The sequence below is a fragment of the Lemur catta genome, chromosome 4, assembly GCF_020740605.2.
Source record: "Lemur catta isolate mLemCat1 chromosome 4, mLemCat1.pri, whole genome shotgun sequence".
NCBI lineage: Eukaryota > Metazoa > Chordata > Mammalia > Primates > Lemuridae > Lemur > Lemur catta.
The window spans coordinates 80,271,819-80,343,907 of NC_059131.1; the positions used below are offsets into that span (position 1 = coordinate 80,271,819).

General features: G+C 40.4%; 1 protein-coding gene across 1 annotated transcript; it reads left to right on the forward strand.

Annotated features, from left to right (window-relative positions):
• Nucleotides 1-27,888: 27,888 nt before the first annotated feature.
• On the forward strand, nt 27,889-48,210 carry LOC123637294 (sulfotransferase 1C1). Its single transcript, XM_045550355.1, has 7 exons — nt 27,889-28,060; nt 30,823-30,951; nt 42,680-42,777; nt 45,325-45,451; nt 46,442-46,536; nt 47,684-47,864; nt 48,098-48,210. Exons 1-7 carry the CDS (start codon nt 27,889-27,891, stop codon nt 48,208-48,210), a joined length of 915 nt encoding a protein of 304 aa, XP_045406311.1.
• The last annotated feature ends 23,879 nt before the right edge of the window (nt 48,211-72,089 follow it).

Genomic DNA, 72,089 nt, shown 5'->3' on the forward strand with positions numbered 1-72,089 from the left:
ATAACAACAGCACAAAAGCAGAGGACTAAATGGAGTTAAAATGTTGTAAGATCATAGTACTGACAGGGACATGGTAAAGTAAAACTTTATATTAACTATATTTGGTTGGGAATGCACATTATAATCTCAAGGCTAATCATTAAAATACTGAATATAAATACATAACTAAAATATAGTCTATTATATTAAAAATACTATACTAATTCAAAATAAGGCAAGGACAGAGAAAATTAAGTATAAAACAAATTGAATAGGCCAGGCGCGGTGCCTCACGCCTGTAATCCTAGCACTCTGGGAGGCCGAGGCGGGTGGATCGCTCGAGGTCAGGAGTTCAAGACCAGCCTGAGCAAGAGCGAGACCCCGTCTCTACTAAAATAGAAAGAAATTATCTGGCCAACTAAAATATATATATAGAAAAAATTAGCCAGGCATGGTGGCATGCCTGTAGTCCCAGCTACTTGGGAGGCTGAGGCAGGAGGATCGCTTGAGCCCAGGAGTTTGAGGTTGCTGTGAGCTAGGCTGATGCCACAGCACTCACTCTAGCCCAGGCAACAGAGTGAGACTCTGTCTCAAAAAAAAAAAAAAAAAAAAAAAAACCAAATTGAATAAAAAACAATAATAGCAAGAGTAGAAGCCAATCCAAATGTATCCGTAGTTATATCAGTCTAGCAGCAAGATAAAACAATCCTAAATCTACATACATCCAATAATACACCTCCAAATATATAAAGAAAAAATTGAGAAAACTAAAAAGGAGGAATAGAAAAATCCACAAGCAGAATTGGAGGCTTTATCAGCAGGTGACAGAACAAGCAAACCAAATAATTGGCAAACAAATATTAGAATATAAGGAATTTATAATTAACCTAATTGACAAATATAAAAAGCTACAACTAACATGACAGAAAATGCAATTTTTTTCAAATACACCCAAAATGACCATAAGATGAGCTAAAGTCTCAACAAAGATAAAGAGTTGAAATCTTTGAGTATATTCTCTGACCACAACAAAATTATGCTAAAAAACTGGATACATATATACATATAACTAAAAATCCTCAACTATTGGAAATTAAGTAATACATATTTAATCACAAATTAAAGAAAAATTCAAAACAGGAATTAGAAAGCATTTTGAAGTAAACAAAATGACAATAGGACTTTAAACTTGTGAGACTCAGAGTTGTGCTTAAAGGAAAATGTATAGCTTTCCGTCCTCGTATTTAAAAGAGAAATGTTGAAAATCAAGTTTTAATTATCCATCTCAAAATATTAGGAAAAGAAAAGCAAATGAAATGCAAAGAAAGCAGAAGAAAGGAAATAGTAAACATAAAAACAGAAATCAATGAACAAAAAATAAATAAAGCCAAAAGTTGGTTCTTTGGATGGATTAATAAAATTGATAGCCTTCTAGCAAGGCTAATCAAGAGAAAAAGAGAAAATGCACAAGTTCCAGTATCTGGCATGAAAAAGGGGACATTATGAGAGCAGCAATATATAATAAACAGATAAGAGAACAAGAGGATCTAATGAAAACCATTATTCTAATAAATTTGAACATTAAATAGTTACTATTCTTTAAAGGAAACTCCAACTTACTAGGTATATGAGTCTGTTTCTGGATTTTCTCTTCTGTTTCTTTGGTCCGTTTGTCTCTCCTGCCACCTACAACACACAAGCTTAATTACTACAGTTTTGTAATATAAAGGAGAATTAAGAAGAAATGGAAAATCTGAATATTCCTATATTTATTAAAGACATTGAATTTGTTTGTAAAAACATTTTCACACACACACACACACACACACACACACACACACACACACACATATACATATATATACTGGCCCAGAAGAGTTCATTTGTGATTTTTTTAAAACAATTAAGGAAGAAATAGCACACTGTTACATAAATCACACAGAAAAGAGAAGAGGGGCTTCACAATTTATTTTATGAGGTCAACATCACTTTGGTAAGAAAACTCAACAAGGATATTATAAGTTCAAAAATTACAGGCCATTTCTTTCATGAACAATAAAAATATTTTTAAATTAGTGAACAAAATCTAACAATATATAAATATCTCACAAGAAGTTTGTTTTAACCCAGGAATATAAGAATGATTTAACATGCATGAATCAGTCAATGCTATTCGTCATAATAACAGAAAAAAATAAATGATTATAGATGGAGAAAAAGCATTTGATAAATTTCAATATTTATAATTATTTTTTAAAACCTAATTACTTGTGAATAAAAGGAAATCTCTTTAATTTGATAGAGATTTTTTTTTATCAGTTCTTAATGGTGAAATGTTGACATTGGGGTCAAGGATACCCACTTTAACAACTTCTCTTCTACTTAGAATTAGAGAATGACACAGTGTAATAAAATGAGAAAATAGAAGTTATAAAGACGAAAAGAAAAATATCCATTATTTGCAGATATTACATTGCATAAAGAGAAAATTCAAAAGAATTAATAGCCACATTATAATTAACAAGGAAGTTAACAAAGGTTCTAAAACAAGTCAACAGACAAAAGTAATTATATATTTTTATGACAAAAACACACAAAAGGAATAGCCATTTTGGAAATCAAAAATACAGCAAATATTCATAAATAAATCTAACAAAAAATGCCCTGCATAATCCCTGCATTATAGTATTGTGATAAATTAAAGAAACCTAAATCAAGGCAGATTCCATGTTTGTATATCAGAAGACTTGTTATAGAAAAGATTTAAATTCTTCCCAAATTAATCTAGAGATTCCACACTCTGAGTATGGAATCTCAAGCCAAATCCCAGAAAAGTTGCATGTGTGCATGTGTGTGACTTAACAAGCTGATTCTAAATTTTATTATCATTATTATTATTATCATACACAGAAATGCAAGATATCAATAATTGTCAAAGAACTCATGAAGAAGAGCAAAGCCAAATGACTTATACTACCAGGTATTAAGATGTCTCACAAAGCTGTAGTAGTTAAGGTTGTATGATGTTGGTGATAGGACAGGAACAGAATAGAAAATCCAGAAATGGACTCATACCCTTGATTTATGATAGAGGTAAAATGTACTGCAACAGGGAAAAAAAGTTCTCTTCAAATGATGGCTCTCTTTTTGTCCTTCATTACCTCTGTTAGGCCAGGGTTTCTCAAACACCTGAGGCTAACATAAAGAGCTTATGAACTATTATTTTATAGAAATACAATCCCCTGCAGCAGAAGTGAGGGACAAAGTCGGAGAAGCAGGGAGGCTGGCAGAGACAAGGCAAGGACGCCTACCTGACCAGCCCTCGCTAGAGAGGAAATCAAGCTCTTGCTCAATCCATGGAAAAGCACCTGAAAAAGCCATGCAAACAGCCGGCCAGGACTGTCCATCAGAGGAGACAAAGTGGGAATTATTTACCTTCCCGTTGCCCCCTCCCATAGGTCAGAGGGTCACCTCTTAGAACATGAACTACCAACATTCTGGGATGCACACACCTGGGCATGTCTGGGGAGCTCTCAGCAAAGAGGCCGAGGAGAGTGGCGTGGGCAGGAGGTGAGGGACAGCTAGGTGGCACCTGCAGCAAGGCTGGCAGAGCTCAGACAGAGCTGGAGCGAGATACTGGGGCACATGAGTGGGTCTGGGAGAGTAAGAGGAATCAGATACAGTGCCATTAGCCAGGTTAGAAAGACACACCAGTGTTACGCAAATATTGAAGGCAAACTCAAGGAAATTGTAATTACCAGTACCATCTTCAATGTCTTGTCCTAGAAAAGATAATATCAAATCAATCTGGATTTATCTCAGGTTTAATACGAGCATATTCCTTTGAACGTGTCAGGGTCTGAAAATCAAAGAGAAAAATCTGTCTCCCTCTAGTGTCCAAACTGTTACTTTACAATTCTGTTGGCTATTAGGCAGACAAGTAAATTTGGAAAACAAAAGGTTCTGTCTTCTAGAGGAAAAATATCTCAAGTTGTTATGTGATATCAAATTGTTTAATGTAAGGCAAGGGTCAGCAAATGTTTTCTGTAAAGGGTATATGGTAAATATTTTAAGTATTGCACAGTAATACAGTTTCTGTTGCAAATTTGCCTTAGTTTTTGTTTTGCTTTGTTTTAGCAACCCATTAAAATATAAAAATCATTCACAGTACACTGACCATACAGACCATACAAAAACAGGTCAGAGTAGATTATAGAGTTTGCTGACTTTCATGAGGGGTGACACTTATTATTAAAGATACATGTATTCCTATACTTATTTATAATTAATATTTATTTATTACATATATTACATACTGATACATAATACTTCTAATATTATGATGCATTTTGTCTTTAAAGGTAAATATTTATAATGCCAAGTGCTTTACAAATATTCTTTGTTTTTATTGTTTATTCTTAGGTCAAATTCTGAAGAATCCTGGCATTTGGTACACTCCTAAAATTTGGAAGAAACCTCTCTTTCAGTGCAGAAATTCTTAGTACAGTATCTCTAAAACGGGATCTTTTTACTTCGACCAAAATGTCTCCATTATAGTAATACTTCTTCTTACAATATCCTTCCTGAACACTAGATGGCGCTAGTTGTTTAAATTTCTGAATTGCATGCAGTTAAAATTCATTTGAAACTTCCATCTACATGTGGTGATTCTGCTCTGGTGCCCACGCCTGTCCAGCCCTTCTTCCATATTACGGTTCTTCACATATTTGAAGATGTTATATTCGCCCACCAGATTTCCCTTCATCTGAGATTTTGAGATACCATAAGCAACCAGGTTGCAGGAACAATCTTTGAATGAGTTTTCAGGCACAGTGCCTGGTTTTAATAATTATTAGCCTTAATACTTGAATGAGACACTTAAGTTCCCTGAGCTAGAGAGAAGCGAAATAGTAGAGTGATTGCGTACGGGCACTGCAAGCACAATAACTGAGTTTAAGTCCTGATTCCACCTCGGTAAATTAGCTGAAAATTACTTAATACTACTGTACCTCTGTTTCCTCATCTATAAAATGTGTGTAATAAATAATACAACATTATAAGCTTCTTGATAGGCTTATTGGAAATAACCCATGTAAAATGTTTATTCAGTGCCTGGAACATTAAAAATATTTAATAATAGCTTATTATTCTATACATTCTATCAATAATTATTTATACATAGAATTTTAGTGGCTGATTTTACATTTCATCATAAAAAGTGCTGATTCATTTAACTATCTCCAACCTTGAGATAATTTTGCAGTTTTGCCATTTTTAATAATGCAATGAGCATCTTTGTATGTAATCTTTGTCTCTAAATGAATTAAGATTTGTTTCCAGATGTATCATTACTAAGTCAGTGAGCTTAAATATGGTTCGATTATTTTCAAAAATTTTGCACCAATTTGGCCTTCTATCAGCAGTGTTTCAGTGTGACCATCTAAATGCATCCTCGTGAATACTGAGTTACTGACTTTTTTAAGTATTTGCTAATTTTAGAGATATCAGTCACTCTTTTTTATAACCATTTATAATTATTACAGAAAAAATGGAAAAGAAACATAAAGAGAAGAAAATGAAAGCCCCCAGAAGCCCACTTGCTATGCATTCTTCTCTGTCAGCTCATTTCAGTGGAAACTTCTGACAACACTTCCATTGAGTCACTCTTTTTTAATAGTAAATAACTGAACTCTCTTATAACAGTTTAAGGTAAATGGGGGAAATTATTCATGAATATACACATGTATTAGAGCTTTGAGAGGTCTTCTAGTGAAATAAAATAAAATAAATAATATATATGCTATTTTTTCTGGAATATGCTTGATCTGTAAAACGCTAAAACATCTGACCTTTGCCAGCATGCCTGACACACGTTTCCACTCGTCTGCCAGGGACAATGCTGAGGGAACTCTGCCGGGAGGACTGTTTCACTTACCCATCCCCTACTTCAAATTTCCCTTATCCCTGAGTGGTTCAGGGACAGTCTCTCTGAGCCCGTAATGAACCAGAGGAGAGACTGGCAAGGCTTATCAAACTTCACATTTGACACAACTTCAGGCTGGCTAGACTAGAACAGATGGCCCTCAACTTCATGTGAGCTTCCCTCACTATAACTTTTTTTGCCCTCTCTTAGGTCCAAACTTCTGCCCATGTTTCTAAATGAAAATAAGCATTCCCTGCCTCAACTTTCCTGTTATTGCAAATTTTGACACAGTTCCTTAAGTAGCAAGAAACCTCAGCAGTTGTTAGTTCTCTCCCCTCACTGGTCTATCTCATGGTCTTTGCCTAGAAAAGCTTTGCTCACCCACCTATTCCAGGAGATGTTCTGGCTTGGACTCTGAGCATCTCTCTATTGCAACAATTCTCCTTAATAAAGTCTTCCCTTACTAATGTTCAGAGACATATATGTGTCTCTTTAGCAGTACATAAAACCAATCATTCTCTTCCTACATTTCTAAGGGTCTGTTGGAATGGAGTTGGCAGTTGCTGGGAGAGGAGGTATCAGAGTACAAATGTGTTAAATAACTTATCCAAGACCCCAATACCAATAAGTAGTTGATTCAGGATTTTCACCTAGATATTTCTGACTCCAAAACCCATCTTTTCTCAGTATGTCATATTACAAAAAGAAAGAGAAAGGAAGAGGGAGGAAGGGAGGGAGGAAGGGAGGAAGGGAGGAAGCAAGGGAGGGAGGGAGGGAGGGGAGGCAGGTCCACTCCGAGGCCATATATCACCTGCAGTGTCCCTGTGATTGCTATGAGCCCCACTGTGGAGGTTCAGAGAAGCCAACCTCACTGAGTTTCCTACTGAAGTTTTTGTCTTTCTCATGAGTGGTAATAGATTAACGATATCCACTGTATCTGTTGGGGCAGCCAGGAGACAAAAACCACAGCGGCAGTATTTTTTAACAGACAAATTTTAATGTAAAGGATGATTAACTAGATATTAAAGAATCAGAGGGCAATAAAATAAAATAAAACACTTGGGTATTCTGGAAGTAGCAATTGCAGAAAGCAGCTGTCACTCCTATGGCTGGTGAAACAAAGACACGGGGTTGAATCATTAAAATTTGGAACTTAGAGGAGAAGCCCCTTGAGACGACAACCCAGGCCCCTGAGGAGGGGCTGGGCAGGTGCTGACGTCTATGAGGAGGGCCGTGGGCACGCTGCGAGTGCTGGGAAAACCACACACGGAATCCAGCTGCTGCCACAGGAAGGCCCTGACCTGCGGCGGTGGCAGAGCTTGCTGGGTCTCGCTCCCAGCTGCAGGAGGCAAATCTGCCCTCCCGCTCAGCCCCACCAGTATTCCTCCCATGCCCCATGGGCAGGGCTGACGGCTGGCAAAGCTGCATGTGAAGTGCAGGGTCCCAGCCCTGGCCTCACAAAGCAGAGCACAGAAGTGGGGGCTGGAAGCTAAGAAACAACAGATTAATAACTGGCACACCCACCTTGCCCCTCTGTTGATAGACAATGGGTGACACTGCAGTCACCTACTGCTGCACAACAAACTATTCCCAGGATGGAGTGGCTTGAAACAGTTTGCCATTTTTTCATGATTCTGTGAGTTGGCAATATGGGAAGTTCTGCTGGCCTCACCTGGGGTCACTCATGCAGGTGACCAGCACCACGGTGGCCTCATGCACACGCTGAGATACTGCTGTGGGCTGTGGACAACGGCGCCTCAGTTCTCTGCCTGTGGCCTCTCAGCTTCCAGCAGGTGACACTGGGCACCTTCACAGGAGGTTGATGTCAGCATTCGAAGGGCTGTAAGGCCTCTGGAGGCCTCCATCCCTGCACCCTCACATCATTTCCAGCATGTTCTATCAGCAAAAACAAGCCGTAGGCCAGCCCAGTCTCAAGGGGATGAAGAAAGACCTACCTCTTGATGGCGGAGGGCAGTGAATCATTTTGCAAATAAGTCTGGACACATGAGACACAGGAAGGCTGACTCATGGGAGCTGTGACTGCAGCCACCCTCACAGGTGGGAGACCCTTATTCCTTTAGGGAGGGCTCACCTGGAACTGAGAACTCTAAGAAAGAATGTCCCCTCGCCTGCCTTGATTCTGTCAAGGATGACTTTCCAGAACTGCTCCTAAATGTCAGCTGATCTTGAGAGTCAGGGGCCGCTGGCCCGCCTGATTCTTTCCAGCCTTCCTACCCCTTCCTGTAACATAAAGACCCCCTGTGGCTCCCTAGTCTCATGCCCAGGGTTTTCCCTGTGCAACAGTCCTCCTCCCCTTCTTCCTGGAACATGTTTGAGTGAGGCTCTCCTTAGCTAAACCCGGATTTGTTCTAACTGAATAGTGAGTGCTCCGCGGTTCTGCACAGCCCTGAACTTGAATGTACCCCTTCAAAGGCAGAAAGGGATGCTGTGGGGCCCGTGCACTGAGACTGGGTGAGTGGGACAGACCCAACCCAGAGTGCCCCATTTCAGATGTCTGTGGCCAGGTGGTCCTACTACCAAGCACAGCAGCACGCCAGGAACTATTCCAAGGGGGAAAAAAATCCCCAGTGCAGGTGGCATGGATGTGCTTAGACCCCCAGAGCCTGGGTTGTGATTCTCCCACTGCATCTGTGCCCACTAGTAAAGCCCCCAACACCACGGGGTCTGTAGGTTTTACAGAAAGTGACAGAGCAGTGTCCATCACAGCAAGAACCTGCTGTAAGGCACTATCCTGCCTCAGGACACACTCACAGCTGGCCATGTTCCATTACCAGGTGTGGAATGCAATGTGTTATCACCAAAACTCCAAATAGACATGCAAGTGCTCCCCTTTCTTTTTTGTGGCAGGAGATGCAGAATGTAGCAACAATTTCTTTTACTTCGTAGGCAACATTCCAGCACCCCCCTGACCTCTAAACCCCTGAAAACTTTACTGAAGTGGCAGTTCCCTGAATTTCCTCAGGGTTTATCTCCCCCTACACACCCCTGGAGTGCATGTGTCTTCTCCAGACCTACAAGGCTTCTTGCTTATCCTGCCTGATCAGCATGGCGTCTGAACAGTGGATCAGCGTGGTGTTTTACAGACTGACCAGATGCCTTTAGTCTATTATATGACAAAGGCAAGAAGAGTAAACATGATCCTGGGGCAAAACTGCCACTAAATATTGTTCTTTCCACATGAATGCTAATAAGGCCTCTGTTCCGATGAGAAGAGGAAAGGGCACATTCTTCAAGACACAGCACGTGCCCCAGGCAGTATAAATGTACTCCAACAACAACAGTGCATCTGCAGCAGCAGCTGCCATCAGGGACACTACTTGGTTGAAATGTGGTGGTCTCCAGTCCTCCCCCAGGATCCATGCTGCTTCTGAAGAGGCTGCACTGAAGAACTGAAAGGAAACCTGATAAAGACGACCACCACTCCCCACTCCATGATAAGCTTAAGGTCTTTATGAATTGCACTCATCTCTGCCACCCAACTCCAGTGTCCCTGCAAACATGCAATATTGCAATTGATTTGCTACCGTTTGCCATCTAGGTTGGGTGGGAGCAGTTTCAGCAGCTTCCACTTGGCCCTCTGGATTGTTTGAGCTCCAGAGTTCGAGACCAGCCTGCGCAAGAGCGAGACCCTGTCTCTACTAAAAATAGAAAGAAATTAGCTGGACAACTAAAAATATATATAGAAAAAATTAGCCGGGCATTGTGGCACATGCCTGTAGTCCCAGCTACTCAGGAGGCTGAGGCAGGAGAATTGCTTGAGCTCAAGAGTTTGAGGTTGCTGTGAGCTAGGCTGATGCCACGGCACTCTAGCCCGGGCACACCAACAGAGTGAGACTCTGTCTCAAGAAAAAAAAAAAAAAAAGGTCATTCAATATATGAAAATCAATCCACGTAGTATATACCACATTGATAGAATGAGCAAGGAAAATTACATGAACATCTCAAGGGATGTAAAAAAAAAAGCATTTTAATAAACTCAACATCTTTTCATGATAAAAACACTTAACAAACCAGGAATAGAATATTCAACCAGTATAAATCCAAAGACATTATAATTAAACTGTTCAACATCATAGATAAAGCATGAATTTTTATTGGCATTTTCAATTTTTATTTTTTAATTAATTAAATTTTAATTGCAAATATGGTATATATTTATGATGTACAACACTATGTTTTAAAATATATATGCATTGTGGAATGGCTAAATCAAGCTAATTAACATGTGCTTTACCTCACTTATTTTTCTGTGGTGAGAACACTTAAAATTTACTCTGTGATTTTCAAGATGACAATACATTGTTATTAACTATATTCACCATATTACACAATGGATCTTTTGAACTTATTCCTCCTGGCTAACTGAACAAAGAGAGAATCTCAGGAGCAGCAAAACAAAAGAAATTTGCCACACATAGCAGAGTTTTCATAAGATTATCACCCAATTTCTCAGCAGAAACTTGTCAGGCCAGAAGGGAAAGGGATGATGTATTCCAAGGTAAAACCATCACGAAGAATACTGTATTCAGCAAAACTGACATGCAAAAATGAAGGAGAAATTAAGATTTTCTCAGATAAATAAAAGCTGAGGGAGTTCATTACCATTAGACTTGCTCTGAGAGACTAAATGAAGCCCTTCAAATTGAGACAGAAGAATGGTAGATGGCAACACAAAGCCATATAAAAATATAAGGTTCTCTGGTAAAGATAAATTCACGGACAAATATAGTAACACATAGCATTGTCATTTTGGTATTCAATGGAATTTCAATGATTAAAACATTCTAAACACTATAAATATGTATTATTGGGTTTACAATATATAAAGATGTAATTTGTGACATTACTAACATTAAGTGGAGGGGGTGCCTATAAACACCTAAGAGTTTTGGTGTGCAATTGAAGTTAAGTTGTTTTCAGTTTGAAACAGAAAGCCATAGCTCTAAGATCTCTCGTATAATTGGAAGGTTAATCACAAAGAAAACATCTATAGTCTCGCTTTAGACCTAAAGGCACACATAGGTTGAAAGTGAAAGGATGGAAAAATATATTCTATATAAATGGTAATCAAAAGAACAAGACTGGCCATTTTAATCTCAGACAAAGCAGTCTTTAAATAAATTTTTAAAAAAACTGTCACCAGGAACAAAGAAGAACTTCATACAATGATAAAGGGTTAATTCACTAAGAAGATATAATATTATAAATTTTTCTGCACCAAACCTCAGATCTCTAAAATGCATAAAGCAAACATTGGCAGAATTGAAGGGAGACATATCTAGCAACAGAACAATAGCAGAAGACTTCAATATTCAACTTTCAATATAGATAGGACAACCAGAGAGAAGATCAATAAGGAAGTAGAAAACTAAATAACATTATACCAAGACCTAAGAGACATACATAGAACACTCCACACAACAGCAGGGTATGCATTCTTCTCAATTGTCCAAGGAACATTTCCAGGATAGACCACCTTAGTCCACAAAACAAGTCTTAACACATTCAAGATTAAAATCATACAAAGTATTTTTTCCAATTACAACAGAATAAAACTAAATTAATAGCAAAAGGAAAACTAGAAAACCCCCAATTATGTAGAAATTAAACACTACTCCCTTAAACAACAAGTGGGTCAAAATAAGTGAAAACAGAAATCAGAAAATATTTTGAACAAATGATAATGAAAACACAACATACCAAAACTTATGCAAAACTTAGGGGATGCAGTGAAAGTAGTCCTAAAAGGAAAGATTCTAGCCATAGCACTTACATTATAAAAGAAGAGAGATCTCAAGTCTACAACCTTGGAAAAATGTTCTATATGCTGATGAGAAGTATATTCTGCAGTTTTGTGGTAGAATGTTCTGTAAATATCTTTTAGGTCCATTTTTTTCTAGCATCTCATTTAAGTACAGTGTTTCTTTGTTGATTTTCTGCCTAGCTGAGCTGTCTAGTTCCGTCAGCAGAGGACTGAATTCCCCCACTATTATCAAATTGCACTTTCTTTCATTTCTTAGGTCTAGTGGTATTTGTTTTATGAATCTGGGTGCTCTGGTGTTAGATGGATATACATTTAGGACTGTTATATCTTCTTGTTGAATTGTTCTCTTTTTCATTGTGTAGTGGTCATATTTGTCTTTTTTTTTCCTACTGTTGTTGATTTAATGTCTCTCTTATCTGATATGAGCATAGCTACTACTGCTTGTTTTTGGTTTCCATTTGCATAGAATATTTTTTCCACCCCTTTACCTTGACTCTATGTGACTCCTTATGAGTTAAATGGTTTTCTGGGAGACAACAGGTATTTGAGTTATGGTTTTTTATCCATTTCTTCAATTTATATCTTTTACGTGGGGCATTCACAGCATTTATATTTAATGTTAATATTAGTAAGTGAGATAATGTTCCAGCCATCATGTTGATTGTTACCTAGTTGCTTTGGATTCTCCCTTGTGTTACTATTTTATAAGAGCTGTAAGTTTTTACTTTTGAGTGTTTTTACACCGGTGAATGTTGACCATTCTTTTCCATATTTGGAGCACTTTTGAGCATTTCTTGTAGGGCAGATCTAGTGGCGACAAATTCCCTTAGTGTTTGCTTGTCAGGGAGAGAGTTCATTTCTCCTTCATTTATGGAACTTTGTTTTGAAGTATACAAAATTCTTGCCTGACAGTTATTTTGTTTAAGAAGACTAAGTATGGGACCCCGATCCCTTCTGGCTTGTAAGGTTTCCTCTGAGAAGTCTGCTATTATTCTGATGGCTTTTTCTTTGCAAGTTACTTGATGTGTTCATCTTTCAGCTTGTAGGATTTTCTCCTTTACTTTGACTTTAGCCAGACTGATGACTATGTGCCTGGGTGAAGTCCTGTTTGCAATGAATCTTCCAGGAGTTCATTGACCACCTTGTATCTGGATGTCTAAATCTCTAGCAAGACTAGGGAAGTTTTCCTCCATTATTCCCTCAAATACGTTGTCTAGGCCTTTTGTTTTCTTCTTCCTTGGGGATCCCTATGATTCTTATGTTTGGACGTTTTACATAATCCATATTTCTCTGAGATTTTGTTCATTCCTCTTGATTCTTTTTTCTTTATTTTTGACTGATGGGGTGAATTTAAAAGCCTTATCTTCAAGCTCTGAAATTCTTACTTCTGCTTGTTTAATCTATTAAGACTTTCTACTATATTTTAAAATTCTCTAAATTACTCTTTCATTTCCAGGAGTTCTGGGATTTTTGTGTGTGTGCAAATATCTATCTCTTTTGTGAGCTTTTCATTCACATTCTGGATAATTTTTTTGGCTTTGTTTTGTTGCTTTTCAATTTTCTCATTGATCCCATTGAACTTGCTTGTGATCCATACTTTCCTTTTTTCTATTTTTTTGTTTTGTTTTGTTTCATTTTTTTGAGACAGGGTTTCTCTCTGTCACCCTTGCTGGAGTGCAGTGGTGCATCATAGCTCACAGCAACCTCAAACTCCTGGGCTCAAGCAATCCTCATGCCTCAGCCTCCTGAGTAGCTGGGACTACAGGTGAGTGCCATCATGCCTGGCTACTTTTTTCTATTTTTAGTAGAGACAGGTCTCACTCTTGTGTGCAGGGCTACCAGACTGGCTGTGGGCTCTGGCTGAAGGGCTCCAAAGGGGACGTGCAGTGCCAGGGACTTGCCTCCAGGGTGAGTGGGCTCCTCCCAGAAGAGACAGGCAGCTCAGGGAGAGGATGCTAGCCACACCCTCCCTCAGGGGAGCGGATAGTTTTTGCCCTTGGGGCACAGGAAAGCAGAAAGCACTTGCTGCAGCTTTTTAGAGGGACAAGCTCTGTGCAATCCTGCTTGTGCTAGGTGCTCTGTCTGAGATGGAGCAGCCACTCTCAAGGATCCTGGCTTAATTGTCTCCTGTGGAACCCTTGCCTGTCCTGAGCAGAAACAGTCACAACTGCTCAGCAGCAGTGAGCAGGGGAGGGGAGGAGAAGAAGGCCCCAAACAGTGGGGAGCTGGCACCCTGTTCTCATTTGTCCTAAGTGGCCTTCTAGATATGCTGCACTGTCCTCTCAGCTGGAAGCAGCCTGCCCTGAATGCCCAAGCTCCGGGAGACCCACAGCTCCCCCAGGACCCACAGCTCCCCCAGGGTCCACTGCTCCCTCAGGATGCTGTGGTCTGAATGGGTGCTCGGGGCATTGGCTGTGGATCCAGCACTGCAGAGACCCAGGGGCTGAGATTCTCAGGTCAAGACAGCTTCAAAAACACAGCCTCCATGAAGGGAGGGAAATGAGCTGCACCCTCCATGCAGAACCCAGGCACAGTGAGCAGAGTATTATTGGGGCATACCCCCTCTGCAAGCCTGGAACTGGCTGTCTCACAGCTCACCCACACAGGCAGCTACGTCCACAGCATTGGGTGGCTGGAGGAGGGGAGGTCCCCGTCTCCACACCCCGTCCCAGACTGTCCAGCTTTACGCTCCCAAAATGGAGCCTCGTGCCTGTGACTGGAGAGGGAGGGGCTGCTTTCAGGCAAACAGCATGGGCAAGATGCTGGGGGTGAGAGCATCCACATGGGTCTCAGTCTCACTGCAGCTTAAGCAGGGCCATAGGAATTGTCCTAGAAGTCATTTTCAATTAATGCTAACAAGTTTACTAGACCATGAAATTATGTCTCACTTTTGTTATCTTTCTACATTTAGATTTTTTAAACCAAATAAACATTGTTGTTGCTTTAAGGCTATCTAGTCATTGAGTCTGTACATAAATGCATTCATGAATTCAATAGCCAAGTGCTGAGTGCCCTGGATGTGCCAGCCATTGCTCCGGTGACCGGGGAGACAGGCCACAGGGCCCAGCCCCACTCTCGAGGAGCTCATGGCCTTCCTGGTGGGGGAGAGATGCCCATGAGGCAATTTGTTGACTGCACGCTAAGTGACATCATGGAGGAAATCACAGTGCCATGAGGGCACAGAAGAGAGGGGGACAACCCTACCTCCCCGTGTGCCCAGGAAAGACATGGTTACAGCTGCTGTCCCATGGTGATTATTAAAAGTATATCCTTTTACTTCATGGGTTGATAAACCTTAGTCACCCTAGGAGAGAAGCATAATACAACCTGAATCAGGGGACACAGGTCAAGGAAGACATCAAAGAAAGGGAAGCTTTAGCTGACGCTTAAAGAAGGAACAGGTCTGTACTAGTCTGCTAGGGCCTCCATGACAAAGTTCCACAGATGGGGGGCGGGTTAAATCAACAGGTAGTTATATTCTCACAGTTCTGGAGGCTTTAAGTTCAACATGAAGGTATCGGCAGGTTGGCTCCTTCTGAGGCCTCTCTTCAGCCTTCTCCACCTTCATGTGGTCTCTCCTCTGTGCTGCACATCTGTGTCCAGATTCCCTCTTCTTTAGGAGACCAGTCATTTTAACTGAATTATCTCTTTAGGGCTGATCTCCAAATTCAGCCACATTCTGAGGTCTGAGGGGTTAAGAATTCAGCATTTGAATTAGGGGGACAGAATCCAGCCCATCAAAAGATCTTAGCTGGAAACTGAGTTGGGGGTGGCCCAGGCAGAGGAAAACTGTGCCACGCTAAAGACGGCACCTGAAGCACTGCTTTCTCTTGACCTTTCACAAACGTGCCTGGGTTTATTTCTCCACTCTGCTTTAAGCTGTCTAGTTTCCTGCTCAGCATGCCAAGGGTGGTGGAGAGCTGAGGGAGAGATACTTTGAAACCACCCTGGGGAGAGTTGCTGTGCTCATCTTCCTCCCTGAACAAGAGTAAGACCTCAGTACTTCTCTAGGAGCCCTCATTGTAGAATCCCCGGGAAAAGCCTCCAGGTCACCATCATGAATGTCCAGCAGGGCCAGGACAGTCTGGTTCCAGTTCAGCTCTGGAGTCCCAGATCCAGGCACGCTTGCCTCCCTAGGGGAGGGAATCACGAGTCCCTCCTTGAGAGAGCAGGAATCCACGGTGAAACCCCAGGGTGCCTTTCCAGCAGCTCCAGGACCCTCCCCACTGAGCTTCTCTCTCATATGCTGCCCTGTGACTGCCCCCTACTAGCCAGTACAAGTGACAGACACCAGGGACATGCAGGTCAGACTCACTCCAGATCTCAGGAACTTCAGTCCTTATAAAGACTTAAAGACTGAAGTCTACTAGTCTATTTACGAAATCAATGGTGGGACAGTAAATTTTCTGGGGATCAGACTCCATCTCTCAGAAAAGTTTACTTTTCTCACCTGTTTGGATTTTGTTTGTTTGTTTGTTTGTTTTATTGCTTATTTGCTTTTTTCCAACTAAAAGTATAACCCTGTCCTTTCTGAGAGGTAAATTTCACTCCACTGCATTTTTCCTCTTCACTCTGTAAGGAAGGAGGAAGTCAGCGGGTGGCCCCACTAAGCCCGCTCCCCACCGCCCATACCTCTGTTCACAGGCTCCAAATGTGTCTGCCTCCTCATGAGCAGGTAAACAATTCTTTAATCCTTTTATGGTCACACACAATTGAGCTATTTCCACTGGTGATGAAATCCAGTAATTTCCCAGGTAACTGAGCAGTGAGTATGGCTTTCCCTGAAAACACCTCTATTGTGGAAAGAAATAAATGATCCCTGCAGGTGTTCAAGTGGTAAGTCTATACACTCCAGCAGGTGTTTCCACTGAAGGGCCAACAGGTAAGGCAGCTGGGATCCCCGACTAGTTCTTTCCCCTTGGACGAATATTAGCCAGGGTACATGTTCCCATTACCTTTGCCAAAACATTTAATCCAGAAGATGTCTATAAAGTGAATGTCTTTTTAGCATTACTCCAAGACTGAATGAATTCCAGTGAGCAATCATTTGACTGCAGATGAGTCTCTGAGCTGGTCTCACCGTTGGCATTCCTGTTCCCTACAAACAACTCGCCCACAGCAACCAGTGTGCTCTCTGACCAATGGAAATCAGAGCTCTGATTTTAAGCAAGGGATTTAAACCCTTCAAAGGGCTCCTCTTGATTTAGAATAAAACCCAAACTCTCTCCCAGTCCCAAAGCCCTCTTGGTCTGATCCCTCCCTACCCTCCTGATCTCACCCCCACACTCACCCCTGATGACCACATGGGCTCAAGCCTCTTGTTGGCTCCAGGAGCAGGTCAAGCCCCAGGGCTCAGAATGTGGGGCTCTCTGTGTCTGGCATTCCCTCACCAAGGCTCTTCTCCAGCTTGTCTCCTAAGGGCTAAATTCCACCCACCTCAGAGAGCATGTTCACAACTTCTTGGCCATCACCCCCTTGCTTTCCATCACTAACTCTCCTTATTTTCTTCATAGCATAGCACCTGCTGCAATCTTGTTTATTATTTTATTATTATCTGTCTCCTTACACCAGATTGGAAGTTCCTCCCCACCACACCAACAGATTAGCAATGCCCAGCACATAGAAGGTGCTCAGTAACTATTTGTTGAATGGATGGATGAACGGACAAATGAGGACCACCTATCGACCTACAGAGTTCAGACAAAAACTCCATAGTTACGTTGTTTAGAATTATCTGAAGAAGTCCTATACTCTTCAGGAGTTTCATTCCTCGGTACCCACAAATTCGCTTACAATTTTCAAATGTCATGATCCACATGTGACTGGAAGTCCAGCTTCCTTTGGTCATTTCCCTGTCAGGATTCCACCATTCCCACCATTAGCTAGTCCAGTTAGAATCTGAAGGTATTGGTACATAGACAGCAGAATCAACACAATTATTAAGTAGGTTTTTTTGGTGATTTACAATTAAACACACGTCTTTCAGATAACCATCACTGAAGTTCTGGGTGTGGGCCTCAAGACTTGATGAGTATTAATAGTGTCACTGAAAGTCCAGAACATAAAATTTCCAGAAGTTGCCAATAAAGAGAAAATATACTGTTTCTCCCACTTCAACCTTTTCCCCTAGAACAAACAGAAACTTTGAGTAAATTGACATCAAATGCATAATATTCTAAAATTTAAAGTTTTATCGCTTAGAGCAAGTATCTTTAGGAGACACTTGGTTTAACATTTTTAAATGTATTACTATACATATATATAACTTGGTAGGCTTCTAAGATTATTAGTTTAACAAATAAAAATTTGAATAGTTTATTTAGACAATTTATTTAGTATAGTTTATTTAGACAATTATAGGTTTGTTAATCTCATTGCTTCAAAATCTGGAGAATCTAATAGATCTGCTTCTATTATTCAAAGTAAGCTTCCTGGCATTAAACTGCATTCATCACCTTAACATTAAGACCTCTCTTTCCACTGCAGGATGAATTGTATAGGGGCTAAAAGGCTTTGAACTTCACCTGCCTGGGTTCAAATCCCAAATTAGCTCTGTAATTCTGGGTGGGTTATTGAAGCTCTCTAGGTATTAGATTTTTCACTCGTAAAAAGCGAAAAATCATAGTACCTATGTGGCAAGAATGTGGTAAGGATTTTAAAATCATAGTAAGACAAGTAAAGCACTTACAAATTGGGCTCAGTATATATTGTCCTTTAATGAGTATTAGCTATGTATTGTTTCACTTATTTCATTTGAGGGTCCACAGGTTCTTTGCATGGTATTAATAATTACCATAAGTGACAAAAATTAACATGTTAAGCCTCACAAATATAATAAGATATTTAAATGCTGCTTAAACTATAAGTACAACAAAAACATATGCAAAATAACAGTAGGACAAAGGTAGCTATAACTTTATGAAAGAAAGAAAAACAGCAATTTTAGGAAATATACAAAATAGCCATGCAGTATGTCCACAAGGACATTTATGATAAGAGAATGCTCTGAAGCACCAAGGTAATTAAATTAACAAGCAAAACCAAATAAAAATGCTTAATTTGCCATTATTAGTAAATGGAAAAATGGAATTCTAAGCAAAGAAACAAAAAGTTCCATTGCATCTTTAACCTTTGATGTTTATTCCATCAGAACATTAGGTGCACGATAAACCAGGGATGGCAATCAGGTTTTATCTTTTAGCCAACTCTTATCAATTGGAAGTGACTCTCTAAAAAGCTGTGTTAAGAAGGATTCTGAGGACACATCTGAGTTCACTGGGAAAGAGTTGCTTATTTATATATTGAGGTCCACTACAGGAACAGAAGGGAAAGTGATGCTGCATACGCTATGTAATTACTACTCTCGTAATTCCAAACTTATAATTCCAAAACGGTTTGCCAGTGCCAGGAAATAGGTAGCCATAAGACAATACAGTTTGGAACCAATGGCCAGGCTGTGCCTTCAGGAAAACTGGCTAGAGTTCATGACCAAGGCTTTCAGTGGTTACTTCCTTCACCTCCTCCTTCACCTCCTTCAACTGTTAAGCCTTTACATGTAATGCGATCCCTGGCCTGCCTTAAATCAGGTCCTATATCAAGGGAAGGAAGAGGCAGGATAATGCAAGAACTGCTCCACAGGCCCTCCTCTGTATGCGGCACACGTCAGGGCTTCAGAACTCATGAACTACCCTGGAGGAAGAGACTAAAGAAAGCAAAGTCATCAAGGGTCAACCAAACTGAAAGCAAAGATCAAAGTCTTGAAAAACTACTCTCGCTTGGAATCTTGTGAGTACTGGCTCAAAGTTCTCATACTGAATTACCAGAGCAGCTTCCCTCAAGGACAACAGATAGCAAGGTCAGGTGGAAGGGGGAAAAGGTGGTCACTTTCTCCAACACAAACAGAAAAACATTTTTTTCAAAGATAGGAAGGAGAAAAAAAAAGTATTTTTCTTTTCTTCCCCTATCCCAAATTTCCCAAGGCTTCTGTCCTTTGGCCCCATAGTGGCCTTATTAAATTAAAGGGTAACTCTCCTCAAGAGTTAACTTAAATCCCTCCTGAGTAAGCTATTGCCAAGTCCCTCCCCTCCCTGCAGGTGGGAGTCACCCTGGCCCACCTCCATGGAGTAAGGCTCCCACTTTAATGCGTATGTCTTAAAACAGAGCTGGGACCTTCTCAGTGAAGCACACACAGACCAGGGACATGCTTCGTCCCAGGTTCTGGCAAGGGCGTCACTACTGAGCCAGCATTCACTGCCTGTTCACAGGAGGATGGTTTGAAAAGAACCAAAGGGAAAACTGATAGCAGTTCAGAGCAAACTGATAGCAGTTTCCGGAGTCCAGCCAAGCAGATTGCAGGCTCCAAGGGCCAGGGGCTGAGGAACAAGGGCTGACCAAAGTCCTTCTTTCTCTTTCCTTTGGCTGCAGAAAGGATTCCCTCCTCTTAGCTTACTGTCCTCAGGAAAGGCTCAGGCTACACAGACACAGACACATCGGTGACAGTCTGGCTTCACAGACAGTCTCGCAGAGCTCTATACCCAGGGGTTGGAGGAGGATGCACAGGAGGCGGATTCCAAGCACTCTGGATCCCTGTTGCAGGGAGTCATGACATCCCACGGCCATAGGAGAAACTGAGGAGGATCTTTTTGGAAGTACCTGCATCTCAGATTAGCCAGGCTCAGAGGTTCCCTGAAAGCTGCACCTCTCACCCCAGTAACAGGTCAATGTGTTACTGAAAGTCCCTTCAGATGCTAGAGGCACTTAGACAGGAACTTGGGTCATGGAGACCTGTGTGCCTGGCACCATCAAGTTAGTGGACTGTCCTATGACCTTCCAGTGCCCTCTAGGCTCCACTGTAATAAGAACCTCAGAGCTGAAGCCAGCTCCTCAGGTGGGCACTCAGGTGGGTGAGTGTGGAAGGGACAGGCCCCAGTAATTTCGAGACCATTCTACAGGGGCCGCTGCAGCAGTGTGGGTTTCTGGGCCCTTCACCCTGCCTTGGAGCCCAGCAAAAGAGCATGAGGACACAGTAAATGGAAGGATCGAGAAACAAGACACATCCCTGGCCTGATGGGGCACGTTCACATCCACCAGGGCAGGTGACCTGTGCAGGGCATCTGTAGGGAACACTCATGTGCTGGTTTCCTGGTAGAGTCCTGTCTCACACACACCTCCACAGGCTTGGCTATGGTAGAGGCTGGATCCCATGGGAGCCGAGGATGAAACCTCCTCCTTCCCAGTGCATGGAAGAGCAGGCCATGTGCCAATTTCATTTTTCAAGGGGAAATCCAAGGGCCTGGCCTATGGCTGTAATTAACAGTAATGACTATGTGCAATTGGTTAGGGCTAGGCAGGAGGCAAACTGTAACTCAAGAAGAAAAATATTTCTTCCTATTTGATGGGTGGATTAGCAAATTCATAGTCACTTAGCAATAGTAACAGAAATCAGGCACCCACTCTGTGCCAATGATCAGACCAGGCGTGAAGGCATGAAGATGACTAAATATGCTTCCTGCAATCAGAAAGCTGAAACTAGTTTGTAGATTTCCAGAGCAGAATTTGCTTAAGCATCACTGTTTTTCTACGTCACTGAAATTGCTTTTAAAACCCTTAATGTGTTTAGATTAGCTTTTAATTTATGAAGAAAATTATTTTCTAGATAAATGTTCTTTATTTTTTGTCTAGGTGTAAGAACTTTAAAAAGTTGAAAATGTGTATACAAGGAGGTTTTTTCTGCCAATCTACAGAATAAATAGTTTTTTTTTTCACTTAAGCCAAAAATTAAATAGATTAAGGAACTTCCCATTCTGATAACAAAACAGACCAGATTACTTGAAAACCTTCCCAATATAAACCCCAAGATTTCTAGATGCATACAACAAAACATCCTCTTTAATGTGGAGGGACAAAAGGACACTCCCTGGTGCCCAGGAGAAAGGACTGCAGCCCACCAGGCCAGCAAGGCTGACATGGCTGTCCTTGCCGGTGGGAGAGGTGCAAGCGGAGGGAGGTTTTCTGGGTGTTTTCATGCCTGGAAGCTCAGGGAAGGTCAGGAGAGGAGAGCCAGGGGCCTTGCAGTGAGGGGAATTGGAAATGAACAGCCCAAATACAAACTCTGATTCTTCTAAGGGCTCTGAAGAGAACTGGTCCTCATACAGGAGCTAGTGGAGAAGCTCAGGGGTGCCATCCCAGGCTGGGGATGAGCAGGAAGGCTGCCCTTAGAATTTGTGAGCGTGAGCCTGTGCGACTGATCAAATTATATAACCTTCTTGGCCCAGCAACCCCAAGACAACAAATTAACAAAAAGTAAACCACAAGTTAGTAATACCCCTGGGCCACATGGCAAGGGCATGCCCAGAACCTCTGTGGAGACATAAGCCCTCAACCAGGCTGCAGACGATTCTGACAAATACCCCACAGAAAATGAACTCATTATCCAAAACTAAAACCCCATTCAGAAAGAATCAGCAGAAAGAACAAGCAGCGCATTAAGACCACCTAAAACTTTAGGTAATAGAGTAATACTAGACACAAAGATGGCACTTCATAAAGAGGAAAACTTCAGCCAGAAGGTAAAACTTTTCTGAACTAGTATGTACCCATTAACAGATTCAAAGTTATAAAGAGCAAAAATTGAGAGAATTAGAGAAAGAAATTGCTAACTTTCATAACTACTTTGGCTGTTCTATGTACCTTTTCCAGTAAATACTGAATCAGACAGAATATAGTAAATCTACTGGATATTTTAACAACACAAGTAATGAACATCAGCAGAGGAATGAACAAGGGAACTGAGTTCATCATACAATGAATCACAACACAACTATGAGGATAAATGACCTAAATCTATGCGAGGATCTCCTGTGGGACCATAATACCACTAAACAGACAGTCTGCACTCAGAGTTCCCCAACTGTCCCAGGGATATCTTTTATAGCTTTTTTTTTAAACTGGGATCCAATCTAAGTATTTAGTTATATCTCTTTAGGCTCTTTTCAACTAGAACAGTCTCTAGCCTTTTTTGCCTTTTCACAGAATTGACCTTTTTGAAGAGTTCAGGCCAGCTGTCTTGTAGAATGTCCCACATTCTGGATTTATGATTGTCTCCTCCTGTTTAGATTCAGATTAAATAATTCTGGCAAGAACAGTATAGAAGATATTAACCACATATTAACCATGTTAATAAATCTTTAAAAATATACTGTTAAGAAATCAAAAGGAGATGTACCATATTTTTATGTACAAATATTAAGTCACAGAAATTATCATTATGTACTATGAATTTAAATCTAATTAAAATTATAAAAACATTTATATGGACAACACACACCCAATTTGGAATTATAATTTATTATATGATTATAATCTTCCCTCTGGAAAAAGAGCTAGGAAGGAAAAAGAGCCAGAGACAGGCACCAGGATTATAGCTATCTATAACATTATATCTATTTAACCAAATAAGGCAAAATGTCAACAGATTCTGAAACATATTGGTACCTACATAAGTCCCTGTTATATGTCTTGCTATTCTTTTATTTTTTATTCTTTTTTTTTCTTTTTCGAGACAGAGTCTCACTCTCTTGCCTGCACTAGAGTGTCGTGGCATCAGCCTAGCTCACAGCAACCTCAAACTCCTGGGCTCAAGCGATCCTCCTGCCTCAGCCTCCCAAGTAGCTGGGACTACAGGCATGCACCACCATGCCCGGCTAATTTTTTCTATTTTTAGTTGTTTGGCTAATTTCTTTCTACTTTTAGTAGAGACGGGGTCTCACTCTTGCTCAAGCTGGTCTCGAACAATCCTCCTGCCTCGACCTCCCAGAGTGGTAGGATTATAGCCGTGAGCCACTGCACCCGGCCTGTCTTCCTATTCTTTTGCTATGTTTGCCTTGTTGCATAATTAATAATTGAAAATATAAACCAACAAAAATTTCATTAGTTTGTACAGTGGTGTAAAAAATGATGAGTGGAAACAGACTTAAGAGTCAAATTCAGAGTGACCTTCTATGGTATCGCTGCAGGATGCAAGCTGTTAGCACCGCTTTCCAATACTCATAGTAACATATAATTAATGTCCTTGGGACTGAATTTCATTTCTTCAACAGAAGTGGGGTGGAGATTGGAGTAATTTTCCTCTCCAGACTCAGGCACCTTGTTCAGACCAAATCCTACAACGAGGAGGGATACAGCTGATCTGTTTCAGGCCACTCTGGCCCCAGAATCTAGATGCCTCTGGCTAGGTAGGAGGCCACTTGGCCTGAGGATTCACATCTGAAGAGAATGTTTCCTCAGCATGTAATCAAATCCACTAAGAACTCGTTGAGAACAGCTGAATCAAGAACAAAGTATGTATATTTCTACCCACAAACCACAAAGAGTAGCATCACTGCTTCCTCCCCATTCAGGGTCTGGGTGTGGGTGGCTCTATCTGTGTCTGGTCCCACAGGGACCATTCATTCCATGCTGGGAAGTCTTCCGGGTACTTCAGGGCTGATATCTCTATGTTCTTAAGTCTCTTATGAAGACGTTTTTCATGTAGTCTTTAACTACAGTCCAGATTTGGTCTGGGATCAGAATGTGCTCATGTAAGAAAAGTAAGAAGGTGAGTATGTCCCCCATGCACCGACCCTGTGGGGTCTGGAACAGCACCCACGCCAAAGCACATAAGCACACCAACACCTCCGCTAGTGGGACACGCAGGACTGTAAGGGGCTCATGTCTGTTCTGGCCACATTTTGCCCCCTAATCTCTATAGGTCAGGTCAGGTTTGCCACCAAATGACTTACAAAAAAGCAAAACCAAACAAAAAAAAACACAAACAAACTAAAAAAACTTTGTCAGAGCATTGGAAGTTTCAAAATTGCAAACAAAGGAATTGTCTGCTTTAAGTCCTCATCAACTGATTTCACAGAATATGTTGCTGTGCTCCAGTATTTCCTGCAAAGTCCTGGCTCCAGCCAGCTGCACTCCTGGGTGTTCTTTCTATACTGTGAGCCTGTGGGGTTTATGTTTTCTCTGAGAGGTTATTCTTTGTTCAGTTTCCTATTGCTGCTGTAACAAATTACCACAAAGTGGTAGTTTAAAACAACACAAGTTTACTATCTTAAAGTTATGGAGATCAGAAATCCTAAAATCAAGATGTTGACAAATGTGCATTCCTTCTGTAGATTCTAGGAGAGAAACTGTTTCCTTAGGTTTTCCAGTTTCTAAAAGCTGCCCACATTCCTTGGCTTGTGGCCCCTTCCTCCATCTCCAAGGCTAGCCGCATAGCATCTTCTAATCTCTCTCTTTCTGCATTTCTGTCCTCACACCTTTCTTTTCTGACTCTGACTTTCTGCCACTCTCTCATAAGGACCTTTGTGATTATACTGGGCCCACCCAGATAATCCAGGATAATCTCCCCATCTTGGGATCCTCAGCTTAATCACATCTCCAAAGTCCCTTTTGCCGCATAAGGTGACATATTCACAGGCCCCAGGGATTAGAATGTGGACATCTTTGGAGGCCATTAGTGTACCTATTGCTCTATTCTTTTCAGTCCTGTGGGATTGCAGAGGAATTAGCTGAGAGGGCTGCTCCCTGTTCAGAGGCCAAGATGAAATATGTCCCTTCGAGCACACAGATGAGATGATAGTCCCTGGCAGCAGCATTCGATGGCAGCTCCCTATCCCCCCCAATGTAGCACTGGAGGTGTTAGGCCTGGGTCACAGGAATTACAGAGGTCCTCTGGGGAGGGGGATCTACTGGTCATATTTCTTGTCACAGGGGCTATGCCTAGTTTCATTCATAAAACACCTCAAAGAAGTATAGGTTGGGATAAAGGCGGTGAACAGGTAATATGTGTATGCTTCCCAGTTTATAGGATAAGCTCTTTATATACTCTGTCCTAACTTCCTGAAACAGATCACATCTATTTGATTTCTTTGGAGATAAAGGAATGACTTAATCCCTGCCCTTCAAGAACACAGTGTTGAAAGCGTAAATAGAGATGTCATGGGGTGATTAACTGTGCATTGAAAGATACATGGTCAAAGCTCAGTGAAGTTGTATTTTAGAGTGTCTTAAAGAATGAATTGAAGATTGATCACCCAGGGGCACGGGCACAGGTACACAAACCAGGGTCATGAAAGGTCTAAGGCTGTTCAGGAAATAGAAGTTAAGTCCAAGGTGGGGAAAACACAGGACGGGGCAGGGGAGTGATGACAGAAAATTTCCAAAAATTTCTCTTTTGCCTCAGGCTACTTTAGCATACACCTCCAGCTGTTCCTTCTCCCCTACCCACGATATGTTTCATCTCCTATCACCTTAAGGACTTTAATTCCTGGAAAAGTTAACACACTGTTAGAATGGACTACCTGTCTTCACATTAGAAGGGGAGAGCAGTGTCCTCAAAAGGTGGTTGTCACACTTGTTTTATTAATTCCAGAACCCTCTGTTAGAAATAATATGTACATGGATGCCCAAAATAGAAGACAGGTAAAAGTGAACCTGTTCAGGTCAAATGGGCAGGAAGGCGGGGCCCAGAGCCCATCCCCCTCAAGACCCACATGCACCCAGTTCTCCCAGGGGTGACAGGGGCATCCCAAGTGTCCTCCGAGCATCTGCAGCTGCCTGTCAACAACTGACCTTAAAGAATGGAAACTAAGGCTGATGCCCTGAGACTAGGAGAAAGACTTGGTCCTGGGTGTGGTGTGCCCTGCCTGCATGGGAAACCCCGAGGTGGAGAACAGCAAGGGGCAGATCACACACTGTCAAGGCACAGTCGCTTGTGCTGGCTGATCACTTTAACAGCTGTGACTCAGAGAAGAAGCCTGAGAAAGCAAACATCTCTTATAAATGGAGTGGCCATGATTTTATTCAACTTTCAGTTAAGGAAAACACTGTATTACATATGCAATTATTAAGTCACAGGGAACAGAATGACAAGCTGACCCTCTCATTTGACAGCTGAAGGAAGCAAAATTCAGAATTAAGGCTAGAATGGAATCTCCTGAGGCCAGCCCAATGTCCTTTTTCCACCTCAAGCCCTCTTACTAGGCCTCAGAGTATCGGGGAAATATGGGTAAATGTTTTCCATAAGGCCTTTTCAACCTAGTTAATAAATTCCCCTAAGTATTTAAAATTGCACATAATTTAATCTGTTCTTCTCTTTTCTTAGTACTTCAGTCGTCTAACAACAACAACAAAAAATCCTACTTCAATAAATCTTACAAATCTAGCAAGCTATGAAGCTTATGAATATGCTAACTCTTAAATTCTCTTAAATATTTTCAAACTTGGTAAAATTGTCTGAACTTTCAACCTAAAATCCCAAGCATAATATTAAATTACTCAATAACATATTAGCTTCCAACTTAAAAGTTCATCTGTTAGATATTCTGAAATGCCAATTTCTTATCGACATAATAAGCACTTACTAAATATGCCAAAATTATTCTTAAACTTACAACAAAAATAGTGGTGCTATGGTTTGATTTACTTTGTAACATTTCTACAATAAATTTAATTTCAAGATTTCAGTAGACTTAAACAAAGTGATCCACCATGGAAAAGATGATCACATCCCAAGCCAGTGGCGGTTACCCCCCCAGGCAAACTGAGGTTCCTCCTCACTTGGTGGATTGCTCTTCACCTGAGATTCGGGTCGGGTTGTGAGATCTGGAGTTGTAGACGTCCAGAGAGATTTCTGTGTAACCCAGACTGCCAGGCTGAAACCTCCTGATGGCCACTGTCCAGTAGGGAACCCCCATGCGTTTAATTAAGCCTCACCTGTTCTGTGCCGACTCCATCTGGGCCTGCCCTTTATTGCTCAAATGTGACAAGTCTGTGAACTCAGTGGCCCCTCTGCCCCTGGAATCCACAAGGCTGCCTCTGCCTGACCCTCAGGCCTCAGACAAACATCTCCAATGAGCCAAAAATGAAGCAGCCCTTGGCTAACACATCTCCCAGATTTGTTGTCCTCCCTGCTATTCATGTCCATCAGAGTCGTGTTTATTTCTTTACCACCTCTACACCCTGAAACAAAGCTTTTACAACGTTCAGCCTCCCATCGTTTTGACGTCTCTCAGTTACCATGAAACAGAATTATGTAACCATATGTTGTTTCCAACTCGGAGAATTTTTTTTTTTTTAAAAGAAGGACTGACTGTTCTATTAGAAATGACACATATACCTTTCTCTGAAACACCTCTCCAGCCCACGTAGTAAGATGTCCTTGGAGAACATGAAAGATCTCCAGCTGGAAGAAAAACACCCACAACCGGAAACCAAAGAAGTGAATGGAATCCTCATGACCAAGATGATAAGTGATAATTGGGAAAAAATATGGAATTTCCAAGCAAAACCTGATGATCTCCTCATTGCAACCTATGCAAAGGCAGGTAGGTATGAGGAAATGACAGTGAAGCCAGATTTAGCAGAACACTGACCCCTGAAGTGAGCCTCCTAATTTAAAATATGCAGGGTTTCACCAGGGCCAGCCCTGGGAAAAATGAAAACCCGACTTGCTCCTGGGCTCCAATCCCTGGGATTCAAGATCCTCCATTTATTTGGGTCCCTGATAGAGAAAGAGGTGGACAGAATCCCAAGTCCCCAAAGGAGTGAATTAACTACAAAGTGATTTAAGAGCACCCAATCTGACAAACAGCACAGAAGTTCTTACAGTAAATTTTGCCAACCCAGCCAGCCACTGTTCATCCACTAAGCTCTCCTGGAATTAACCACAGTTCTTGCCTCGAAGAAGCTCCTCCTAGTGGAGGAGGCAGATGTGGAACTGAGCACTTTCACCTCAGTTTAAAAAGGGTTGGTACCATTGGGTCCAAAACCTATGTGAGTACGCAGGTAAGGGTCTGAGAAAAGGGAGGTGACATTTGCCAAAACTTTATAAAATGGTGAGTTTGTGGGAAAAGCAAGGGTTGGAAAGGGCAAAGGTGTCCCAGGCTTGTGCAGAATAGAAGAACAGGGAACGTCCCCACCAGGGAAGACTGTGATCATGACTGATAATCCCCCCACAACATCTGTATTTATAATTTCAGGCACTCTTCCACTCTTCATTTCAAAGCTACCGGCCCTCCCCTCACCTGAGCCTTCCTGACCCCTCCTCAGGGTCAGCCCTCGCTTTCTGTACTCCTATGACACTTTGCACACCTCTACAGCCCTCCCTTTAAACTATTAATATCTTTCCGTTATCTGGGCATATGTCTCATGTATCAGTTACTACCAGGCTTGGCTGCAAGCCACAGAGACCCCAAAACTAGTAAAGAGGAAAGTGGATATCTGGTGGACAATTACTCTCTCCACCACAGTCCAGCTTTTTGCCTACCCACATGTCTGTTTACACTCCTGTGTCAGTTAGGATTCAATTTAGCTACAAGTGTTAGAAAACCCAAAATAACACAAAAGAAACAGAAGTCTGAAGGCTGGTAGCCCAGGGCTGAAACGGTGGCTGTATTGGTTATCAGCAACCCTATCTCCTTCTAACTCTCTGCTCCACCGTCTTCGGGTGTGGCTTTGGATAATATGCTCCAATATGACTACTCATACCACATGCACATTCCAAACAGTGGCAAGTTTGGGTTTTTTATTTGTTTATTTTTTTGAGACAAGGTCTCTCTCTATTGCCCCCGCTAGAGTGCCGTGGCATGATACAGCTCACCGCAACCTCAAACTCCCAGGCTCAAGTGATCCTCCTGCCCCAGCCTCCCAATTAGCTGGGAATAAAGGCACATGTCACCATACTGGGCTAATTTTTCTATTTTTTGTAGAGACAGGGTCTCTCCATTTTGCTTAGGCTGGTCTCAAAGTCCCAGCCTCAAGTGATCCTCCCTCCTCAGCCTCCCAAAGTGCTAGGATTGCAAGTGAGGGTCACCACGCCCAGCTAATTCACAAGTGGATTAAGAAAATGTGGTGTATAAAAAAATATATATATCATGGAGTACTATTCAGTCATAAAAAGCACTGAAATAATGTCTTTTGAAGCAATGTGGATGGAACTGGAGAACATTATCCTAAGCTAAGTAACTCAGGAATGGACAAACACCACACAATCTCTTTAATAATTAGGAGCTAAACAATGATCATACATAGGCACAATGAGATATCAAGGTCATTGGAATCCAAGAAGAGGGTAGGATGGATGGAGTGAAGGGTAAAAACTTACTTATTGGGTACAGTGAACACTATGCTGGTGGTGGGCACACTAAGAGCCCTGAGCATTATACAAGGTATCCATGTAACAAAAACATTTGTACCCCCTTAATATCTTGAAATTAAAAGAATGAATAAATGAAATGACTGCAGTGAGAAGACTATGTGTGTGCGTGTGTGTGTGTGTGTGTGTGTGTGTGTGTGTGTGTGTGTGTGTATCTCAACATCAGCAAGGAAGTAGGAAGCAAGAAATAAGGTCATGTTCCCTTCATTTAAAAAGTTCCCAGAATTTAGTGATGTGGCCAAATTTAGCTGCAAGAAACACTGGAAAATGTAGCCTTTGAGCAAAGAGGCTACATGCCCAGCTAAAAATTGAGAATCTATTAATTTGCAAGAGAAGGGAGGAATGGACAGTAGCTATACAAGAAACAGTCTCTGTCACATCTTATCTCCTCCTGCCAAAATTGTAAGCTTGTTAGAAGCAGGTACAATGACTATCTTTATATCTCCCTACTTTCATTCAATTGAATATTCATTCAATCAAGCTACATTAGGTGCAAAGCCCTGTGCTAGGTACTGGGGATAAAGAGAACAAAAGGATGAGTTTCTACCCCTGTTGAGCTCTGGGTCTCGCAAGAAAGCAGGTATGTGAGCAGACAAGAAGCACAGAGGGCCACTGAAGCTCAGAGGAGCGGCCCTGCACACATTGGCTGGCACACAGAAGTAATACTCATCTTCGTTGGCACACAGAAGCCTTGCCCACTCCAGGTGTCTGGCATAGCCCTGCCCACCCTGGGTGACAAGTGGAAGCCCCACCCACCCTAGGTGTCAGGCAGAAGCCCCACCCATGCTGGATAGCAGGCAGAGGAGTTGACAAGTGAGCTGATTCTGCTCAACACCCGGCAAATGTGAATTTAACTGAATACATAAATAATCAAGGAAATAGAATTAAACTGTGCCACGAGTGGCTGGAATAGAAAATACCTAATACTTCTAGGCACAACCTGGACACAGGAGATTGTGGACATGATCCAAAATGATGGGGATTTGCAGAAGTGCCAGCGGGCCAACACCTTTGACCGGCACCCTTTCATCGAGTGGGCTCTGCCCCCACCCCTCAACTCAGGTAAGTCTGTCACCACTGCACTGGGTCAGTTTTCACCTGAGGAAAAATCATTTCTACAATCTGCCTTTTAGAAATTAGTTCCAGATAGAACTGGGAGGGAGTTTGAAGGGGTTTTAGGTCAAAACCTGGGGAAAAAAGACTCCCAAATTCCTTTCCTAAAATATATGATTTGGCAGCCTCAGACAGTACCTTCCCTACTGCTGCTTGAGGGTTTTGTGATGTAGAACACAGTGAAAGAGGACAGGGGACACACCACATCCAGTGGCTAAAAACCACATTCCTGTGTCATCGTGCAACCAGCTCATGTAGTGCTGTCTTCAAATATATTTTATCTATACCCTGTCTATGAGAGAACCAAGCTAAATTATACATATTATCCTTATCAACAAATTACTATTCTGCTTCTCATCAAATATGCTTAGAAATGCATGACATAACACCCTTGAAGAGTCTGTAATGAGGTTAAAAATAAAGGAAATGTTTTTTATAAAGCAAATAGTAACCAATAGTAGCTTTTGCAATGGGAAACAACCCTGTGGTGAGAATGCATCGTCTTTAAAATCAAACAGGCCAGCTTTAAATGCAGGTTTGAATTCTCATCTGGGTGACCTTGAGCAAGTTATTAAGCTTAAACTTAATTTTTACTAAGTTAAGTTATTAACTTAAAACTTAATATTTCTTCATTTGTAAAATAATATATAATATATATAGAAAACCTACTATTGATTGAGCTGATTATTCCAGCAACATTGTTGAAAAGTTTATCTTTTGTCTCATTGAATTGTCTTGGCCCTTTTGCCAAAATCAATTAATCATATATGTGTGGGTATCATCCTGGATTTTCTATTCTGTTTCTTTCCATTATGTATCTATCTTTATGCCATTCTGATTACTGTAGTTTCATAATACGGTTTGAAATTAGGTAGTATAGTACATAGTATAAGTCTTCCCAATTTTTTTTTATTTTTGCTTTAGCTATTCTAGGATCTTTATATTTCCATATAAGTTAATTCTACAATCAAGTTGTCAGTTTCTACCAAAACAAACAAGCAAACAAACAAAAACTTGCTTGTATGGGATTGCATTTGATCTATAGATCTATTTGGGAATAATTAAACCCTGACAAAATTGAGTTTTCTAGTGTATGAAAGTGGTTTATCTCTCCAATTATTTAGACCTTTTGAAATGTCCCTCAGCAATGCTTTGTAGCTTTCATATTAAGTCTGGCATATCTTTAGTTAAATTTAACGCTAAGTATTTTTTATTTTGTGGTATTATAAATGGCATTTTCATATTTTAATTTTTAATTATTCGTTGCTAATATATTGAAATATAATTGACTTTTGTCTTTGACTGTATCCTACAACTAAGTTATTAATAGTTCTAGTAGATTTTTCTGTACATTCTACTGGATCTTTTACATAGACAATCATGGTTTTTTTTTTTTTTTTTTTTTTTTTTTTTGAGACAGAGTCTCACTTTGTTGCCCGGGCTAGAGTGAGTGCCGTGGCATCAGCCTAGCTCACAGCAACCTCAGACTCCTGGGCTTAAGCGATCCTACTGCCTCAGCCTCCCGAGTAGCTGGGACTACAGGTATGAGCCACCATGCCCGGCTAATTTTTTTTTTGTATATATATTTTTAGTTGGCCAGACAATTTCTTTCTATTTTTAGTAGAGACGGGGTCTCACTCTTGCTCAGGCTGGTCTCGAGCTCCTGACCTCGAGCGATCCACCCGCCTCGGCCTCCCAGAGCTAGGATTACAGGCGTGAGCCACCGCGCCCGGCCGACAATCATGTCTTCTATAAATAACAAAACTTTTACTTATTTTTTGCCTTGTCTTGATGTTTATTATTTCTTTTTCTTGCCTTATTTCACTGTCTAGAACCTCCAGTGCAATGCTGAATAGAAAATATCCTTGTTTGTTCCTGATCTCAGTGGAAAAGCATGTAGTCTTTCACCATTAAGTATGATGCTAGCTGTACGATTTTTTAGATGCCCTGTGTAGACTGAAGAAGTTACCTTCTGTTACTTGTTTTCTCAGAGTTTTTAATCATAAATCAGTACTAGATTAGTCAAGTGCTTTTGAGTTGGGAATTTAATTCACTTATTCTTATTCATTATTTATTTAGGGTTATAAATTTTAGTATGATCACTGTGTTAAATGTATTTGTTTTTAATATATAGTGTTTTCATTACATTTCATTTTGACCACATCTTTTAGAATTTTTGTAATTTTATACCAGAAATGTTTAGTAGATGTTTTTAATTTCCAGGTGGAAGTGCTTTTTAAATTTTTGGCTCTGTGTTTTATTTCTAGTTTTATTGCATTGTGATAAGAGAACATTGTTTGTAAAATTCCAACTTTATGAAAGCTACTGATGTTTTATTTGTCCCTTAATATATGATCATTTTTGACAATTTTCTAGGCACACTTGAGAAGTAGGTATATTCTCTGTTACCCAAAAGATCTAATATATTAGTTATGTTGTTTAAATTTTATATATCCTTCTCTTTTTTGTCCACTTGACCTGTTTTGCACTGAAAGTAAAAGTATCCTATCGTTAATGTGTTTCTATTTCTCTTTGCATCTGCCGTGGGTTTTTTAAAAACATTTATTTTTAGTAATACATCATATTTATGGGGTATGTATGAGTATTTGTTACATGCATAGAACGTATAATAATCAAGTCAGGGTATTTTGGGTATATATCACCTTGAGTATCATTTCTATGTGTTGGGAATATTTTAAGTCCTCTTTCTAGCTACTTTGAAATACACAATACATTGTTGTTGACTACAGTCACCCTACTCTACCTTTGAACATTAGAACTTATATCTTCTATCTAACCATATGTTTTACCCATTAACCAACCCCTCTTCCTTCCCCCTCCCACCCACACACCATTCCAAGCTTCTGGTATTTATCATTCTATTCTTTACATTTATGAGATCAACTTTTTAGCTCCCATATATGAGTGAGAACATGGAATATTTTTCTTTGTGTGCCTGGCTTATTTCACTTAACATAACGGCCTCCGGTTCCATCCATGTTGCTGCAAATGACATGATTTCATTCTTTTTATCGCTGAATAGCATTCCATTGTGTATATGTACCATGTTTTCTTTATTCTTCCATTGATGTACACTTAGGTTAATTCCATATCTTGGCTATTGTAAATAGTGCTGTGACAAATATGGGAGTGCAGGTATGCCTTTGATATACTGATTTTTTTTTCCCTTTGGATAAATACTCAGTAGTGGGATTGCTGGAACATATGGTAGTTCTATTATTAGTTCTTTCAGAAATCTCCATACTGTTTTCCATAGTGACTGAATTAATTTACATTCCCACCAACAGTGTTTAAGAATTCCCTCTTGTCTGCATCCACACCAGCATCTGTTATTTTTTATCTTTTTAATAATAGCCATTCTAACTGGGATAAAATGATATCTCATCGTGGGTTTGATTTGCATTTCCCTGATGATTAGTGATGTTGAACATTTTTTCATATACCTGTTGGCCATTTGTATGTCTTCCTCTGCAAAATATCTATTCATATATTTTTGCCCACTTTTTAATGGAATTATTTATTTAACTATTGAATTATTTGAGTTCCTCATATATTCTTGATATTATCCCCTTGTCAAATGAATAGTTTGCAAATATTTTCTCCAATTCAACAGGTTGTCTCATTACTCTGTTGATTGTTTCCTTTGCTATAAATGTTTTGAGTTTAATATAGTCCCATTTGTCTATTTTTGTTGTTGTTTTCTGTGTGTTAGAGGTCTCAGCCATATAATCTTTTCCTAGACTAATGTCCTGAAGTGTTTTCCCTGTGTTTTATTCTAGGAGTTTTATAGTTTCAGGTCTTAGGTTTATGTCTTTAATCCATTTTGAGTTTATTTTTGCATATGGTGAAAGATAGGGCTATGGTTTCATTCTTCTACGTATGAATATCCAATTTTCCCACCACCGTTTATCGAAGAGGGTGTCCTTTCCACAAGTGTACATTCTTGGTGCCTTTGTTGAAAATCAGCTGACTGTAAATACATGGACTTATTTCTGTATTCTCTATTCTCTTCCATTGGTCTATGTGTCTGTTTTATATAAATACTATGCTGTTTGGTTACTATAGCCTTATAATATATTTTGAAGATAAGGTAGTGTGATGTCTCCAGTTTTGTTCTTTCCACTTAGGATTGCTTTTGCTATTTGGGCTCCTTTTTGGTTCCATACACATTTTAGGATTGTTTTTTATAATTCTGTGAAAAAAGACGTTAGTATTTTGATAGGGATTACACTGAATCTGCAGATTGCTTTGGGAAGTATCATCATTTTAACAATATTATTTCTTCCAAACCATGAGCGTGAGATGTCTTTCCATTTCCTCTTCAGTTCCTTTCATCATTGTTTTGGAATTTTCCTTGCAGAGATCTTTCATCTCCTTGGCTAAGTTTATTCCTAAGTATTCTATTTTTTTTTTTTTTCGTAGCTTTTATAAATGGGGTTGCCTTCTTGATTTCTCAGCTAGTTCATTATTAGTTTATAGAAATGCTACTGATTTTTTTGCATGTTGATTTTGTATTCTACAACATTACTGAATTTATTTCTCAGTTTTAAGAGTTTATTGGTGGAGTCTTTAGGTTTCTCTAGATATAAGACCATATAATCAGCAAAGAAGAACAATTTGACTTACTGTTTTCCAGTATGGATGCCTTTTACTTCTTTCGCTTTCCTGATTGCTTTGGCTGGGACTTCTGGTACTACATTGAATAGGAGTGGGAAAAGTGGATATCCTCGTCTTGTTCCAGTTCTTAGAGGAAAAGCTTTCAGCTTTTTCCCATTTAGTATGATGTTAGCTGTGGGTTTGTCATATATGGCCTATATTATGTTGAAGTATGTTCCTTCTATGCCTAGTTTGTTGAGAGCTGTTATTAATATTACGAAGGGATGCTGAATTTTATCAAACGCTTTTTCTGCACCTATTGTGATGATCATAGGGCTTATATCCTTCATTCTGTTTATGTGATATGTCACATTTGTTGATCTGCAATGTTGAACCACATTTGCATTCCTTGGATAAATCCCATTTAATTGACTTGTTGGATTTTTTTTTTTTATGTGCTGTTGGATTTGGTCTGCTAGTATTTTGTTGAGCATTTTTGCATCTACATTCATCAGGGATGTAGGCCAGCAGTATTCTTTTCTTACTGTGTTCTTGTCTGGTTTGGAATCAGGGTAATTCTGGCCTCATAGAATGAGTTTGGGAGAATTCATTCCTGTTCAATTTTTAGGAATACTTTGAAGAGAACTGGTGTTACTTCTTCTTTGAAAGCTTGATAGAATTCAGCAGTGAAACCATCCAGTCCTAAACATTTCCTTGTTGGGGGACTTTTTATTATTGCTTTGATTTCATTGCTTGCTACTGGTTTGTTCAAGTTTTCTATTTCTTCTTAGTTCACTCTTAATTTCTTTTTGATTGGATCTGTTGCTCAGAATTACTGTGTTTCTTTGGAGATGTCATATTTCCTTGCTTTTTCATGTTTCTTGTGTCCTTACATTGATATCTGCACATGTGATGTAACAATCACTTCTTCCAAAATTTTTTTTTTTTTTTTTTTTTTTGAGACAGAGTCTCACTTTGTTGCCCAGGCTAGAGTGAGTGCCATGGCGCCAGCCTAGCTCACAGCAACCTCAAACTCATGGGCTTAAGCGATCCTACTGCCTCAGCCTCCCGAGTAGCTGGGACTACAGGCATGCGCCACCATGCCCGGCTAATTTTTTCTATATATATTTTCAGTTGTCCAGATAATTTATTTCTATTTTTAGTAGAGACGGGGTGTTGCTCTTACTCAGGCTGGTCTGGAACTCCTGACCTCGAGCGATCCACCCGCCTTGGCCTTCCAGAGGGCTAGGATTACAGGCGTGAGCCACCGCGCCGGGCCTTCTTCCAAATTTTTTAATTTGCTTTCATAGGGGAGGACTTCTTCCTGAAGGTGTATCTACGGTGTTGTTTGAATAGGGCACTTTGGTCTTGATTCCGGATATGCACATTAGTGATGTCTCTGTATGATTTCTTTGGCTGTGAGCAGCATCAGTGATGTCTGTGCTTTCCTTGATGGCTTAGGGTGCGGTTATTAGTAGAGGCTGTGGCGAAGTTTTGCTGGGGACTAATGCAGTAGGTAGACTGGTCTTCAGGACCCAGTGGTGGCAGTACAGGGCTGAGCATGCCTTTCTTTGGAATCCAGTGTGGTGTATGCTGGCAATGATGTTAGCAGGTCCAGGCAGGCCAATTTTGGGGCCTCTGGGTGGCTTATTCTGATGCTGGTAATGTCAATAGCGGGCCAGGTGGGTGGGCAGATTCTCAGGGCCCAGGACAGCAGGTGTGGTGTTGGCAATGGCACTAGCAGTAGCAGAACAACCCTCTGAGTGCCCAGTGGTTCATGCTGGTGTTGGCACTGGCTGTGAGCGGCTGGGCAAGCCAGTCTCCTCACTCACAGGTGGTACTTGCAGTTAGGTGCCAGCTATGGTGGTAGTGGTGGGGGGTTGGGCCCAACCTCGGGGCCCCAGGAGGCATGCTCAGGTGTGAATGGTGATGGACTGGGCTGAGCAATCTCTAGGCCTCTGGACTGCATGCCCTGGCACAAGGCTAGGGGGCAAAGCCAGGCTTGGTAGGCTTCTCTTTAAGCCCCTCAATAGTACATGCAGGTGCTGGCTGTGATAGGCAAGGGTGGGGTGATCCACAAGCCCCAGCAGAATGCTCAGGTGAGGAGCAGCAGCGGCTGCACTGCAGCCCTACTACTGTGGAGAGCAGGTTTGTATTCAGTGACAGTAGCCACATGTAGGCAGGTGGGGAACACATGCTTTGCTCATGCTTCAGCCCTGGTGGGAAGAGCCCACACTTTGCACACACTTCAGTCCCAGAAGCAGCAGCCTGTGCTTGGATTGCACTTGGCCTATACTTCAACCCCAGTGGTAGCAGCTCACAGTGATGGTGGCAGCAGTAGGCAAGGGACTCTGGGTGCATAAAAATGTATAGTGGCTCCACTGCTGGAGGCAGCAAGGCAGCTGCCAGCATCCCGTGCTTTGGACCCAATAGCAGCAGCCAGTGGCAGAGGTCGTTGTGGGCAGGGGATGTCAGTGGGGCTCCAGGGATGCGGAGAGGCAGGTGCTGTTGAGCCCCAGCGGGGTCTTCTGGGGGTTGGGCTCTCAAAATGAAGCCTTGCTGTAGCTGCTTAAGACTTGAGGAGTGCATAGGACCCAGAGTGAGCTCCCTCTAAAAAGAAGTGCCATCACACAGTCTCTAAGTACCTCCCGATGTTAGTTTCAGGGCCTGAGAGGGTCAAGGGGCTTTGCCATGGCTCGGATTGCAAGAGTCAGTGTTTGGAATATGGACTACCAGGGGTCTCTCACTTACACTTTTTCCCCAGTTTGGAGTCCCTCTGGGCTCCCAGTCAATGCCTTTCCTCAATTTTGGAGTCCTTCTAGGCTCCCAGCCAATCACAGCTAAGCAGGCTGCCTCACTTTCCCCTGCTTCATTGCTTTAGATGATTTCTATCAGTTCTCAGTTGAATTCCAGGGTGCTGTCTTAGATGATTTATTCAAAGTATGATTATTTACTCACTGCTTAATTTAGATTCTTCTTTGTGGAGGAGATGGGCAGAAGATCTCTCTAATCAGCCATGTGAAAGTCCCTCCTCTGGATTTATAATTTCTGTTATATACAAGTGGTTACTTAGTTACATGGTACATATTCATGATTATTATATTTTATTGATATAATGGAGTTTACCATTATAAATTTTCTTCTTTGTCTCATGTAATGCTTTTGGGGTTGAATCATGCTTTATCTGAGCACATTACAATCCCTGCTTTCTTATAGTTTCCATTGGCATGTTGTATCTCTATCCATTATTTTACTTTAACTCTTTATTTACTTTATCTTCTTCACTTTTCATTTTTTTAAAGTGTGTGGAGGTTTTTCATTTATTTTTAGGAGGTTTATCTGGTATTTAAGAAAGTTTTTATTTTCCCCCCAGTGGTTACTTATTATTATCTTTTATAAGGCCTTTATCCTCTTTTCTCTTACTTAACATTTTATTATCTGATCTGCCAGTTTCAAAGTAATCCTGTAATGCCCCCTATTAATTATACAACAACCAATCATCTTATTCAAAGTTTTAAATTGTATTCTTTCTACTTTGTTGGAACTATAAGGTTTACACATTGTTTTTCTATCCATGATCTCACTCTTAATAATCTAGTTCTAGTACTATTTAATGTGAAACATTCACCATTAGTCCCTTTGATAAAATTTTCTAAGTCTTCTCCTGGTTAAATGAAATTCATTCTAGCAGATTGCTCAGGAAGGGCATATGTGTACTATATTCTCTGAGTTCTTTCTTGCACATTTAAAAATTTTATCTATAGACTTGATACTTAAAGCACAGCTTGCCTGGGCATAGTATCTTTCATTCACACTTTTTTTCCTTGTACTTGGATTGTTTCTTTAAAAACCGTTTCTTTAAAAAAAATTTCTTTAAAATACTGTTCCGTGGTTCTCTTGCTTCTTGTGCTGTTTATTGACAGCCCAGTTTAATTTTCTTGGCTTTATAATTTATTTCATCTTTTCTCTGAAAGCCCTAAGGATTTTTTCCTTACCATAAAATATAATAACATTTTATGTTTCAGAGTTGATCATTACAAATCAACTTTCCTGATACAACATGTTGACATGTAAATACACACACACACACACACACACACACACACACACACCCCACATTTTCTTTACCCACTCATCAGTTGATGAGCACTTAGGTTGGTTCCATATCTTTGCAACTGTGAATTGTGCTGTGACAAACATTCAGGTGCAGCTGACTTTTTATAAAATGACTTGTTTTCCTTTGGGTAGATATACAGTAGTGGCACTGCTAGATTGAATGGTAGATCTACTTTCAGTTCTCATAGCAATCTCCATACTGCTTAAATAGCAGTTATACCAGTTAACATTCCCACCAACAGCGTAAAAGTGTTCCCTTCTCACCACATCTGCACCTAAATCTACTAATGGCCACTCAGACAGGGGTTAGGTGGTATCACACTATGGTCTTAATTTGCATTTCCCTGATAATTATGTACGTTGACCATGTTTTTCATCTTTGTTGGCTAGTTATCTATCTTCTTTTGAGGAAAGTCTGTTCATGCTTTGCCCACCTTTTGATGGGGTTATCTGCTTTTTGCTTACTTATTGTTTGAGTTCCTTGTAGATCCTGGTAATTAGCCTTTTGTAAAATGTATAGTTTATGACTATTTTCTTCCAATCTGTAGGTTGTCTATTTACTCTGTTAATTATTTCCTTTGCTGTGTGGAAACTTTTTAGTTTCATTAAGCTCCATTTATTTATTTTTGTTGTTGCTGTAATTGCTTTTGGGGTCTTACTCATAAATTCTTTGCCTGGCCCAATAGCTAGAAGTTTTTCCCACAATTTTCTCTTCTAGAATTTTTATGATTTCAGATCTTACATTTAAGTCTTTAATCCATTGTGAGTTAATTTTTGTATATGGTGAAAGATAAGGATCCAGTTTCATTCTTCTGCATGTGGCTATCCAGTTTTCCCACCACCATTTATTGAAAAGGAGGTCCTTTACCATCTGTTTGTCAAAGCGTTTGTGTATGCTTTGCCAAAAATCAGTTGGTCATAGCTTAATTGTTTTTTATCTTTGTTCACTAATCTGTTCCATTAGTCTACATGTTACCTTTACACCAGTAGCCTGCTGTTTTGACTACGATAGCCTTGTGGTATTAATATAATTTGAAGTCAGGTAGTGTGATGTATCAAGATTTGTTCTTATTGCTTAGGATTGCTTTGACTATTTGGGCTCTTTTTTGGTTCCATATGAACTTATTTTTTCTAGATCTATAAAAAATTATGTTGATATTTTGATTTGAATTACATTGAATTTGTAAATCACAGAAATGCAAAACATCATCTTTGACTACAATGAAAACTTCTATACATGCAAACTAGAAAATCTAGAGGAAATGGATAAATTTTTGGAAACAAACACCTCCCAAGCTTAAATCAGGAAGAAACAGAAATTCTGAACAGACCGTAATGAGTAGCAAAATTGAAACAGTAATAAAAATTGCCGTTCTTAAATTTTTATATAAATCTATTTTCCCTTGCCTACCTTATAATTTAATCTGCATTTCCTATGTTATTTTGCATTTTTTTCTTACATTTCTTTCTTTAGTTCAACTAAATCTTTATTCATGGCCGGGCACGGTGGCTTACACCTGTAATCCTAGCACGCTGGGAGGCAGAGGCGGGTGGATCGTTTGAGCTCAGGAGTTCGAGACCAGCCTGAGAAAGAGCAAGACCCCATCTCTACTAAAAAGAGAAAGAAATGATTTGGACAGCTAAAAATATATATAGAAAAAATTAGCCGGGCATGGTGGCACATGCCTGTAGTCCCAGCTACTCAGGAGGCTGAGGCACTAGGATCGCTTAAGCCCGGGAGTTTGAGGTTGCTGTGAGCTAGGCTGACGCCATGGCACTCACTCTAGCCCGGACAACAAAGTGAGACTCTGTCTCAAAAAAAAAAAAAAAAAAAAAAAATTTTTATTCATTTAGTTCATTTCTATTCTTAGTTTTTGTTTCTGATTTAGGATTATTTTTCCTATTCCTAGATATTTTTTAGAATATTTAATTTAGTTTAAAGTGTTGTGTTACAGTTACTGGTGGGCGGGGGAGGAGGAAGACTGAACATGCTCTATTTTTCTTTCATTTCTGCAAGATCTCTAATTTTCTCTACCTAAATTTCTCCTTTGTTTTCACTGCCGTGTCTCCAGGCAGAACTGCCCCTTTTCTATACATCTGATTCCCTATCTGAAGCTATGTTCTCTAAGGTTTCCATTCCTGCCTTACTTGCAAGACCCTTCCCAGAGCTTGATGCAGTGCTTTATCAAATCCAGCCTATATTCAGTATTTTAGCATTTAGCATTTAGCATTGAGCTTTCTATTTCCAGGAATGATTTTTTCTTGCTTTATCTAGATTTCCTTGCCTCTCTACAGTTTTTCACAAAGCCTCCTCTCTATGACTTTCCACACCCACATGCTGACTGATTACTAATACTGGTTCTCATATTAATTAACTTGGAAAAATGACTTGATCACTACGAGGCTCAGTTTTTCATCTAAAAATATATCCCATACTGGCACATGACTGGTGCCTGTTGTGGTTCTTGGCCTTGAGAATAAAAGTTGAAAGAAAAGCTGAAGCTCTTTAGACACAGTTGCTAGGGCTGAACCTCCTTCCCTTCAAAGGGATGTCCACTCTTCATCTGCCTTTATTCCACTCCTTATTGCAATAATGGAAAAACTCAAAGGCCAAAATATTCAATGGTTTGTTGGGGTCATATTTCTCACCAACCTCAAACCTTCCAAAGCATATTTATTTACCTACACAAGCACACACCATACCCAACAAGTAAAGGGGAATAATGTTGCCTCCATAGTATGCAATATCTCATTAGTGCTTCTTTATACCAGAATGAATAGTAAAGTTGTCATTAGGAGGAAAATAGAGACATGAAAACCATTATTTTAGGCAAAAGTCCAATTGTTTGGTCAATCTGATTCCAGATGATTGACACAGCAATAATATTGAATCCATGTACCTGATGGGAAATGTTTGGCTGAATGGTGTGGCCTTATTTCCCAGGTCTGGACCTGGCTAACAACATGCCTTCTCCTAGAACTTTGAAGACTCATCTGCCTGTTCAGATGCTACCACCTTCCTTCTGGAAAGAAAATTCAAAGGTAAGAGCAGCCAACTCTTCAAACCCAGTTTTGGTCATTATGGGCAAATGTCTCTATTTAAGTAGAAACAATCAAAGGTATTAGAAGATAAACGACCAGTGGAGCTATAGGGCACATGGTGGCATTACACCACATTCCCACATACTCTGTTCTTCAAAATATTATTTCTGGGTACACACTGGTAAGTTTTCAGACAAAACCATTCTGATTTTATATCAACTAAGCCACATTCATAGAGGGTGATCAATGAAATAAACCAGGTAGTTCATAAGGAAGGCTGGTATCTTAGTTTGGGTCCTCTAAAAAGCACTTGTCAAAGCAGAGTTAGATGTGAAAGAGACCTATCTGGGGGAAGATCTGTGAGGGGGAAAACAGAACAAGACAAAGGAGTATGGAGAGCCATAAGACTATGATGCACTTTCAAACCCCTGTGAAACAGAGGCAAGGAAGGAGGGCTGGAGACTCAGACTGCAGTGCAGTCCTGAGCAAGATTCAGCCTTTTAAGTAACATAAAAATCTCAATTGCAGCACTTCCCTTTATCCATTTAGATTTGTGCATTATTTGAGTAGGAAATGACTTCAGACAGATTAGTCTAAGCTTTTCATGTTATGAGGGTGTGGAAGGCTGAATAATGTTCACCCAGAGATAATCTACATCCGAATCACCAGAAGCTGGGATTGTTACCATATATTGCAAAATGGACTTTGCAGATGTGACTAAGTCAAGGATCTTGAGATGGGAAGATTATCCTGGATCATCTGAGTCCTAAAAATCATCACAAGTGTCTTTGTAAGAGAGAAGCAAGCAGATCAAAGAAGTGAATAGATGTGATCATTGAAGTCAGGGGTTGGAATTATTCAAAGAAAGGGTCAGGAGCCACAGAATGTAGGTGGCCTCTATATGCTAAAACAGGAAAACGAATTCTGTGCTGAAGCCAACAGAAGGAGCCTGCCCTGCTGACACATTGACTTTAGCCCTGTGAAACCTGGCCTCCACAACTGTGAGAGACTGAGTCTGTGTTGTTTAAAGCCATTACATTTGGTGGTCATTTGTTACAGCAGCAATGGGAAACCAATACAGATGGACCAACAGACTCTCAGATATTTTATTTGACATTGAACTCCACACTGAAAGTATATTTGAATATGTTCCCTGTCTAGCTCAGAGCTTGCCCTATTTCCAGTTTCTCAAGCCTTGAAGGCAACAACCAACATAAGCATTAAGAAATATTTCATATTACACAAAATACACTTACACAATAAGACTTTGCAGTTGTATAATACTTTTTGGTTCCCTAAATGCTTTAATGAACATTGGATAGAAATCCAGCAGCAAGAAAGGGAGCAGAGAAACAGAGTCATGCCAGGACTGTGTTTATCTGAGAAAGCAATGACCACAGTTGGGAGTGCAATAGCCTGGGGCAATTGGCTAAGAGGAAATTGGACTGGGTGACTGGCTGTGTTGGACACACACACAAGTTCTATTAAGTAAGTGAGACACAGGGCACAGACACTTGAGAAACCACTGCTGTGCTCTTCCTCCCCAACCCTGTACAGAAAGCAGACAGCAGCTGGGATGGGAACCAAGGTGGTGAGGGAGGCAGGGGACAGCAGGACAAGAAGCCAGGAGGTCAGCTCTCCCCGACCAGACCACATCACTGCCCTTCCTATGGGAATACATCATCACCAACAGCTCCAAAGAGGGGCGAGGCACTGCCCTCAGGGCTTCTTCAACGTTATCAGCCATGGAAAATTGGGAGTGAGCATTCATCTGTAAGGCTAGGATTCATCTTGCAGAAATTAGAATGGATGGGTAACTGCTTTAGCTCCTTCCTTCCTATACCCTCCCATCCTATTCCTTGTTTAGTGAAAGCCAGCGGGAGGGCCTTCTTTACGCACTGAAAAATACCATGTGCTATGGTCTGAGTGTGTCCCCCCAAAATTTATATGTTGAAATCCCAACCCCAAGGTCACAGTATTAGGAGGTAGGGCCTTTGGGAGGTTATTAGGTCACGGGGGTGGAGCCCTCATGAATGGGATTAGTGCCTTTATAAAACATGGCTATCTATGAGGAAACAGACCCTCACCAGACACAGAATCTGCCAGCACATTTATCTGGGACTCTCCAACCTCTAGAACTGTGAGAAATAAATTTCTGTTGTTTATAAGCCACCCAGTCTATGGTATTTTGTTATAACACCCTGAATGGACTAAGACACCATGGATAGCCACCTTAACCTCCAGAAATATCATACTTAGCATGACTGTAATATGTAGCATGCAAATCAGGACACTTTTATGGGAGAAAAGGTGTGAAGTGCTCTTAATAATCATGCTAAGACCCCAGCTGTAAATTAGAACTGTGCCTAGACAAACTGGAAGAGATGGTCACTTTAATCATAGAAAATGCTACATGTCCAATTACTCAAATGGGATCGCACAAGAGTCTACAAACAGGCTTTCTAAGATCACAGTCCTCATCACTGAATAATGTTTTTCTGACTTGCTTTCTCTCTGCCTCTCACTCCCCTTGCTGGCTGATTCCAGATTATCTATGTGGCTAGAAATGCCAAGGATTGCCTAGTGTCCTACTACCATTTCTCAAGAATGAATAAAATGTTGCCTGACCCTGGTACGTGGGAGGAATATGTTGAGACATTCAAAGCTGGAAAAGGTAAGTGAAAGAAAACTGTGAAAAAAAGAAAAAGAAAAGTAAACTGTGGGTTTGTATTTCCTTATTCATTCATCTGCAATATCAGAAAGGAAGATGATTTTCATTGAATGGCTATATTTATCAATGTCTTGTAAGGAAGTAGACAGTACACTCAAACTGGGTCATCTGGGGAGACTTTATCAAAGAGACTATTTACAAAGATATGGGCAGAGTTTAAAACCAACAAAGGCTAGTTCAGTATTCTGGGGAGAGTACCAGCAAGGAGCCTTTGCTCCTCAGAGGCAGGAGAGGACCCCTTGACAGGAGCTGAGGCCTTTGGTGGGGGGAGCAGTAAGCCACAGTGAGCCAACAGGAAGGGCATCAGGGAAACAAAAACAATGTCCTCCTTCTCCTTCTGCCTCTATAAGCCTTCCAATACTTCTTGCTGGCAAAGTCCAGCTATAAGCCTGAGGGCAGAGGAGCCCACTGACAGAGTCTATCCAGGTCAGTTCACCAGGCACTGAGCAGGGGGAGTGGATGGAGGGTGGATATGGCAGGGCCATCAGAAGATACCCAGTGTACCTCACTTCCTCCCGTTTACCATCATAGGGAATGAAGGTGCCCAGATATCTGGTTATTATAGATTTTTCAGAGTAAAAGGCTTCTTTTCAAAATCAACCAGTTAAGAAACAATATTTATTATATAATATTGATCTATGCATTAAGCAATAATGCAAGAGAAATAAAGATGTTGAATCCCTGGCCACAAGATAATCTTTCATGGAGTAATAAGTTCAAAGGTGGAAATATAAACCAAGAAATCCAGGATAATTTTTTATCATCTCCCTAAATTTTCTTTTAAAAATCCTTGTCTTCTGCAAATAAGAATTCTTCCCAGGGTCTTTGTCTTCTTTTTGCAATTATTAAATGTCCTCTTTTATTTAAGAAATCCATGCTCATTTTATAAGTTTCAAGTTGACATTGACATCCCATCTTTCTCCTTCTCCTCAGTGCTGTGGGGTTCCTGGTATGACCATGTAAAGGGATGGTGGGAAGCCAAAGACCAGCACCGCATTCTCTACCTATTCTATGAGGACATGAAGGAGGTGAGGGCACTGTTGTCTCCATGAGATCCTCCCACATCCTCAGATGCAACAAACCCCAGTTAGAACGCTGGTGCATGGGCTTGCCCGCAGAATTCTTCCATCTCCCTTTCCATCTCAGTTTCACCCTCAGAAGCTCTAACTACTTTTTTGGTCTTCTCAATTTTCTTTGCTTCAGTTCAGTTTCCAGAAGATTCCTCTTCCTCAGACAATGGCACATGTTTTATAGTCAAATCAACCTGTTGGATCCTGACACTTGTGAGCCATATTTCTTTACCTACAAAATGGTATCGTGTCTATCTCATGAGATTATTGTAAAGATTTACACAATCATATTTGAATAGTGTACATGCTTATATTCAAGAAATGTAGATTTTTCTCCCTCTTCCACACCTCAAATCCACACCACAAACCAAAATCTAATCCATACAAACATTGGTCAGATTAGTCCCATATATTAGGACAGTGGACTGATTTCTGCATTTTAAGTCATTGTGTATAAGTGGCATCACAAATTCACTCTCATAACCCAGTGGATTACTGTCCTATAATTATAATACTACCTCCTATGCCAATGCTAAGAAATTTAATCAAAAGCTATGGCTTCTTCTCTTTCTGCATCTGATAAGAAAGAACCAAGAAACAAGGATTTACATTACTGGATCAGCTTGAGATTTCTTTTGTTTATCCTTTAGTGGCCTTCTGTTAAACTCATAGACTCTTTTTGCTATCTCTTGTATGATGGCAAATACTAGAGCTAGTCATACTGTGCTTCACCACCAACATTGTTCCTTCTTCACACAGCCTTCCCTGACCTACCCGGGGATATCACTGTTCCTTCCCACCAGATCTCCTGGCACCCTCTCTGTATGCAGGCAGCATGTGCTTCCTCAGGCAGGAGTTGTGTTTATGTTTCATTCTCTTCTTGCAGGGGAAGCCTCTTGAGGGCAGGGACAGCCCTCATCTGTGTGTTGCTGCAGCATTTGGGACAGTACAATACCTTGCACTAGCAGTCACTTGAGAAATATTTGTAGAATATATTTGAACTGATCCCTTAAGTCATTCCTCTCAAACACTGTTTGTCCCAATAGAACATCTTCCTAATGGAAGACCCAAAATGATTTGTTTGGTGTGACTGTTCCACATATAGGACCTAAAGCGGGAAATTGAGAAGATATTGAAGTTCCTGGAGAAAGACATACCAGAGGAAGTTCTGAATAAAATCATCTATCACACCTCCTTTGATGTGATGAAGCAAAACCCAATGGCCAACTATACCACTTTGCCCACCAGCATCATGGACCACTCCATCTCCCCTTTTATGAGGAAAGGTAGATGAGATTTATATTCTAAGATGCCAAATATGACTCCCTGCTCCCCAAGGTCTGCTTACATTTCCCAGAAATGTTTCATAATCTGTTATTCATTCTTGCCAGCAACACCACTGTACAATTTTTGAGAGGCAAACTTCCTGTTTCTCCCCATTCTTGTTGGGGTCCTAAGAGTATGTACTTACTTCTCCCTGTTCTCCCTCAGCAATCACTGAGATTTTTCCTTCTTTCAGGGATGCCTGGGGACTGGAAAAACTATTTTACTGTGGCCCAAAATGAAGAATTTGACAAGGACTACCAGAAGAAGATGGCAGGAAGCACCGTGACCTTCCGCACAGAGATCTGAGAGCAATTAGAGAGTCTGTCATGGACTTTTGTACTAGATTTTAGCCATTTGAGCCTCCTGATCATGGACGCTTAAACCAAAGACACCCTTCCTCCAATCTGGAGCTGTTCCACACTATCTGTGGATCGTATGCCACTATGACAATACTTCATCAAAATATAATGAAATTCTAGGTAGAAAATTTTTAGTTAAGATACATGATCATTCATGTAGACATATACCACATGATAATGTACTCACCTGTCCTCAGGCAAAATAAAGGTAACTTAATTCCATCACTAGTTTGTAACAGTCCGGCCTCCCAGAGGCAAAATTCATGAAAAGAAATAAATAAATAAGAGTAGAACACAAGAGAAACAAAGAGGATTGGAAGTGGGCACTAGGGAGAATGTGAAAGGGGAATTACTTTTTATTCGTAACATTCAAGAATGAGACACAGGATGGTCCAACTCTGCTGGACATTAGATCATGAAGTGCGGAAGATAACATGAAGAATGGAACTCAGTGAGCTGAGTCTGACTCAGGAGGTCTCAAGAACAAAGAGAAAGGCCACAGCTGGGCAATGAGGTAAGTGATGAGGAACCCAGGAAGAACAAGAAACTCAGCCCACGTCTGCAGCCAAAACAAGCCTGGAATGCAGAGAAAGATTTTTTTCTTTCAAATGGATTTCTTAGAGAAAGAAAGTCTTAAATTAGCTCAAGGAAAAATAAAATAAAATATCCATTACCTTCTGCACTTTAAGAAAAATTTGAGACCGGGCACGGTGGCTCACGCCTATAATCCTAGCACTTGGGAGGCCGAGGCAGGCGGATCGTTTGAGCTCAGGAGTTCAAGACCAGCCTGAGCAAGAGCGAGACTCTGTCTCTACTAAAAAATTAGAAAGAAATTATCTGGACAACTAAAAATATACGGAAAAAATTAGCCAGGCATGGTGGCGCATGCCTATAGTCCCAGCTACTCGGGAGGCTGAGGCAGGAGGATCGCTTGAGCCCAGGAGTTTGAGGTTGCTGTGAGCTAGGCTGATGCCACGGCACTCTAGCCCAGGCAACAGAGTGAGACTCTGCCCCCCACCAAAAAAAAAAAAAAAGCTTCAATCTGTCTCTGGGAAAAATAATTTTTTATACTTCTTTATAAAAGGGATCCTAGCAAAATTGTCAGCATTGTCAGGTTGTTCAGCTACACATATAATCATGTTCTGTTTCTTCTTCTTTTTTTTTTTTTTTTATTTCAGCTCATCATGAGGGCACATAAGTTCAGGTTATATACAATGTCCATGTCCTGCCCCTCCCCCTGAGTCAGAGCCTCAAGCATGTCCATTCACCAGACAGTGCGCCTGGCACTCACCATGTAGTCATACCTCCATCCCCTTCCCCCACCCCCCACCTCCCCAGGTCAGCACCCTCAAGCATGACCATTCCCCAGACGGTGCGCCACGCACTCATCATGTTTTTTCTTTTTTTTTTTTTTTTTTTTTTTTGAGACAGAGTCTCACTTTGTTGCCCTGGCTAGAGTGAGTGCCGTGGCATCAGCCTAGCTCACAGCAACCTCAGACTCCTGGGCTTAAGCGATCCTACTGCCTCAGCCTCCCGAGTAGCTGGGACTACAGGCATGAGCCACCATGCCCGGCTAATTTTTTTGTATATATATTTTTAGTTAGCCAGATAATTTCTTTCTATTTTTAGTAGAGACGGGGTCTCACTCTTGCTCAGGCTGGTCTCGAACTCCTGACCTCGAGCGATCCACCCGCCTCGGCCTCCCAGAGCTAGGATTACAGGCGTGAGCCACCGCGCCCGGCCATGTTTCTTCTTTTTTAAAAAACCTGTGTCAAGAAAGTATTTGCTATCATTTACACAAGTTATATAAAAATCAGTACTTTTTTTTTAATGTCAAGAATGTACATTTTATAGCATGGGTGATATCTGTATCACTAAACCATGCCATACAGAAAATTATCTACTCCACCCAGTAACAAAATAAGCACTTTTACATTCTTTTATCTTTCCACTTTCTAAGGTAAGCATGCGATGCAAATATTCTAGTGTAACGTTTATACAGAGTGCTGAGCTGCACTGAGGAAAGGCATGGTGAACTGAACCAGCGTGATTCAACAGCAAATAAATTTTTATCAGTGAACACCCACACCAAGTGTCTTAGGTTCACATTCCAGGAGCTACCCAAAACTTTAGATAGCAAATACATAATAATTCCCTTTTTGACTACAATAGGGTCTGAGCATATAGAAGGCATGGATAAGAATATAGGCAATGGGTCTAGAGTTTATAAGTAAGCAAAACTTGCCTTTCTTCCTTTATAAACTGTAAATTATTTTACTTTAATTGTAAAATGAATTCCATTCTTATATTCTTCATAAATTTCAGTCACAGAAAATATTTTTGTACTTCTCTCTTATAAAGCTCTGCTGTGTCCTTTTAAGCAATCCTTGAAGTACCATGAAGAAGAAATAATGTTTTAATTCAATTTTAAAATATGTTTGGTCCCATCCTATAAAGTAAAGATGATGGAAAAGATGACCATCCATGTATCCTAGATAATCTAACATTCTCAATGGTCATGGATACATTCAAAAGAAATTTTTTCTAATCATATATTACATATATGCACACAGAGAGACTCCTGAATATATCACAGTCATAGAAGACCAAATTGTAAATGTTCATGGGTAACTTACTTTGGAACCATTCACTTAGAAGATAAAAAGCAGCAATGGGCCCCAGCATGGTGGCTCATACCTGTAGTCCTAGCTACTCAGGAGGCTGAGGCAGGAGGATTGCTTGAGCCCAGAAGTTTGAGGTTGCTGTGAGCTATGATGATGCCATTGAACTCCAGCCCAGTCAACTTAGTGAGACTCTGTCTCAAAAAAAAAAAAAAGCAGCAATGGGAAGTTAGAATCATTCCAGAATGATTCTAGAATTTTTGAATGAGAATTAGAGAAATCAGAAAGATCACACCATTCAACAATCTCACATTTTGAATGAGAAGACAGGAACCAGGGAGAGAGGAGTGGCCCCCACAGGCAGGTCAGTGTGGACCCAGTTAAACTGGCATTCCCCAGCACCTGGCTAGTGCACCATCCCCTACCCACTGTCGGAATCACATAGATGCAAGCACCTCCTCTCGGGACTGCATCTTGCACCTATTTAACTCCTCTTAGCATGTAGAACAATCTGAGCGTTCTATGGATCCTTTCCGATTATGCAACAAATTCCAAAACTTTTCTAACAATCTGCTTAGAAAAAGAAAATCAGCAAAGCCTGGGTGGGCACCCACTTAGAAAGGCAGCTTTTCCCTGAGAGGGTCTCTGGATCAGAGCATCTTTGTCACAGAGATGCCTGTGAGCAGGAGGGAGCCCTGGGCAGAAACTGCTCGTCCCCAAAGTTGAGGGAAGCCCAGCTCTGCCCTACACCCCGTCATGGGCCTCTTGGGCCTTTCTCTGGCTCCTAGGCATCCCATGGATTCCCCCTCCATCCTGCCCAACCCCACTGCGCTGCCCACGAGCCACCCTCCTCTGAGTGGACCGAGCTCCCTACTCAGCACTAAAGTCTCTGTCCCTGTGCCTGTGTCCCTATTTTACCCCTAATAAACTAGTGTGGGTTTTGCTGTTAACAACCTTTAAAACATTTATCTGAGGGAAATTTTAATCCATATAAACTTGAAAATCCTGAACTGAAGTATGAGGAATGTTAATAACAAATGACAGGAAGGTTAGGCACAGGAAGAAAAATTGTTAAACCTTTTTAGGTATTGTTAAAATAATTACATTGGAGGCCATTAGGCTGAGGTGCCCCAGTGCCCTGGGTTCCCATGGAAGCAAACCAAAACCCAACCTGGCGTAAATGGTCTTAACCAAAATCAGAAACCACCAGCTGACCTCTAATTAGGAACTTTCTACTTCCTGCTCCACTTTAACCAATCAGATATTTCCTCTGCCCTGCCCTTGCCCGCTCACGCTATGCCTCCCCTCGTCTTCCTATGGAGGATAAGCAAATCACTCTGGTTTGGAGCCATTGGATTCATGAGTCCTTGTCTGCTCTAATAAATGCATTAAAATTTTAATATGCCAAAGTTTACCTTTTAACAATTCCTACTCTATTTTTATCAGCTTTATGGAATTAGAGTTTATATTAATGTTAGAGGAATCTGATGACCAGCCTTCTTCTCCAAAGACGTTCAATCTAAGCGGAAGGTCCTCCCAGCCCTTCTGTATCATGGTGGCCCCCTCTCCACTCATGGGTTGTTGGTCTACGCTCACAGAAATTGGGCACTGTGGCTCGTGGGCCAAATCCAGACATTTGATATGGCTGGGAGCTACAAATGAACTGTTTTTATATTTTTAAACGATTGTTATACACACAACAGCAATGACAAAGGATATGTGACCCGCAAAGCCAAAAATATTTACTACCTGGTCTTTTACAGAAACTGTTTGCTGACCCCTAGTTTAGGAGATGCCCCCAGCAAGGTGTGTCCTGTGGGCAGACCCCTTGAAGTCAGCCATGTGCCTAAACCACCCTGTTCCATGGAGGGAGAACAAAGGGAGGAACGAAGGGGAAAAAATCATGCAAATTTTAAGCCAAATTTGGCTTTCCAAATGAACACTGACAAACACCCCAAGCCCAGCTGTGGCTAGAGCAGAGCATTCCTCAAGACCACCATGCATGGGTGGCACAGATGTCACAGCCCCTTGAGTCCTCTCTTCCCTCATGCTCTGCCCCTGCCAGCTGCACCCTCACCAAATTCTACATCTTCAGCACGTCATAATGTCTTGCCTCTCACTTGGGTTAAGAATCCCTCCTTGGGAAGACAAGGCAACGCTCCTCAGAGAGCTCTTCTCATCAAGGAGGGCCCAGCATTGGGCTGGGGCAGCAGGCATGGTGGGGGGAACCTCCAGTGAGTCTAAGATAACCAGGGGTCCTCAGCTGTCTCTGGTTTGCAGTTCTCCCTCGAGAACTGAATCTTTGTTGGCAATGTGGACTGGTTTCTGGCAAAATCATCTTCTTTCTCAGGGTCATTGGCCCCCTCAGTCTCTGGGCACCACAGGCTGGGAGGTGACACCTGCTGGCACATTCCACCTCAGGGGGTGCATCAGGAGAGTGGATGCGACATGAGCACTCTCCCTCATTGGTGGTACCATGCCTCTCTCCCTATTCCACCATCAGTCTCTGGCTGCCAGAATCAAAATTATAGAAAAGAAAGCGCTGGCAAGGATGTGAAAAAACCAGAAGACTTGTACATTGCTGGTGGAAATGTAAAATGGTACAGTCATTTTGGAAAACAGTCTGGCAGTTCCTCAAAAAGTTAAATATAGAGTTACTCATATGACCCAGCAATTCTATTACAGGCATATACCCAAGAGAAATGAAAGCATATGTCCACACAGAACTTAAATACAAATGTCCACAGCAGCATTATTCATAATAGCCAAAAAGTGGAAACAACCCAAGTGTCCATCAATAGAAGAATGGATAAACAAAGTGTGGTGTGTCCATATAATGGAGCATTACTCAGCAATAAAAAGGAATAAAGTACTGATACACGCTACATGAATGAACCCTGAAAATAGCACGCTAAGTTAAAGAAGCCAGTCATAAAAGACCATATATTGTATGATTCCATTTATATGAAGAGTCCAGAATAGATAAATCTACAGGGACACAAAGTACATTAGTGGTTACCTAGGGCTGGGGGATTTGGGGGGAAATGCTGTGACTTCAAATGGGTAGGGAGTTCCTTTTGAGAATGAAGAAAACATTCTAAATTGCTTGTGGCAATGGTAGCAAAACTCTGTGAACATATTAAAATATTTTAATTATACACTAAAAAATTAAAGAGGTATGAATTAAAAAGAAAATAATTAATGCCCTCCTCCTCCTCCAGTTTTTTCCCTGTCTGGGCAAAAAGCAACATCATTTATCCAATTGCCCAAAAAATAAACCTGCATTTTGTCTTTGACTAAACCCTACTGCACACCTCCCAAATCCAGTCTCCAAGTACAGCTGACTCTTGAACAATGCAAGCGTTAGCGGTGCAGACTCTTGTGCAGTGGAAAATCCACCTATAACTTTTGATTCCACAAAACTTAACTATTAATAGCCTACTGTTCACAGGAAGCCTTAACCAATAACATAAATAGTTCATTAACACATATTTTGTATGTTCTATTTATTATATACTGTTATAATAAACTAGAGAAAAACCAGACAACTTACAATTCCCCAGTGTTCTTCCTCACTTCTCACTCTTTGCATCTGATCTGCTTCTTCCTTTTACCTGCCATACTATTCCCTTGCCCTTCAGGTATCAACCTACCCAGTGTCCCCACCAAAAAGCCTATACTACTGACACAAAACTAGGATGGGTTTCTTCTGTGTGTTTTAGTACTGCCCTGTTTTATACCTGTCATGGTATCTATGACTCTCTATGGAAATGGCCTGTTTGTCTGTTTTTTTCAGGTTATAGCATACAATTGTTGAGGGATGGACTCTATCATCATCTTCTAATTCCAGTGCTTGCCGTAGTACCTTAGCAAAGGGTTGTTAAATAAATGAATTAAGAATGAGAAAAACAGAAGTTTTGATACTTAATCACAATGATAATTCAATATGCAACTATATACAAGTTATATTTAATTGTATATATAAGTAATTTTGTATTATAGCTGTACATACATGTTTTTCATCCTTATTCACATTGATGAAGTTCTTATCTCTTTTCTACTGACTTACACTTAGTTAATTATGAGATCTTTTATGTAAAGAGTTTAATTCTTTCTTTTTCTTTCTAGCTGCTTCTGAATATGCATCTGGACCCCATGTATCTTCCTCTCTAATCTCCTGATGTGTTAAATGTAAATCAAGGTCTAGTTTCAAAAGCACATGAGAATATGTATAAATTTTACAGAAAAAAATCTATAATCTGAAAGATAATAAAATTTTGTTACTGGGCTTTTTACATGACATTTTAATTGTTTTCCATTAAATATATCACATGGGAAAATATTTATGAAAGAAAAATATTTTTGTATCATATATTTATGATGAAAATTTATATAGTGTTATAAATTATGTTTCTTGGCCTTTTTAACTGTTAAGTGAATTTTCCAATTGAAGCCAGTATTGTTGAGCTTTACATAAACAAAATGCCCTCAGCTGTCAAGCAGCCAAAACACCAAGTTGTCATTAATATTTTAGGGGAGTTAAGTGATGAGTTATTTGTATTTTATAACTTTTATCATTATGTGTAGTGATAGATTTAAATTTAGACAGACATCATTTTGTTTTATTAGTACTGTGGTCATTGTCAAGGTTTGGATTTATTGCAATTATTACAGTATCATCAAACAAAAAATTCTAATTTATGCGCTGATTTATATAGATCTTTCCTCATGGAAAAGATAATTAACAGGATTATTACTTCATTTCACAATTTATGTTTATGAAAGCATTTATCATATCCAAAGTTCTGCATTAAAACAATGCTAATGATCAGAGGTACAGCCTGAACAAATAATAATAATGTATCATGAGCAGGGGTTGGATGATAACCCTTTGACTCTGATGTTCCATAAAGAGAAAATAATCCACTCACGTATGGATGGTGACTTGCGTTGTTTCCACATCTTTGCAGTTGTGAATTGTGCTGCTATAAACATTCAAGTGCAGGTGTCTTTTTTATAGAATACGTTTTTTTCCTTTGGGTAAATACCCAGTAGTGGGATTGCTGAATCAAATGGTAGTTCTACTTTGAGTTCTTTGAGGTAGCTCCATACTACTTTCTGTAGAGGTTATACTAGTTCACAGTCCCATTGGCAGTATATGAGTGTTCCTGTCTCTCTGCATCCATGGTAACATTTGTTGTTTGGGACTTTTTGATAATAGCCACTCTTACTGGAGTTAATTGATATCTCACTGTGGTTTTAATTTGCATTTCCCTGATGATTAGATACCTTGAGCACTTTTTCTTGTTTTTTGGCCATTAGTCTGTCTTCTTTTGAAAAGTTTCTGTTCATGTCTTTTGCCCACTTTTTAATGGGATTATTTGATTAATAAAATGTGGTATATGCATACCATGGAGTATTGCTCATCCATAAAAAATGGTGAACTAATACCTCATGTATTAATCTGGATGGAGCTGGAGCCTATTCTTCTAAGTGAAGTATCATAAGAATGGAAAAACAAATACCACATGCATTCACCATTAAACTGGAACTAATTGATCAACACTTATGTGCACATATGGAAATAATATTCATTGGAAATCAAGCAGGTGGTAAGGGAAGGAGGAGATGGGTAAATTCACACCTAACAGGTACAATGCATGTTATCTGGGGGATGGGCACACACTTTTACTTAAATGATACAAAAGAAATTTATGTAAACAAAATGTTTGTAACCCTGTAAAATTCTGAAATAAAAAATAAAAAGAAAGAAAATAATTCCAGTGGTACTAATTGAGACACTGTGACTGGGATGTACATTCATTTTCTTACTTAATCCTTGTAATAATCTTGTCATTTATGGATTGGATATCCATTTTACATGTGATGTCAATAATGTTCAGAAAGCTTTTTTAATATAACAAAATTTCATTCTAGACAATGACAGATATCAAGATATCTCCAGCATCTCCCTCATCTCTGCCTACTTCTCTCTAGAAACCTAGCCTGCTCCCCTGAGTTTTTATCGTCCAGCTGTTGAAAAAGCAGAAAAAAATAGAACTCAGAAGGAGAAGTAAGTCTAGGGGAGATATGCAGAACAAGAACTGGGATTCCAGCTGCCCAAACTGAGGAAGGAAGCCCCTGTTGCAAAGCCAAAGCTAGTATAAGGGCAGAGTCTTCAGACCCCATTGAAAAGACTAAGGAACCTATTCATTCATTAGAGCTGTGGTCCCCAACCCCCTGGCCTGGACTGGCTGGTCCTGGCCTGTTAGGAACTGCACACTAGGAGGTGAACGGCAGATGAGCGAGCAAAGCTTCCTCTGTATTTGCTTTATCCGTATTTACAGCCACTCCCCATCATTCAGCATCCCACTCCCCACCCCCCACTCCCGGTCCATGGAAAAATTATCTTTCATGAAACTGATCCCTGGTGCCAAAAAGGTTGGGGACTGCTATAAAGGACACTAAATTGATTCTATATCTTGGCTATTTTGAATGGTGCTGCAATAAACACAAATGTGCAGATATCACTTCAACATATTGATTTCATTTCCTTTGGACATATGCCCAATAGTAGAATTGCTAAATCATATGGTAGTTCTATATTTTGAGGAACCGTTGTCCATAAAGACTATACTAATTGACATTCCCACCAAGAATGTATAAGAGTTCCCTATTCTCCACCTCCTTTCCAGCATTTGTTATATTTGTCTTTTTAATAATGCAGAGAAATTGAAGGGTGAAATGAAAACAAAATGGCATTCACACAGTTAACCTGCATTCATTTGCCTACTGCAGTAAAACTTGATGAACATGCTTCATAGAGTAGGAAAATACTGGGTTCTAGTCCAGACCCTGCCAACACTAGATGTGTGCTCTCCAGCCAGTGCCTTAACATCTGCAGCCCTAGTTTTCTCATCTCTGGGCAGTCTGGTGAACTGAATCTAGACGATGCCTAGGGTCCTTCCCAATGCTACCACCCTATGGGACTACAGAACTGTCACACTTACTATAAATAAACAGCCACACCTCCTCTATCACACCAACTAGCTCATTCTATTCTCATTCTCTAATCTTCCCACATTCTACCAAGAATAGAGGCAATAAGTCACTCATGCAGTGAAGTATATGGTTAGTAATACTACATTGTATACTGTAAATTTGCTAACTTTAGGTGCTCTTACCTAAAAAAAAGTATGTGAGATGATGGATACATCAATCAGCAATTTGCTTGACAGTGGTAATCATTTCACTGTGTGTATGTATATCAAAACATTATGTTGTACACCTTAAATAAATGCAATGAAGAAGAGAGAGGGGAATAAAGTCTCTCATATAGGAAGATTCATGCAGTGGAAAGTCTGTACAAATTTCACTTGAAATTCCTTGGTCCAAGTTTATGGTACAACAAAAGGTTACTCCTAACCAAGAATGGAATGAGCAAAACAATACCTCCTCCATGGAATCCCAAACCTTTCCTTACTTAGCTTTTTTGATCTTTCTAAGAAAGGCAATGTGGGAGAAGCCAAAACATCTGTGCCAGAGTAAACAGAAGAGATAGACAAAAGAGCTCACTACTTAGCATTTCAGATAGTGAATCTTCCACACATGACCTCAGAAACTTTGTTGTAATGCAGCATGTTCCAAATTTGCCTGATTGTTTTATAATTCCCATCCACATGTCTCCCTCCAGACCTATTGAATCACATTCTCCAGTACAGGAGCCTGGGAATGCATCCCCAGCATCTGAGGATTCTTATGCCAGGCAGATTTTGCAAACACCAGTATACGGGAGGGGCATGAGATGTGGAAAACTGGATGGGCATCATAGCACCACTAAGAGTCTGAGGAGGCCAGGTGCAGTGGCTCATGCCTGTAATCCTAGCACTCTGGGAGGCCGAGGTGGGAGGATCACTCGAGGTCAGGAGTTTGAGACCAGCCTGAACAAGAGTGAGACCCGTCTCTACCAAAAAACAGAAATAAATGATTTGGACAGCTAAAAATATATATAGAAAAAATTAGCCAGGCATGGTGGCACATGTAGTCCCAGCTACTCGGGAGGCTGAGGCAGAAGGATTGCTTGAGCCCAAGAGTTTGAGGTTGCTATGAGCTGGGCTGATGTCATGGGACTCTAGCATGGGCAACAGAGTGAGACTCTGTCTCAAAAAAAAAAAAAGAGTCTGAGGATACTGACAGGGTATGCTGTCTCTCAGCCAAGGTTTCTCACCCATGAAGGAGCTCCTTGGCCATACTTTCTGCCAGCATTGCTCTGAGGACCCACTGAGATCACCTAGGCATTGTACAAAATATTCATTGTCATTTTAGGTATTTTGACCCCATAGGAAAATATTGGTATCTGTACTCCCACTGAGAATATCTTTAGTAACTTTTGGAATTTTAGGAAGGTCTGAACATTCTGACCTCATCTCATCCTTGAAAATAAGCCTGAGTCAGTGAGCAAGGCCAGACCAGACCACACAGTGAGTCTCCTGAGATTCATGAGGAGCCACTAATCTCAATAAAACATTTTTCTATCCTCCTTTTTTAAATTCCCTTTTTGTTAGGCTTCTATGAGACTCTGACACAGGCCAAACTTTGTGAACTTCCTGTGTTAGTAGAAACAGTTTGAGCCTAAGCAAGGGTCATACATATCCGAGAACTTATGAAATTTCACACGTTATTATAATCCTATGTTTATCTCAATCCTCAAAAGACCATGAACTCTGAGAAAGCAGGAACTTGTGTCTGCCTTTTCACTGTGGCTCTGCACCTGTCATCATCCCCCACATATGGCAAGCACTCAGCAAGCATCTGTTGGATGGATGGATGGATAGATGGGGGGATACAGGGATGTATGATGCATGAGAAGCCGAGACATCTAATGCATAAGCATAATCTGACACTGTGACTTTGGCATAGGCACGGCAGAGTCACCATGTAGATGTGTAGTGTCTTACACTCAAAAAGGTATCCCACCAAGCTCCAGCTGGACTCATCCGAGAGCCCTGTGGGAGGCAGTGCTCTCAGGGCATGTAGGGGCCAAAGCCAGCAAAATTTGGGTCACTCAGATGATCCCATTAGAACTGACAAACAAGTGAGACCTGTTATAATTTATCCTGGTACACTTTGGGCCTGGTTGTATCTTGGTCCAGGAAAAAAAACATAACGATAACATGAGAAACAGAAAGAAATACCATGAGATATGTTAGGATATTTGCCTGAGGCAAATTACGTGGGAAATCAGGAGCAGTTTCTGGCACTTTCCATCCATCGTACACCAAAAAGGAGTCAGTGAAGACATCAGCCTTCTACCTGTCCTTGGAGAGAATGAGAGCAAAACCCAGGGCAGAGAATTGCCCTGTTTTGCAGACAGGTTCAGTAAATGGTTCAGCAAACAGGAATAAAGAATTAGAAGAAACCAGGGAGGTCTTGTGGGTCAGCAGCTGGGCAGAGGCTCTCAGAAGCAGCAGGGTGTGGTGCTGAGAGCGCGGCCTGTCTGGGTTCCAGTGCAGTGTTCTTCACCTACTAGACTGCATGTTTGGCTACATTATCTACCCTCACAGATCTTCCATGTCATCTGAGACGGGCAGGTTGGTGTGGTTTACCTTCTCACTGGGCTGTTGTAGGCATTAAATAAGGTACTGTGTATAAAGTGACTGGCACATAATAAGGGCTTAGTGGGTGTAGTTATTGTCTTAGGGGTTTTATTCATTAGAGATACTCTAATGTGCTAGAAACAATGTATGTTTAGAGCTGACAGACCTGAGTTTGAAATAAAGCTCTGACATTATAAAGGCTATTTTGTATTTGGAAAGTTACTTATCCATTTTTAAAATCATAATGCTTAATTCAGAAGGTTTAAATTTGGAATAATGTAAAAGAAAATAACCCAAGCCCCCATCACACATAACGACAGGAGGCTCAAATCTCTCCTCAATGTATCAAATTTGTTTGGAGTTAATAGAAAAATCTAGTGGTTTAAAACAAGATAGAAGTTTCTTAATCCCTAATATTAAATCCAGAGTAAGGTATCCAGGGCTGGTCTAAATCAGCCCCCTCCACTTTCTAAACCAATAATGTACTCTTATCTGTTGTAACAATGAATACTAAGGAAAAGGAGGCTATTAGATGGGCAAAAGTCAGTCTCTGCTACACCTCTCCAAGATTTCTAAGAACTCCAATGGAAAAAAGAAGGAAGTGGAGACAGAGGGAGTGGATATTCTGCCGGAGGTGGCTTTTCACCTCCTGCTCTCAAGTCTTGCAACTGATCTAATCCCCAAGTTCCTTTGCTTACCTGCCACTTGTCCTGCACACTTTGGTCCCCATGCCTTGCTCCTAAACCAGACTGAGGACAACATCCCCCCTGCCAGGGAATCACTAATACAAGACTATTATAACAGACCTTTACTGAAGATTGGGACAAATGTAAGGCACTTGCTGGCATCAAATAATAAGAAATAAAATTTAATGTCAGACCTCATTATTTTTCAAGCTCATCAGTCAGTAACTGCCAGGGAGTACCCAGTCCTCTCGCTCCTGGGCCCCAGCTCGCCACCATTTCTCTCACTCTACTAAAACCCTCTCTCCATGCTTTCTTTCCCAAGTTCAGGACCCCAACCTTCTCTCTCTCTTGTCATAGTACACTGAGTAATCATAAGATTTCTATGGCTAATTATATAACAGAAACAAGGCAAATGTTGGCAAATATCAAAGAGACGGTTCCACAGAATGTGGCCTTCACCCAGAGATATTAAAGGTTATTTAAAATGTCATCTTTTATGATAAACAGACCTACATGGCATGTCCTTCTGCATAGAGAGAGAAGAATCCACAGCAAATCACAGGGGGTACAGCCAGCTGCCCTGCTTAGACTCTGGGATGCAAGCTAGACTTTCTCAACTTACTCAGCAAAAGAGAGGCTCATGGGAGGAGACAGGCCAACAGCAGCTGGGCTGGCAATGGCTCCAGGCTGATGCAACTTTGTTTTTCTCTGGGCTGTGTGGTCTTACTTCTAGATGAGCAGGGACTTCATTCTCCTCCTGCTCCTTCCCTAGAGATTTCTTCTGCTTCCTCCTATTTTCTGCCTCCTCAGTACTTTCCTCTGATGGGCCATTTTGCCACAAATTGTATTTTTGCTCTAGTGCCAAGAGGGAGAATCTGAGTCCCATTTCCCTGAGATCATCCACTGCCACCCCATCTCATCAGGTATGTGGCAGGTATGGCAGAGGGTAAAGGAAAGGAGACACATGAGAAAAAAATCCCCAAACCTGAACACCCAGGAGGTCAACAACAAAAGGAAAATGGAGGAGAAAGCACCAGAAGGACAGCAGCTGACATACCCAGAGTACAAAAAGGGACTTGGGCAAAGTTGGACATGCAAATGGCTCAACCACACCATCGCATGGAAGAGGCCACCACATTAGCATAGGGCTTGGCAGAGCGTTGTCCCTGTTCAATATGTAATTGAATTCATCAAGTAACTAATCCTGCTAACCTCCTATCTTGAGGGAATAGAGAAATTAGTACGTCCTGTCAATACCAAAATATTATCTGTTTGATGAATTTATTTCAAGAAAAATTAGGAAAGCCACCCACAAACACCTCCATCTCAGACAAATGATACTGCTTTTTAAAAGATCAATAGGAAATAAAAGGTTGGGCCTGAAAAATTATCACCTTTCCAACTATCTCAGATTTCTACATTTTTGATATTGATCTTGAAGCCTGATCCCCTATTTTGTATAGATCTAGGGATTATATAATGTGCGGGTAGGCCTAATGCTCCAAAGTGCTTCCAGAGAGAGAAATGTGCCAAGGAGACATTGACCCCTGAGACCTGGTCAAAGACTGTTCTCATTTCACAATGAGTCAATAAAGTTACAGTTTTCCTCTTTGATTTGAGGGCTGTCCAAGGTCTTTGCAATATCTAATTACAAGTCTGAATAAGCAGTAAAATATGCTCTTGCTGTTCATACAATTATGAATTTTAACCCAGAAATGGACATCATAGTCAGTTCTCAGGGTATCCAAGAGATCAGGTTGGCACTAACATGTCCTGAGTGAGTGGGGTTCCCCCATTTCTCCCCAGTGGAGACCAGAGCACTTCCAAGGAACAAAGAGCAGGCCAGTCAGCAAAATTTAAAACCCATCTTAATCTGGCAGATGGGACTGTTGAAGGTCTTAACCTCATTTTACTCTTCACCTCTGAGCTAACTTCTTTTTAAAGCTGAACTAGGGAAAGGACTGTGGTCTCCCATGTGTCAGGAGTCATCTGGTCATGGCGGCTGTAGCTGATATAATCAGAGGCTACTATGGCTGTGGCTGCTGTAAAAGAGCTTGAGGACATTAGCCTAAAATAATGCTTTTAATAATAAAGCCACAGCTGATTCTGCAGACACAGTGCTAGGCACTGGGAAAGAAACGAGGAATTAGACACAGTGCCTGCCCTTGAGGTGCTTTTGTGGGGAGACATAAAACAAATTATAAGTCTTGTTCTTGTTTTTATTTTCTCTCTGACCACTGGGCATTGAAGCAGTTGGGCAACATGAAGAATTCTAATTCTATGTAACCCTACATGAGTATAAAATTTTTTGGCCCCAAGTCCTGTGTTACTAAAGACTATCTCAAAACAGAGACTCTGGAATTATGATACACATTCTCACACACAACTCTGTTCTGTTTTTATTATAAAACATCAGGAGGAGGGTGTATGAGGCAATTACCTGGTCTCTCCCCACAGAGAAATGAATATACGTCTTCTCATGACCTTTTGGGTCTGTTTCTTATTGCACAAGTTTCATGATTTCTATCAATAAGCATCTACCTTAGGTGCTGGTAAGGATATAAAGGTGAGAAATTTCTAGACTCTGCCTTTAAGGAGCTCAAACTTTAGACCCAGAAAGAGCAAACTAAATACTGCTTGAAGTATTATCATGGCTAAGGAGACCAGGTTAAACTCCACTTTGGGGAGCAGTTCATAAAGACTCCTTATTGGACCTTGGCCTTGAAGGCATAATTCCACCTTGCTGTCCAGTTGGAGCAGAGGTTTCCAACGAGTGGCCTTTAGGTTGCACGGGAGGGGAGGCAGAGCTCAGGCAGACATGCGAGGGATGGGGAGCAGCTATAAATACAGATGAAGCTTCACTGGCTCACCTGCCACTCACCTCTTGCTGTGTGGCCGGGTTCCTAACAGGCCATGAACCAACTCTGGTCCATGGCCCAGGAGTTGAGGGCCACAGCCTTAGAGGACCATTATTCAGCCTACCACACTTTCTATTCCTAGCTTGTTTTTGTTCTTTTTTTATTATTATTACTTAATCACGAAAGGGTGCTGGATTTTGTCGAATGCTTTTTCTACATCTGTTAAAAAATTATGTGGGGTTTTTTTTCATTTATTCTATTAATATTGTGCATTATATTGATTGATTTTGGTGTGTTGTACCAATCCTGCATTCCTGGAATAAATCTCACTTGATTGTGGTGTATAACCATTTCTCTATGCTACTGGATTCAGTTTGCAACTATTTTCTTGAGGATTTTTACATCTATATTAATAAGGGATATTAGTCTATAGTTTTCTTTGCTTGTGATATATTTCTCTGGCTTTGTTATTAGGGTAATGCTGGCCTCATAAAATGAATTAGAAAGCATTCTCTCTTATTCTCATTTTTGGGAGAGTTTGAGAAGAATTGGTGTGCATTCTGAAATATTTGGTAGAATTCACTAGTGAAGCCTACTGAATCTGAGCTTTTCTTTGTTGCAAGTTGTTTCATTACTTACTTATTTCTTTACTTAAGTCAGACTGTTCAGATTTTCAATTTCTTCATGAGTCAGTTTTAATAGCATGTGTGATTGTAAGAATTTGACCATTTCATCTAGGTTATGTAACTTGTTGGTATAAAATTATTCATAGTTCTCCCTTATAATCTTTTTATTTCTGAGAAGTCAGGAGTAATGAAAGAGGTGGAACTCTTTCATCTCTGATTTTAGTAATTTGAGTCTTCTTTCTTTCTTGGTCAGTCCAGCTAAAAGTTTGTCAATTTTGTTGATATTTTCAAAGAACCAACTTTTAGTTTCATTGGTTCTATTGTTTTTCTATGTTCTGTTTCATTATTCTCCACTCTAATATTTAATATTTTCTCCCTTCTTCTTGCTTTAGGCTTAGTGTGCTCTTATTTTTCTAGTTAGGTTATTGATTTGATCTTTCTTCTTTTTTAATGCAGGAATTTATGGCTATAAATTTCCCTTTGATCACTACCTTCTCTGTATCTCATAAGTTTTGGTAAGTTGTGTTTTCATTTGCTTTTATATCAAAGTATTTTCTAATTTCCCTTGTGAACTTTTCATTGATTCATTAATTATTTAGGAGTGTGTTTATTTTGCACATATTTGTGAATTTTCCAACTTTTCTTCCTGCGGGGAGTTAGCTACGCTCCCCGCAAAGAGGTTTTTTTCTCTTTCTTCGGATCAGGTCTCTAAGTTGACCACGCCAGTCTGCAGGGAGTTAGCTACGCTCCCAGCAAAGAGGTTTTTTCTTCCGATCAGGTCTCTCAGGCAGGGGTCATCGCAAAGGATGAAAAAATAGTAGGAAACAGAAATAATAATAATAAAATAATGATAATAATACACAGAGCCAAAAATATAGTTTATAAAATAAAGGTTTATGAAAATAGATAAAAGGAGGGTATCCGGATGGATATATTTCTTCCCACCAAAAATATATCCAAGACTGAAACTCCACACAGGTATTATATAGGGTAGGTACAGGCTCCCGTTGCCCTTGGCAATGGGATTTGCATACTAACAGGCAGTTTGCTTTAGGGTCAAAGTCTTCTAAAAGGCTACTACAGATCCTTTAACTAACTCTAACTAGGGGAACAATGAGTTATAAAATCTTCCTAGGGCAAACCTCTAAGTTTTATGATAAGGCTATTACTTTAGCAAAAAACAGAGACATCTTGGCTCCGGTGATTGTGTTCTTGGAGACAGAGATGATTTCAGAAGTCAACATGAGCTGTGCTTTGTGTTAATTACTTTAACTGCATGGTTCCATCTGGGCCCGGCGTGGGCATTAGCATATCTCTCTGATCAGCTCTCATCTCCAGGGGTCTTTGTCAACTCTGCAACCCATGGCTCTAGGAAGAGGTCTATCTTGTCTTTCAAAACAGGTGAGAACCATAGGCCCAGTTTATAGCTGTCTCTTTGAAGTGCAGCTATTACTGACCAACCAGACGCCCTCCTGAGACGAGGCAGCTTTTGAACTGACACATTTCTTTTTTCTTTAAGGCAAAGCCTTATTTGACTTCTGAAATCAAAACTTGTCTCCAGAAATATAGGGGGCATTTCCATAACTCAGTATTCTTAGGCTCAACATCTTCTATTATTCATTTCTAATTTCATTTTGTTGTGGTTGGAGGACATACTTATGTGGTTTCAATCCCTTTAAATTTACTAAGGCTTTTTCTGTGGCCTATCATATGATCTACCTTGGATAGTGTTCCATGTGCACTTAAGAATAATGTGCTTCATGTTGTTGGCTAGAGTGTTCTATTGATATGTTAGGTCTAGTTGGTTTATAGTGTTCAGGTCTTCCATTTTTTGCTGATCTTCTCTCTCGTTATTCTACGGAAAGTGAGATATTGAAGTCTCCAACTATCATTTGAATTGTCTATATGTCCTTTCAGTCCTATTAGATTTCATTTATGTACCTGGGGGATCTGTCACTAGGTGCATATGTATTTATAATCATTATATATTCTTCATCTTTTATCATTATGCAATGTCCTCCTTTGCCACCTATAACAAATTTTGTCTTAAAGTCTATTTTGTCTGATATCAACATAGTCATTTCAGCTTTCTTTTGGCTAGGTAGTAGTATGGAATATCATTTTGTTCAATTCCTCTGTTAGTGCTGTCTTTTGTGTTGACATTTTCTAGTATACCACTTTAATTCCTTTGTCATGGGTAGCAACTTTAGCATTGGGCAAGTTCCTAGTCAGATGAGATACAGACAAGGCTTTTCAACAGGTCTTACAGGGGCCCAGAGACAGATCAAACAAGAACAAACCTTTCTGAAACAGGTGTGTGTATTCTGCTCCTTTTAGTACTGAGAGTGTGGACTGTTATTTTCAAAGCCACCACTGATCTAAGGAGGGGAAGATGGAACAAGCATAAGTTAAAACACCACAAAATTTGTTGTTCTTACTGAGATTCAGCCATTTTTCTTGACTAGGCACTCCTCTGGTTGCTGCAAGTCTTTGGTTGGTTTCCAGAGTTCCAAACAAGTTGATTCTGACAGGTTTTTTTGATGATTTTTTTATTGTTTTTATAAAGTGTTTAAATTTTGGAGTTTCATACCCCACCATTTTTGCTAATGTCAGCTTTTTAGGTTTTCTTAATAATAGTACTTCTGGCATATACTTTGGTATCTTCAAATACTGCTGTTAGTATTTTGACAAGAATATTAATATCATTAAGCCCCTAGTTAATATAATTAGATCATTAAAAAATGAGAATCTGAAAGTGATATCTTATGGAGAGTTTTAAGACTGAAATTAGAGGCTGATCATAGTGGCTCACTCCTGTAACCCCAGCACTTTGGGAAGCCAAGGGAGGAAGATCACTTAAGGCCAGCAGTTCAAGACAAGCCTGGGCAATATAACAAGACCTCATCTCTACAAAAAATAAAAAAATAAGCCGGTATAGTGGCATATACCTGTAGTCCCAGCTACTTGGGAGACTGAGGTGGGATGATCACTTGAGATCAGGAGTTCAAGATTACAGTGAGCTATGATCACCCTACTGCACGCCAGCCAGAGCAACAGAGCAAGATCCTGTCTCTTAAAAATAATAATACTGAAGTCATAAGCATTCAAAAGCTTCACTATACAGTTTCTTATAATCTAAGGTAGGCAGACTGTGATCATTAGTTCCTAATTAGGCACAATTTGATCTGTGCTGAGCTGATCTGCTCTGTACTTAAGGAAAAAAAATTTCTTACTAAGCCACATAACATTATAAAAAAATAAGCATCACATGTTTTGGGACTTTCCCAATGTCTGTTACTTATTAAGCCTGATAGCACTTATGTCAGTCTTGTTTTTCAGCGAATTCCTAGTTCACCAGCTTAGAAATGACCCAAGTCTTACAGTTCCTACTAGATTGCCAACTACCTTCCTCAAAACCAATTCTGGAGAAAATCCAAGTGAAAGGGCTTGTGGATTTCAGGAACAAACAATAAAGTCCTGAGAAACTCTGGGGAGACCCTCAGCCGACTTAAACTGAGGTGAGTGTTGGGAAATGTGAAAGCAAAGGAGATAAGTAGAAAAAGCTAATACCTAGACAATGAGAGAAAAGTAAAAATGGAAAGGAGGAATTGTTCAGTGAAGTAGTGGAGATAGATTTGCCAAAATTAAAGAAAAAGACATCATATTGAAAGGGCTCACAGAGTGATGGACAGGATATAGATGGAAAAATTCACATGGAGAAAACCCCATATATTTAAGAACAAAGCCAAAAAGAAATTATAAATGCAGTAATTATTTTAAAGCACTATAGAAAAAGAAGAGTATCTACGAGTACAGTTCCCAAATTAATTTATAAATTCAGTACAACCCCAGTCAAGCTTAAGAAATATTAACCTAAGATGTACAAGAAGGAATAAAAGGCTCACAAACAACGAAGCCAACTTGAAAAAGCAGCAGCTCTAGAAGGGCACCTGCTCTGCCAGACAGCAGGACAGCCAAAAAGCAGGAACAATGGTACCAGGTGACATTGTCACCAGAGTAGATACAGTCTGATGGAACAGACCAGAAAACCCGGAGACTGACAGCTGAATATATGGAAACTTAGTATATTATAAAGGAGACATTCCAAATCAACAGGGAAATCACTCATGGCTAATAGATGATATTAGGGGAAATGGCTTAATATATGGAAAAAATAAAACTGAATTCCTATCTAACAACTTATACAAAGGTGGACTCTAGGTAAAGACTAAATGTGAATGGTAAAAGTTTAAGGATAAGAGTACATTTCATTCACAAAGATGATAACCTATCTTTGTTACCGAATGACCAAAGGGATTTTTTTTAAAACAAAACTTCAAAAACAGAAAACATGAGGCAAAAATATTTAATGAATTCAAAAATCAATATTAAAAATTTCTGTTCAACAAAGAGCACCATGAAAAATGTTAATAGAAAGAGGACAGAATGAAAAAAAGTTATTTGTAATGTCCAAAACCAAAAAGGGACAATATTCAGAATGCACAAGAAATTCTCCAATCCATATGAAAAAGATAATAACCCAAACAGAGAAATGGGCAAAGGGGACCCAGAGGAGGGCAATTTTCAGAGGAGAAAATACAAAGAATGAACAAGCATTTGAAGAGATGCTCACAATCATTAGTAAGTAAGAGTAAATGCAGATGAAAACAATGAGCTATTACTTTGCATCTCTTTAACAAGCAAAAGTTAGGATGCTGATAATATACTGCTGGTGAAGTGCAGAGAAGTACAACTATTCAGAAGAGCAATCTGGCAATGTTTAGTCAAAATAAGTAAACAAACATTTTTTGACCCAGAAATTCCACCTGTAGGTATACGGTATATTCCCCAGATAAATGCTTAAGCAGTTCCATTAGGCCCCATGTACAAGAATATTCATGTTCATGTTCCTTGCAGCCTTATTTGTGCTGGTTGGGAGTTGAAGGTACCTAGGTGCCCGCTGCTAGCAGAGTAAATAGGTAAAAAATCTGGTGGATACACATCTTGGGATATTATTAATAGAAACAATTAATTAGAAGTAACAGATTTACAGATAGTGACATGAAAACAACTTTATACTAGTGTGCTTAAAGGGAAAACGTAAGTAAATAAATGTGATATATAACCCAATATAATTTATATAAATTTAAAAGTACATACACTCAAAAAAAATATTCATTTTACAAGAACACATAAACCAAAAGATACATGTTAAATGTCATGGATTCTGTGGGAGGAGGGGAATGGGAGTGGGGTATAAGGACAGAAAACAAGAGAGGGGGCCATGCATGGATCAGTGATGATAGTGTACTCTAAGCCATTACCTCAAGCCTCTCTACCCTATGTGTAGATAATTCCACCTCCACCACTTCCCAGCACTCCTAGGACTATTGGAACAGGTCTTCATAGAGAAAATGCATGGATGGCAATCACTAAAACCATAAGTATGGACAGTGATGAGCTCACCAGGCAATCTGAACCTTCACATGCCCATAAGTCTCATTCATAAACACTAGGAAGTGATGATGACGAGGAACAAGACATTTCCTCTGCCTGGATCCCCCATCAAGGCCATCTGCTATGGATACTGCCTCCAAGTTTGGATACTCATTTCACCTAGAATTGCTCTGAGTGTGCCATGCTCTGCTGCCAGCAAGATCCATGCTGCCATGTCCCCATGTGGATATGTGAGAACATGCGGGTGATGCAAAGCACTACACAGATGAAAGGCATTGTTACCAGGTCTCAGCCACATTACTGCTTGATTTGAATGCCATTTATTGCTCTCTCAATTCCCTACACATTCTCTCAAGTCATAAGACATGACTAAGGAAATAATGAGATATGCCTGGGAATTCACAGTCCCCCAAAACACCCAATTAATTTATACCTCACCCTGTTGCTGTGAGACCAGCAACAGGAGACATCTAGACAGGTAAACATCCTAACGTAGTCAATTCAGCACAAGGGCCCACATGGCAATCCATCCATTTCAGAGAGATGGGGAGTGTTAAAAGGAGAGAGAGAAAGCAAAAAGAAAAGAGGAGAGGAGACAAAGAGAAAGACTAAAGACCTTGCTTTGGTATTTAAGTATTAAAACATGTCAAATTGTGTTCAGTGCTTATTGATAAAATTGTGCCACGCAAAGTTAAGTATTTGTAACTAGTGGGCAAAAACAAAAAGAGTAAAACAAATTTTCATTGATTCTGCTGCTTAGTTCTTACCAAAAATTAGGGCCACCATATCTTCAGCATGAGATTAATATTTTCACGAATAAGAGTAATAATGTTAGCAACTTTTTGGTATTCCTTTCCCCATAAGAGTACAAAAGGCTTGTCTAGACTGATACACAAGTGTAAAGACTGTACATATGTTTTCAATAACATTTAGTATTTTATTCTCAATTCAATATAAAGCTCTATGTGGTTTGAGACCCAGTTAGGGTTCCATTTGTGCATCATCTGTGTACCTGAACCAATTACTGTCAGCCAGAGAGTTCTTGCCAACAGTCTACAATTTCAAATGTTGGAGACCCAAAGGAAGAAGGAATTCCATAGAGGACTTTGGTTTGGCACAGTTTTCCTACTATATTTGGCCTGGTTTCATCAATGCCAAGATATTCACACACCTTACCAGGGATCAAAATGTTACTGTTGGTGACTTTAACCTGGGTAGAACAGCCATGTGTAATAAACATATACTGTACAGGACTTCAATTAATCCCAAACCATAAAAACCTTTGTAGCCACATGGTTTTGCACGTGCTAGCTCCAGTGCCTAGAACACCCTGCCCTCCCTTACCCACTTGCCAACCCCAGTTTATCCTTCAAGCCTCAGTTTAAATGTCTTCTCTTCTGGAATACCTCTCCTGATTCCAGGCTGACTTCAGTGCTCCTTCTCCAATGCTCTAGCACACTTTGCCCACATCTCCATTAAAGCTAATATGATACTCTATTCTAATTGCTTGTTTACATATCAACCCCTGTGTCAGACTGCAAATCCCCTGATGGCAGAGACTGTGTCTTTCCACTGCGGCAGTCATGAGATCCTGCACATAGAAGACACTTAATAAATGGCAGTTCCCTCTCCCCACTTCATCTTCTCCAGGGGTCTCTTCCTTAATGGTCAAAGTCTCTGCTGCTCGGTCTCCATCCTTTCTTCCCATTGTCAGTGCTGACCACTATCTTCTCTGAGCGTCTCATCTCTGAAAGCAGCTGAATCCTATTCCAGGAGGCATTTGAAAGTCTGCAGAGACTCAGCGGGGAAGTCAGGAAATACAGACCAGTAAAATTCCCAAATCTATATGTCCGTGCTGGCTATTTTTAGTTAACTTTCCCTTGTAGCAATAAACATGAAGGCCTGAAAAGGAGAAGGGCTTGTACACTTATGTTCAGGTGAGCAAAAAAGAGGCAGCAGGAAGAGTTCACCTCACTCCTCAA

What these genes read in the sequence shown, in the direction of transcription:
- LOC123637294 (XM_045550355.1), top strand. Translation starts at nt 27,889, where the DNA reads ATGTCCTTGGAGAACATGAAAGATCTCCAGCTGGAAGAAAAACACCCA. An exon ending in GACATTCAAAGCTGGAAAAG is followed by an intron (nt 45,452 to 46,441) that starts GTAAGTGAAAGA and finishes CCTTCTCCTCAG; the next exon opens with TGCTGTGGGGTTCCTGGTAT. An exon ending in CTCCCCTTTTATGAGGAAAG is followed by an intron (nt 47,865 to 48,097) that starts GTAGATGAGATT and finishes TCCTTCTTTCAG; the next exon opens with GGATGCCTGGGGACTGGAAA.